Here is a 72,089-nt window from a genome sequence, read left to right as displayed (position 1 = left end):
CTCGTTCAGGATCTTGATTAGTACATAGGCATTCTCTTCTGAATGTATGAGCATAGATAGAAGAGATAGTTGGGTAGGAATCAAGCTAGTCAATGATTGAGTAATCCTGAAATTTCATTTTTTCAAAAACTCTTTTGCCTTTTATTCAGTGGCTGGTTTCTTTATTGGCATTTGGCCTTCTCGGATTTGGTTGGCTTTCTTCAACTCTTTTGGAGAGTAACACCTCCCTGATCGAGTCAAACCTCCTATTTCCCCCCAGTTCTTCTATGATTTCCTTACCTTTGTAGGTCACCACAGTTTTTTATAGTTCCAAGGAACGGCTTTTATGTTTGTCACACGGGGTTGCACGGCTTTTTTTATTATGATCGGCTCTATTATACCTTTTGTACCACCTTGATTCTGACTCATGATGGGGTGGCCTCCCAGGACATACAACCTCGTGCTTAGAACACAGGAGCGGACTTCCAACCTTGAAATTTTTGGAACAAATAAAGTTGCCTTCTTTGAGCTGTGCGCGCATTTCACGTTCAACGGCACATCTCGGTTTGGACTTAATTCCAGTCCTGTTCCTTCTTGAATCATTCCCACTATCATTTCTGCTCGACCAACTAGCTTGTATTCTTGATCTCTGCTAATCATTCCCATAAAATGAAGAACATTGTGTGATGGTAACCGGTTGTTTGTCACATTAGGAGGGTCCTCACCATTTGTCATCACAATCAACTTTTCAGCGCAAAGTCTTTCTATGGCTCTTTTCAGAGTCCAACAGTCTTCAGTGATATGCCCCGAGCACCTGAATGATATTTACATCTAGAATTTGCTTGAAATCCATGTGAATCAGGATGCATGTGGTGGGGAGCGATGGGTCCAATCACGCCCATCTGCTTTACCTTCTGGAACAGACTAGAGTATGATTCAGCCATTAGAGTGAATATTTCCACCAACCTGTACTCTCGACCATAATCTTGCATATGACGAGCATTGTAGGGTCCCGAAAATTTTGCTGTTGAGGTCGGGGGATCCTTGGAGCTGGTGCCCGAACCTATTGATTGGGCGGTCGAGCATAAGACTGGGCATTAAACACTCTGTATTGTGGAGGGCCCATAGAGTATTGAGGAATTGGTGGGAGATAATAATGTTCAGGGTAGCTGGACTGCCCCTGCTGGACTGCCCCTGCTGGATATGAAACCCCTCTTTGAACTTCTCTAAACCCCGAAGTCATCATGGACCTTTCATATCTCTTCTTTCTATTTGCCAAACTTCCCGACCCATTTTGGATTGCTTGGGTGGTGTCTTTGAGAGCAGCTTGACTTACAATTCTGCCAGTCTTGAAGCGATTTTCGACCATCTCCCCTATCTTGATCGCCTCTGCAAAAGGTCTACCCATTGAGGACATCATAGTTTTTAAGTAACCAGGATCTTGAGCCTCCAAAAAAACAGTGATCAACTCGTGGTGATCCATGGGTGCCTTAACTCTAGTCTCTTGCTCCCTCTACTTGATGGCATACTCCCTAAAGCTTTTAGTCGACTTTTTCTTCATATTGGATTGGGAATTGCGATCTAGTGCAATATCCATGTTATACCTAAATTATTTTATGAAGGCCTGGGCCATGTCGTCCCAAACATGTCAGTGGGAGATATCTTGGTCAATGAACCATTCAGAGGCTACTCCCACCAGACTCTCCCCGAAATAAGCCATCAGCAGTTCTTCTTTTCCTCCTGCACCCCTCAGCTTGTTGCAATACCTTTTCAAGCAGGCGATAGGGTCGCCATATTTTTAAAATTTCGGGATCTTGAACCCTGGTGGCAAATGGATGTAAGGGAACATGCATAGATCATTGAAGGAAACGCTTTTGTGACCACCTAGTCCTTGTATGTTCTTTATGTTCTGATCAAGACTTTCCATTTTTCTGGCCATCTCATCCGGATCTACCACCTTGACATGCTTTTAATTTTCCACTGGTGACTCATACTGAGGAGTCTGATTATATGGAGTTGAGACCCTGAAGCCGTATTTAGAGAGTAGTACTGGCTATCATAAGCATGGGATAGTGGCTCATTGTTTGTCCTCGTCACAGGAGGTGGTGGCAGGACTATATATGTCGGCGTGCCAGACATGACGAGGGGGTTGTTCCTGATAGGTGCGGCTGGAGGTCGAACATTAGAGGTACCAGGGGTAGTAGGGAAGCTATAATTTTGCAATTACCCTAGTGGTAAAATGTGATCGCTCGTTGCATGGAGTGGCGGTTAAGTAGCCAGGGGTAGGGTGGAAGTTCCCTCGGAGGGACCCTGAGACGGAGGCTGATCGAAGACCCAAGCCTGATACATATCAAACAGTAGTTGTTTCAATCTTCTTGCTTCCTCCGACTCATGCTCAACTGACTGACCCTAGGGGTCGTCACTAACCAACTCGATTTTATCATTGTTAGTCATTGCTACTTTTCTCTTAGATCTGGTGAAGTAATGAAGTGTTGCCAGTTTTACCACATATCAACCATCTTAAGTTTATTAGTTAAGAGACAACAAACGTGTTAGGGCTAAGCATTTTATAGATATGAATCACACGTAATATATCAGGCTCCTAACATTATCACCACTTCTAACATACTTTTGGAAGGCTTCATATTTTATTCCGGCTTATAAGTTTGATGCTTATTGACGTTCTTATTTTTTTCTCTTTTTTCATTTTTTTTTCACTCACCACAATTTGATCCCTCATTTTAGAGTTGTTGAAAAATATTTCGATCAAACCTTTTGGAGGTTGCCTACGTATCATGTCACCGCATGAATCAGGACATGACCAATTTCTTTTTTATATTTAAAAAAAAAATCCTTTTGGTTCATTTTCGAATTTTTCTAAAACAATATCTTTTTCATTGATTTTCAGATTTTTTGTTTTTGATACAGAACTCAAAAACAAAATTTACATAAAGACAAACATTTAAACAAGACCAGACTTGACTCAAACAGACTTTTTAAGATAAAGGGAAGAACAACAAGACTCAAAACACCAAAAGACTCTTATAGACTCAAAGACAACAAAAGAACAATCAAAGTGGACTGCCAACTAAAAGAAAACTCTGATCTCTACAGGAGAATCTGCCGGCATCACTGAAGTCAAGGCATTTATTCCTGTGGCTGAGCCCTAACATCGCGATATATCTTCTCTAAGTATGTAGATATGTGACGTGCGAGGTTTAATGATACTTCTGCAAACCGCTTAGGCGTCATTCCCTAGCAAATCCTGCATGCTCGGGAGGTATATGTGGCTACCTCGAGGATCTTTCCCTTAATGTGCTCCTGAGCCAAATGTAACTCTTGATTTCTCTGACCACATGTTTCGGCTAGATCCACAGCAATGTTCTCGCGCTCCACGGCCATATCTCTCTAGCGCCGAGCTTCTAGTGACTCCCCCGCTAACCGATCGATTACCTTTTGGTAGTGATGTCTTTCTATTTCAAACTCGACGATCTGACGCTCCATATTTGACTCAACTCCCCTATCTGATCCCTTAGATCTTGGATTAATGGAGCAAAACCTCTGCGCTCATGATCAAGGACCACCTTGATCTGGGCTTCTCTTTCGTCTTGTTGCTGAATGGTTATGACTTTATTTTTCAGCCTAATGTGGGCCTTGAGTGCTTGCTTCTCTCATTCCCACTGAGCTTTCTCTTTCTCGAAAGCATCATACTACAGATCCATGTCCACTTTAGCGATGCCTAGCTCTTCTTGTATTGCTCCAAAGGTTGATTCATAATCCATTTTCATCTCTTCCATAGCCAACCCATCTTTGTTATGAATCTAAGCCTCCCAATCAAATGCATTTCTTATGGATCTTTCTGGACTTCGCATTGGGATTGCCTGATTGTGAAACCACTCAAGATACGTGAGGCTCACCTCTCCACGTTCACAATCGGCTACCATCTTGTCCAAGTTAGAAAACCTGCTACCGAACCAAACCTTTTGTGCATATGACTCCCTTGGAAGTTCCTCTCCCTTGAATTCTCACACAAACGGACGCATGTCCTCAATCTGGGGCCTCTTTTGCTCTCTCCCTAGCTGGCGCATGACACGTAGGGGTGCGTAGGATTGGAAACCTCTGAAACCCATGAGTATAAAGAACGGGCGATACGTCGATATGTGCATGACCCTAGCAGAAGGGAACCAATACTAGTTCCAAGTAATTTTATGAGCAGTCAATGAACCAAGTAGTATCCACCAGACCCTTACTCCCTCTGGAAGATTGCAACTCGCGGCCCTGTTTGGGTGACATCCAATGTAATTCAGCCAATTATCATTGAAATTTACTACTATTGGATAATGATAAAGGTGCTCTATGAACCACATCTGCAGTACAATGTTGCATCCCTCGAAGTAATCTTCGCCCTCTTGGCAACGGGTCAAAGCTCAAAAAATATCTCCCAGAATCATCGGAAGAATAGTATGATACTTACTTTGCAGAAACGAGACGATCGCAACCAATCGAATTATGATGCGCCCACCACGCTCTAGAAAGACCATGATTCCCAAAAATGATATCATAAACGCGAAGATTCTCAACTCCCTCCAGGCGTAGTAACTCAATTGGTTGACGAATTCTGAGCCTGAGAAGTTCTCAACCCTTTCACATATCCAAATCTATCATAAAAATATCCCAATGGAACCCAACCTTCGTTCAAGCGGCCCATTGGAATTCGATGGAGGCATAACTTCTTCAAAAGGTTGTTCAAGCCAACTTTTCTCGGAGCCGCAAGCTTCTTCCCACGAAGGTTTCTCCCCAATCCTGTAAACCCCCTTAATTCTTCTAATGTAGACGTCATTTCACAATTTTTGAACTTGAAGACATTGTTCACAGGGTCCCAAAAACCCACTAGGGCCTCAATTAAATCTCTATTAGGCTTAACTCTCATAATGTTCGTAAGAAACTTGAGTTGTTTAAAAACTTGATTACTTTCCTATGTGGCGAAACTGGCCCACCAATTACTGAGACTACTCGGGGTCTTATCTCTGATTAAGAACATAGGAGGTGTCTCGTCCCTCAGCCTTTTCTGACTGCTTTTTTGTTGAGAATTCATGAGAACCTAAGAATAAGATAAAAGGGATGAGGGCCTACCTAAACTATATGCAACATATTTTTTAGTAAAATGCCAATTTAGGACTCAATCTATTTTTCATTATTATTTTTTGAAATTACAGGACACAAAAGGTGAAATGATAAAAAGTAAAAAAATGGCTATTATTACAAAAATGACCCTTTGGTACTCCCGAGAGACTTAAAGGGCCATCTCGACAAAAATGACCAAACATAGAGACAAAATGATAAAAAATGGCTATTTTTACGAAAAACAACCCTTTGTTACTCCCGAGAGAAGTCGAAAGGTTATCTTGACGAATACGACTAGACAAAACTAGCAATGATGGCTATTTTTACGAAAACAATCTTTCGGTACTTCCGTAGAAGGTTTAAGGCTGTCTTTGGCAAATTAGTCGTATAGAAGGAAAAATGATAAAAAGCGAACAAAAAATTGGACAAAGTAGTCATTCTGACAAAATGACCCTTCAGCACTTTCAAGGAAGATTTTAAGGTTGTCTTGGCAAAACGGCCGGATACGAGAGCAAAACGGTAAAAGGTGACCACAAATAGCTATATTTATTCCTTTTATTTCTTGAAAATTTTCATGCACATACGTAATTTTATTTTATTTTTGAAAAATAGGGGCCGAACCCGATGGAGGTTGCCTACGTATCTCACATTCGGTGAGAATCAAACCCGCATAGTTCGATAAAACAGACTATTTTTCTCCTTTTTTTATTTTTATGAAAATTAATCTTTAAAAACCGTACGCACTAGACCAAATCATTTCTTTTAATTTCTCTCTGTTCATTCAACTGATCTACCCTAAAGCAGGTCAACATGCAGGCCTCCCAAATAATGTAACACGTAGCACATAACATGAACATAATAGTCTCAATAAAGTACCAGTCCTAAAACAGAACTCGGCCCCTGTTCCCCAGCAGAGTCGTCAAAGCTGTCACACCCCTTTTTAACCCCAAAAAGATATGTTTGTTATGGATAGTTGTGGGTTAAAGAGTTTTTCCAATTAAAGTAAAAATTTTGAAATAGGAATTATTTTATCGTTCAGAGTCGTCACTTGAAATTGATTCTTGGGTGTTCCAAGTTACTTTTTATTTGAATCCCTATTTAAAGGAAGATTTGATGTAACGACCCGGCTGGTCGTTTTAAGAGTATTAGCTCTGAATCCCTATTTATCATTCCCCCTATTTCATTTTTGGGTTAAGTGACTTGCCAGAACGATTTGTTTTTGGTTACGGAGTGAGATGGGACTCATAGTCCCTAAATTGGGAGTTTAAGTTTTAGGAATTGACCGTAGTTTGAATTGTGTGAAGACAGATCTTTAATGGAGTTTCGACAGTTCCAATAGCTCTGTAGGGTGATTCTGGTCTTAGCAGCGTGTTCGGATGTTGAATTGGAGGTCTGTAGGTCATTTTAGCGTCAATTGGCGAAAGTTGGAAAATTGGATGATTTTTGGAAAGTTTGACCGGGAGTGAACTTTTTTATATCGGGGTCGGTTTCCGATTCCAAAAGTTGGAGTAGGTCTGTAATGTCAATTATGACTTGTGTGCAAAATTTAAGGTCAATCGGACTTGATTTGATAGTTTTCGGCAACGAATGTTGACTTTTGAAGTTTTAAAGTTCATTAGGCTTGAATCGATGTGCAATTCATGTTTTTAGCGTTGTTTGATATAATTTATAGGCTTGACTAAGTTAGCATGATATTTTAGGACTTGTTGGTGTATTTGGTTGAGGTCTCGAGGGCCTCGAGTGAGTTTCGGATGGTTAACAGATCAAAATCGGATTTAGAGCAAAGCTGGGATTTTCTGCCTTCTGGTGAAATCGCACATGCGAAACTATTCTCGCAGGTGTACTACCACAGGTGCTGCTGGAAAAGCAAAGAAGCAGATTTGGGGCTTAGCATGGGGCTGCATCGCAGGTGCGTGAAGCTTTTCGCATCTGCGAGTCCGCAGGTATGAGCCAGGCGCTGCAGATGCGGAGTGAAGAGGGAAGCTAGTTCCGCAGAAGCGGTAGTGGCGACCGCAAAAGCGAGGCTGCAGAAGAGGACCTCTTGTCCAAAGAAGAGAAAGAAGTCGCAGAAGCAAGGATGACCTCGCATCTGTGAGACCGCAGATGCAATTAAGTACCAATAAAAGCGGAAACACTGGTCAGGCTACAAAAACAGAAGGGGTCCGACATTTTGTCATTTTTGGACCTTTCAAACACGGGTTGAGGCAATTTTTGAGCGAGCATTCACGGGAAAACTTGAGCTAAGTCATTTGTGATCATTGTTAGTCAATAAAATTGAATTATCATTAAGTATTTCGACTAGATTACGTGTTTTGAGGTAAAATTCGAGGATTTGAGCCTAGGGATTTGAAAATACGATTTGAGGATCTGAAGGTCGAGTTGATGTCGAATTTTGGTAAAATTGGTATGGTTGGACTCGTAGTCGAATGGGTGTTCGTATTTTGTGACTTTTACCTGATTCCGAGACGTGGGCCTGGGTCGACGTTTTGGGCCGAGTTTTCAATTATTTGCTAAAGTCATAGTTTTATTAATTAAATTAGTTTCTTGCAGTTATATTTATAGTATGCAATTGTTTTAGCTAGATTCGAGCCGTTCGGAGTCAGAAATTCGAGGGAAAGGAATTCTTATCGACTGATTGAGCGAAATTTGAGGTAAGTGACTTGTCTAACCTTAAGTGGGGAAAATCCCCTTAGGACTTAGAGCATTCAGATGGCCCCGTATGAAGCTTTGTATGGTAGACGGTGTCGGTCTCCGGTGGGTTGGTTCGAGCCAGGTGAGGCTAGGCTATTGGGTACAGACTTGGTTCAGGATACTTTGGAAAAGGTTAAATTGATTCAGGATCGACTTCGTATACCCCAGTCCTGGCAAAAGCATTTTGCGGATCAGAAGGTTTGCGCCATTGCATTCATGGTTGAGGAGCGGGTTTTGCTCCGAGTTTCGCCCATGAAGGGTGTTATGAGGTTCGGGAGGAAGGGCAAGCTGATCCCTAGGTATATCGAGCCTTTTTAGATTCTTGAGAGGGTTGGAGAGGTGGATTATAGACGTGCACTACCACCTAGTCTCTCTGTAGTTCACCCAGTGTTCTATGTTTCCATGCTCCAGAAATATCACGTCGATCTGTCTCATGTGTTAGACTTCAGCTCAGTCTAGTTGGACAAGGATCTATCTTATGTTGAGGAGTCGGTGGCCATTTTGGACAGGAAGGTTCGAAAGTTGAGGTCAAAGAACATCGCTTCAGTGAAGTTTCAATGGAGGGGTCATCCGGTCGAGGAGGCAACTTGGGAGACCGAGCATGATATGCGCAGCCGTTATCCTCGTCTTCTCACCACTTCAAATATGTCTCTATACTCGTTCGAGGACGAACGTTTGTTTTAAGAGGGGGAGGATGTAACGACTCGGCCGGTCATTTTGAGAGTATTAGTCCCGAACCTCTATTTATCGCTCCCTCTATTTCATTTTTGGGTTACGTGACCAGGCGGGAGGATTGTTTTTGGTTTTGGAGTGAGATGGGACTCATAGTCCCTAAATTGGGAGTTTAAGTTCTAGGAATTGACCGTAGTTTGAATTGTATGAAGACGGCTCTGAAATAGAGTTTAGACGGTTCCAATAGCTCCGTAAGGTGATTTTGGTCTTAGGAGCATGTTCGGATGTTGAATTGGAGGTCCGTAGGTCATTTTAGCGTCAATTGGCGGAAGTTGGAAAATTGGATGATTTTTGGAAAGTTTGACCGGGAGTGGACATTTTGATATAGGGGTCGGTTTCCGATTCCAGAAATTGGAGTAGGTTCGTAATGTCAATTATGACTTGTGTGCAAAATTTGAGGTCAATCGAACTTGATTTGACAGGTTTCGGCATCGGATGTAGAAGTTTGAAGTTTTAAAGTTCATTAGGCTTGAATAGATGCACAATTCATATTTTTAGCGTTGTTTGATGTGATTTATAGGCTTGATTAAGTTAGCATGATGTTTTAGGAATTGTTAGTTTATTTGGTTGAGGTCCTGGGGGCCTCGGGTGAGTTTCAGATGGTTAACAGATCGAAATTGCACTTAGAGCAAAGCTGGGATTTTCTACCTTCTGGTGCAATTGCACCTGCAGAACTATTCTCATAGGTGTGTTGTCGCAGGTGTGGCTGGAAAGGCACAGAAGATGATTTGGGGCTTGGCCTGGGGCTGCGTCGCAGGTGCGTGAAGCTTTCCGCATCTGCGAGCCAGGCGTCGCAGATGCGGAGTGAAGAGGGGCAGCTGGTTCTTCAGAAGCGGCAGTGGCGACCGCAAAAGCGAGGTCGCAGAAGCAGACCTCTTGTCCGCAGAAGCTAAAGAAGCCGCAGAAGTGGGGAGTACCTCGCATCTGTGAGACCGCAGATGCGGTTAAGTACTCCGCAAAAGCGGAAACGCTTGTCAGGCTACAAAAATAGAAGGGGTCCGACATTTTGTCATTTTTGGACCTTCCAAACACGGGTTGAGGCGATTTTTGAGCGAGCATCCACGGGAAAACTTGAGGTAAGTCACTTGTGATCATTGTTAGTCAATAATATTGAATTATCATTGAGTATTTCGACTAGATTATGTATTTTTTAGGTAAAATTTGAGGATTTGAGCATAGGGATTTAAAAATAAGATTTAAGGATTTGAAGGTCGACTTGATGTCGGATTTTGGTAAAATTGGTATGGTTGAACTCGTGGTCGAATGGGTGTTCATATTTTGTGGCCGAGTTTTCAATTCATTGCAAAAGTCATAGTTTCATTAATAAAATTAGTTTCTTGTAGTTATATTTATAGTATGTAATTGTTTTGGCTAAATTTGAGTCGTTCGAAGTCGGAAATTCGAGGGAAAGGCATTCTTATCGACTAATTGAGCGAGATTTGAGGTAAGTAACTTGTCTAACCTTAAGTGGGGAAAATCCCTTAGGATTTGGTACTATTGTAACAATTTGTTATATGTGAGCGCCGTGTACGCGAGGTGACGAGTGCGTACATGGCTAAATGTGGAAATTTTGGTTCTTGCTGAGTAGTCTTCTTTTAAATTTCTTACTGAGTTGCCTTAGCATGTGTAGCTGTCATGTTTAGCCTAGTATCGCATGTCTGCGTGTCTTAACTTTTACTTGAAATTTGTGCAACATGCTTAGTTGAATTACTTGCCTCCCTGATCTTGTATTCAGTCTTTAACTGTATGAATCCTTGTTGTAAAGTCGTTGTTCCATAGGTTATGAGTTGTGTGTTTACTTTTGGGACTAGGAGGCGGCACCTCGGAAGCTCCCCCTATCGTGTATTTACTTTTGGGGCTACGAGGCGGTACCTCGGGAGATCCCCTATTGCATATTGACTTTTGGGACTACGAGGTGATACCTCGGGAGATCCCCTATTGCATATTTACTTTTGGGACTACGAGGCGATACCTCGAGAGATCCCATGTTTCATATTTACTTTTGAAACTACGAGGCGGTATCTCGGGATATCCCCCTGTTGTGTATTTATATTTGGGATTATAAGGCGATACCTCGGGAGCGCCCCTATTGTTTACCTCTATTTGTTGTGTTGTTACCTTTCTGTAATTTCTCGTTGTTCATTTCTCAGTCATTTCATTGTATTATTATATTTTCTGCCTCATTTCCTTTTATTCCAGTAGGGCCCTAACCTGACCTCGTCACTACTCTACCGAGGTTCGGCTTGGCACTTACTGGGTACCATTGTGGTGTACTCATACTATACTTCTGCATATCTTTTTGTGCAGTTCCAGGTTCTTCCTACCAGACCAGATACCAGTGAGCTAGACCGTACGTGGAGACTTCAAGGTATATCTGCCAGCATCTGCAGACCTCGGAGTCCCCCTCTATCCTTAATATGATGTTTTCTTTATTCTCTGTAGACTCTGATGTATAGAGACACTTAGTATTTTCTCTTAGAAGCTTGTGACTTATTTCTACCGGGTTTTGGGAGTTGTAATTATTTGAATCGCAGTTTCTATTTATATTTCATGTGTTTAGATTTAAGTTCAGTCTTATATTCAGTTATTCCGCAAATTGTTAGGCTTGCCTAGTCTTAGAGACTAGGTGTCATCACGATATCCTACGGAGGTACATAGGGGTTGTGACATTTGTCTCTTTTATTATTTGGTCTGTGAAAATAAAGTCCGGGTAAGAAACTCTATTGACCGGGGAGAAGGCGTGAGGCATTCCCCGAGTCTCGTGGTTCTAACACGGTCACTTTTATTGACTAAAAAAATGGCTTGAATTATTTTTGGACAAACTATGTTTTATTGATTTTCATGTTTTACCTATCCACTTTTATTTCTTGATTATTAGAAATATAAAATAATGATTTTGATAATAGTATGTTGTCATAACCACGCTACGCAAGCGAATGCGTGATCGAAAAATAAAATTAATTAACTTATCATAATCGCACTTCGCAAGCGAATCTGAAATCATGATAGTCAAATATTTGTAGTACTTTTAAGAAATTACTGCATTTGTGTATGAGGAAATAGGTTTAGCAAATCATTAAATGTCAACTATCGCACTACGCAAGGGAATCCATGATTTTAGCAAAGGATTAATTAAATTAAAAATTAATTAAAATTATTGAATATGGTATGAGATTATTGAATTAATTTAATGAATGTTAAACATCATGCTACACAAGCGAGTCCGTGAATGAAAAAGTTAAAGAACGTCTACTAGTTGTCTAGCGTTTAAATTAATTAAAAATAACTAAACTATTAAAAAGAATTATTATTAAAAGAGGCATCCGCTTTTATTGGATCTATTTGAATAAACTTGATTTTTAATCATTTGGGCTAGCTTATGATTATCTTAGAAAATGTGTCAGCTATGACTTAAATACAAATGGGCCAGCAACTTTTACGAAGAAATAGGCTAATTGAACTTTAAATCCATTGGACAGTGTCTCCTTAATTTTTTTATCATAAAATGGGCCAAGCAGAAATAACTTACAAATAAATGGGTCGGTCGAACATATTGTGTTAATGGGCGTGGCGAATTTTATTTCATTTGGCCCAAATAATCTGTGATTCCAACTTGTAACGATCCAAACGGTCGTTTTGAACTCTAGCGCGTCATTCAGCGGTTTGAGGCTTTGAGTAGCTTCACTTCAGGTACTATGACTTTTACGTGTGGTCAGAATTTAATTTCGGGAAGTTCGGGATTGATTTGGAAAGAAAATTCTAAATTCGAAAGCTTTAAGTTGGAAGAATTGACTAAGATTTGACTTTTCAGTAAACAACCTCAGAATCGATATTTGAAGGTTCCAATTGGTTCGTATGATGATTTCGGATTTGGGCGTATGTTCGAGTTGAGTATCGGATCACCCCGGGTGTATTTCAGCGCTTATTATAGAAGGTTGGCATTTTAAAGGTTTAAGAATTTCAAAATTTTGGTTTGAAGTGAATTTTGATGTTATCGATGTTCTTTTGGGGTCCCGAGCCTTGGAATAGCTTTGTTATATCATTTGTAAATCGTGTGCGAAATTTGAAGTCATTCCGGATTGATTTGATACGTTTCGGCACAAGATATAGAATTTACAAATTTGAAAATTTATAAGTTTGATTCGAGGCGCGATTCATGATTTTGATGTTGTTTGACATGGTTTAAGGCTTCGACTAAGTTCGTATTGCATTTTGGGACGTGTTGATATATTTGGTTAAGGTCCCGAGGGCCTCGGGTGGATTCCGGAAGGTTAACAGATTGATATTTGGACATAAGAAATGTTGAGGCTTCGCAGCAACTGGTGTGATCGCTTCTATGATGTCTTGGTCGCAGAAGCGACATCGCAGAAGTGAGATCGAGTTCGTAGAAGCGAAATGGGAAGGGACCGGTAGTGGCCGTAGGTACGAAGATTTTCCCGCATCTTAGCGTAACAGCAGAAACGGTACAGTGTTTGCAGAAGCGGTAGGGAGTGAAGCATGTTGGAGGCGCAGATGCGAGGTTTGTACCGCCCCTGCGGGACCGCAGAAGCGGATTCTTGGTCGCAGGTGCGACTCCGCAGAAGCGGAGTCTTGTCCGTAGGTGCAAAGGCAGAGGGCTGAAGGGTGACCGCAGAAGCGGTATTTTGGCCGCACCTGCGGAACCGCAGAAGCGGTCAAGCGGTCGCAGGTGCGAGAGGTCGCTGGGTAGTGTGTTCTTTTAAGAACGGGATTTGAACCATTTTCTTTAATTTTCACTTGATTGGGGCGATTTTGGAGAGTTTCAAGGGGAGATTTTCAGCAAGCACACAAGGTAAGTGATTCCCACCTATTACAAGTTAAATACATAGTTTGTATATGGATTTAAACATGAAAATTAGTAGAAATTTAGGGTTTTGGTAGAAAACCTAGAATTTGATATTTTTAGAATTTGACCACGAAATTGGACATTGAATGTTGATTAAGTTATATATTTTAGTTCGTGGTATTATAGGTAAAGTTTATCTTCAAACAATTTTGGAATCCGGGCACGTGGGCCCAAGGGTTGATTTTATCTATTTTTTGAGCGGAGTTGGGGATTGTTATTAATTGATTAACTATGGGTAATAAAGTATATATTTATGGATTTGCACATTTGTTTGGCCAGTTTTGAAGAGACGGGCATCGATTTGAGGTGTTTGAGAGGCGTTGGAGCTGATTTTGGAACTTCGGAGCGAGGCAAGTCTCCTATCTAACTCTGTGAGGGGGAAACTACCTCTAGGTTATGTATTTGTTATGTGTTACTTGTTGCGGGGGCTACGTACGCACAAGTTGACGAGAGTCCGTGCGTAGCTAGATTCATGTTATGTCCGGGTAGACTTAGGTTCCCGCCATGCTATAACTGTACTATTTGAGTTATCTCTTGCCTATTAAATTCCTTTATTTTATGTTGCGACTTGAAACTATACTTGTGTAGAGTGATAGACTTGCTATTGTAGAGATTCGACGGGCTACATGATTAGCCGCGAAATAATTGTACTCCTCTTACGAATTTTTCCCGCGTTATGCGTTCTCATCGAAAGGTTTCCCTTAAAAATTTATAACTCACACGTCTATTCGTGAGTGGGGTCAAGGACCCGTCAAAGCTTCTTATTCTAATGGGATCGGGCCGTTCATCTCGGCATGATAGATATATCTATGGTTCGTGTCGTTCGACCCTCGGCAGTGCACACAATATGATGGATCAGGCCGTATCCCTCGGCAGGATTATGTATCACACTCTCATGGGATCGGGCCGTTTGCCTCGGCAATAAAATAGATGTATCTATGGTTCGGCAATGTTATTATGGATCGGGTCGTACGCCTCGGCATTTCTATAAAATACTCTTATGAAATCGTGCGTAATAATTGGCAAGAAGCCAGCATATCTATGAGTTTTTCCTGAATTGAACTGTGACGACCCATCTGGTGAGGTCCATTATATATATACTCTGAATGAGGAGGTAACCATTGGCTGAGAGCTTGAGTTATTGCTGAGAGGAGACTGTATCACGTATTTACACTTGTTATTTTGTTTATTTACTGTGACTCACATCTGTTTACTCCTACTGTATCTGTCTTATTGGACCACTAGTATGTGTCGATGTCGACCCCTCGTCACTACTTCTCTGGGATTAGGCTAGATATTTACTGGGTACGCATTGATTTATGTACTCATGCTACACTTGCTGCACTTTTTGTGTAGGTACATATATGTCTGGTGGTCTTTTGGGTGCTGAGGCACGGCTATTGCGGAGACTTTACTGTGAGATGCATTTTATGTTACGATCCGCAGCCTGCAGAGTCTCCATTATAGTTATTTATATTCTCCTGTCTAATTTGTATTTCAGACAAATATTGTATTTTATTATATTTTCTAGTTGATGCACATAAACTTGTGACACCGGATTTTGGGGGTTCCTACAGGTTGTTCATTATTGTAGTTCATGTAAATATTACCCTTTACCCTGTAAATTCTATTTGATACTATTTAATTAATGAAAATTATGATTTCAAAATACTAAAACGAGTAATTAAGTGATCAATTACTATTGGCTTGCCTAACGACGGTTTGATTCCTTTGAGGCTTATGCCCTTATTTCCTTCCTACTCAATTTTTTGTGAGGTGAAGCTCTTGTTATCAAATAGGCGTCAAGTAGTTGTGGTGGTACTGCAGACGTAATGCAGGATATTTTTCCATGCGTGTTCGGGCAGGCTATTATCGTCGCCTTGTGGAAGGATGTTCTTTTGTTCCAGCTCAGTATCTGTGTTTTCTATGGTTTTGAGACTGTGCACGGATTGCTACGATGTTTATGCGTTGTTATCGCACAATGTTGGTGTAATGGTAAGGTTCTTGGTTATGTGTCGAGGCAGTGAATGACTCAAAAGGAGGATTTCTCAGTGCATGATTTAGGGGTTCAACATTAAATTCCTGTGGAGGAAAGGCAATCGGATTATAGATGTCCAGGTTTGGTTGATGAAGTGACGAGACTTGGTATTTTTGAGCGTGGTGGAACTCTCATCTGTGATGTGGTGTCGTCATCCTTGTTTGGATGCATTAAGGGTCCCCGGTGTTATGGTCTTCCTTGATTTTGCCTTCGGGGCGGGGTGTTGTGAAATGGTGCCTGAGGGGCGGCTGTCAGAGATAGTGGTGTGCAATGGTTCAGAATCGAATTGGTATTTCTAATGTTGATGGATCGAGAAATATGATCTTCTAGGTAGTTTAGAGTTGGTAGCAATTCATCAGTTTAGGTGCTACAGGTATGGATTTGATTTGAGGCAACATTTGGGCAGCAAAGTATGAGGGAGGACATGGAGGGAAGTGTTTCGCGGTGGTTGAAGTACTAGCAGGTCAAGTATGAGAAGCAGAGGTTGAGAAGTTGCTTAAAGAAGATGGTTTAATCGAAGTAAGAGTGGCAGATTAGCATATGGATTCTGTGGTAGGATAGTCGCGTGCCTTATGAAAGTGTAGAATAGTTTGGGAATCGTAATGGAAGATTTTATTTGGAATGATGGTCACTGTACAAAGAAAGATTGAATATGGCAGAAAGGAGTTTTCTTGAAATAAAGAGGGGTGTGAAGATTTGATTATCGTTTCAGACGCAATATGACTTGAGTTCAGAAGGTATTGTTGAACTTTCAGTTGATGTCAATGGGGAAGGAACAGACTTTTATAGCTGGTGGGCGAGCATGAGCTCAGGAAAATTTACTGATTACGTGGTAGTTGTACCCAGTGCAGTGTCGTTGGAAGATGTCGGTAAGGAATTCCACATGTGGGTTATCTCCTGTAAGCAAGTTAACGGTTGCGTGATGTTGATGAAGCTTCTGCGAAGAATACTACTTGCTACTTGGTAAGAGGTCGAGTGTGTGACTGTGACTGATGATTCAGAATATTCACGAAAAGCTTAACAAAAAACTTCAAGAAATTTGGTGGGTTAACGGTGCGGGATCATGGTAAATGAGAAGGAGGAATATTTGTGGGCTCTACATTATGTGATGGTAGCTTAAATCTAAGTGGGGGAGCCCCACCGTCTACGATTGGATCGCGTGGTTGTCGGCTTGTGCAGCTTCTGGTTATCGGTGAATTGGTAGATTATTTGTGACTAAGAGAAGGGAACATCAGGGGTAATTCGAGCAAAGAAATTGATGAATGTGTGTTATATTTCGCCTTATCGATTCATGTGCAGGTTTTGGGAAGATTCAGAGTTTATGCTTCTTGTGGATGTGATTCATCTGATTGCTTCTTTGGGAGTGTTCATGTGCTGACAGCGCACTAGAGTTTGGCTTATATTCGGGATCAAATCAGAGTGGGTGACTCTCAACAGTGGTTCTAATAGGATCGCTATGTGGCTGGAGACCTGAATTTCGCAGCAGAGTGTGAAGAACACTTGGGGAATTTTCTATGTTATCATCGGGTCTGCGGGGCAGTATTGGAAAAATAGGAGGAACAATTTCGGATTCGCGGAAGTTCTTTCAGAATGGGTGTACCAGTTGAAGATGCTATTGTGCGCTTGAAAAGGGTATGAGATTATTCATGGATATTGAGACGATGTGGTCTCGCGATTCGGGTCACTCGGGATGAGTGCGGATTGAGTTTGTTATGTTGTGAATGGAGCTATTATTATTTCTAAGACAGGTCAAGAGAACATTGAAAGAAGTTGGGTCAGTTAGTAATGGTTAATCGGCATGGTTGTGGCAATGATCAGTTCCTTCCGTGTGTGAAGTTATACATGTGGGTTGTGGTTGTACGTGCGGGCTTGACAGCCACCATGACCTGATTGATTTGGGAGGTATTTGATTCAAATGGCTTTGTCGTGTAAATGGATTTCGGAAGAGTTATGACGGTTTAGATCACGGCTTGAGGTTGTATTTTCTGCGGTTTGGGAATTTAGTTGCATATTGCATGGGCTTTTCGGAAATGAGATAAGTGAAAGATTTCGAGCCAATGAAGTGTCATTCTACTGGTAGTTTAGGGGTTATGATGAATTCGTGTATTCTCATATAGCGGCATGATAGGTGCAGTGAACGGCATGGGAATTTGAAAGTTGAGGACCAAGGTTGCAGCTCGATATTGACAAAAATGTCACGAGCTCAGAGGAGCCAGGAAGAATTAGATGTTCAGAGTAAGCTGACATTATCCTAGTGTCGCCTGGGAATGGTGTTCTATGGAAGGAGCATTGTGTATTGGTTTGCGGATTCTTGATCTGCTTTACAGAATTAGTACAGTTAATAGTATGAAGGTGAGGACTTGGCTACCTGGGCGGAAGGTCGTGGGAGCGTACCCCCACAGGTAAATTGTATGAGTGTGACATGCTAGTCACTTGATTGTTAAAGATCGAAACCAAGAACAGAGATTTTTGGTACTATCGTTAATGTGAGAGTTTATTCCTGGAAGGTGCTCTATTCCTTTGGTTGTGAACTGTGGGGGATGTGCCGGATTAAGACGGCTTGATTATTCACACATGTGTTGAGGTCCCGCGTAGCTTGTGGTGTCATATGAGAAGGATAGCTCTCGAGATAGAGGTCATTTATCGCACCTTAGTCGTGCTTGGGTTTTGTGGCATATTGCGTTATCCATCTCCCCAGAGTTGTATTTTTGCACTTGGTGTGCTTGTGGCCGATATTCGGTATTCCGTATGTAGAAGAATTATGGCTTGAGGGGTATGTCCTTATTTATTGTTGTGAGTGGATTTGGTGGCACGCCGCCACGGGTACATTATTTGGATCGGGTTTCACGCCGCAACAGTGTTATGTTGAGTACAGTTCCCTATATTTATTCCTAAATATTTTGTTTCTCATCCTCTGAGAAGGGTTCATAACATTTGTTCGACCGTTTTATTCGTTACGGGGGATGGGTAATTCTTTTCCAGAGTTCGTTCCTCCTTATGTGTCATATTCGAGTTGTAGCTTGTCGGCGCATTGATTGTGTCATATGAGATCTGAGTTAGTGTTTGAGGCAGCTTATTGCTTGAGCAGCTTGTACTGAGTGAGACGAGATTATTGGACCTGAAATTTGTGCAATCATATAAGGTACATTAAAGGAAAATATCGTTATTAAGTTCAGAATGAGGTAATGGCTCTTGTCAGGAGGAGAGACTCCATGAATTATTGATTTGGCATGTGATTATGAGTTTCTACACGTCTATTTCGTCGTGGAAGTATTGCGAGAGTTGGAACGGGATTTATATACATCACGAGATGTATTGCGGGCATCGGATTTGTGAAAATACAGCTATTGTGGTCGAAGGATGTTATTATGGGCATGTGAATTATGCGGGTCATGGTTTGAATTCAGCAAAAGGTGTACGATCATGTTTTGGTACAGTATGTGGTGATTGGTACGATGTTCGTATGTTAGAATCAGGTCTTGTAGAGAAATTCGGAGGTTGGAATTTGGTTCTAAAGCTTATAGATTAAATAAAAGGGAGGACCTTCAATACGGCTTGATCTAATGTGCCCAACTAGGTTGTGGTGGCACGAGTAGGTGCACGAAGTGTTAAACAGTGATTTTGGATAACTCTGGAGCAGTCCGTAGCACGTTCGAGGACGAACGTATGTTTAAGAGGGGGAAAATGTAACGACTCGATCGGTCATTTTAAGCTCTAGCACGTCCTTCGGCGGTTTGAGGCCTTGAGTAGCTTCACTTCAGGTACTATGACTTTTACGTGTGGTCGGAATTTAATTTCGGGAAGTTCGGGATTGATTTGGAAAGAAAATTCTAAATTCGAAAGCTTTAAGTTGGAAGAATTGGCTAAGATTTAAATTTTGAGTAAACGACCTCAAAATTGGGATTTGAAGGTTCCAATAGGTTCGTATGATGATTTCGTATTTGGGCGTATGTTCGGGTTGAGTATCGGATCACCCGGGAGCATTTCGGCGCTTATTATAGAAGGTTGGCATTTTAAAGGTTTAAGAATTTCATAAGCTTGATTTGAAGTGGATTTTGATGTTATCGATGTTCGTTCGGGGTCCCGAGCCTTGGAATAGCTTTGTTATATCATTTGTAAATCGTGTGCGAAATTTGAAGTCATTCCGGATTGATTTGATATGTTTCGGCACAAGATATAGAATTTAGAAATTTGAAAATTTATAAGTTTGATTCGAGGCGCGATTCATGATTTTGATGTTGTTTGACATAGTTTAAGGCTTCGACTAAGTTCGTATTGCATTTTGGGACGTGTTGATATATTTGGTTAAGATCCTGAGGGCCTCGGGTGGATTCCGGATGGTTAACAGATTGATTTTTGGACATAAGAAATGTTGAGGTTGCGTAGCAACTGGTGTGATCGCTTCTACGATGTCTTGGTCGCAGAAGCGACATCGCATAAGTGAGATAGAGTTCGCAAAAGAAAAATGGGAAGGGACTGGCAGTGGCCGTAGGTGCGAAGATTTTTCCGCATCTGCGTGACAGCAGAAGCGGCACAGTGGTCGCAGAAGCGGTAGGGAGTGAGCCAGGCTGGAGGCGCAGGTGCGAGGTTTGTACCGCACCTGCGGGATCGCAGAAGCGGATTCTTGGTCGCAGGTGCGACTCCGCAGAAGCGGAGTCTTGTTCGCATGTGCGAAGTCAGGTGGCTAAAGGGTGACCGCAGAAGCGGTATTTTGGCCGCACCTGCAGAACCGCAGAAGCGGTCATGTGGCCGCAGGTGCGAGAGGTCGTTGGGCAGTGTATTCTTTTAAGAACGGGATTTGGCCCATTTTTTTTATTTTCACTTGGTTGAGGCGATTTTGGAGAGCTTCAAGGGGAGATTTTCAGCAAGCAACATAAGGTAAGTGATTCCCACCTATTACAAGTTAAATACATTGTTTGTATATGGATTTAAACATGGAAATTAGCACAAATTTGGGGTTTTGGTTGAAAACCTAGAATTTGGTATTTTTAAAATTTGACCACGAAATTGGACATGGAATATGGAATAAGTTATATATTTTAGTTCGTGGTGTTATGGGTAAAGTTTATCTTCAAAAATTTTCGGAATCCGGACATGTGGGCCAGAGGGTTGATTTTATCGATTTTTCGAGCGGAGTGGGGATTGTTATTAATTGATTAACTATGGGTAATAGAGTGTATATTTATGGATTTGGATATTTGTTTGGCCAGTTTTGAAGAGACGGGCATCGATTTGATATGTTTGAGAGGCGTTGGATCCGATTTTGGAACTTCGGAGCGAGGTAAGTCTCTTGTCTAACTCTGTGAGGGGAAAACTATCTCTAGGAGATGTATTTGTTATGTGTTACTTGTTGCGGGGGGCTACGTACGCACAAGGTGATGAGAGACCATGTGTATCTAGATTCATATTATGTCCGGGTAGACTTAGATTCCGCCATGCTATAACTGTACTATTTGAATTGTCTCTTGCCTATTAAATTCCTTTATTTTACGTTGCGACTTGAGACTATACTTGTGTAGAGTGATAGACTTGCTATTGTAGAGATTCGACGGGCTTCATGATTAACCGCGAAATAATTGTACTCCTCTTACGAATTTCTCCTGCGTTATGCGTTCTCATCGAAAGATTTCCCTTAAAACTTTATAACTCACACGTCTATTCGTGAGTGGGGTCAAGGACCCATCAAAGTTTCTTATTCTAATGGGATCGGGCCGTTTGCCTCGGCAGGATAGATATATCTATGGTTCGTACCGTTCGACCCTCGGAAGTGCGCACATTATGATGGATCGGGTCGTATGCCTCGACAGGATTATGTACCACACTCTCATGAGAGTGGGTCATTCGTCTCGGCAATAAAATAGATGTATCTATGGTTCGGCAATGTTATGATGGATCGGGTCGTACGCCTCGGCATTTCAAAATACTCTTATGAAATCGTGCATAATAATTGGCAAGAAGCCAGCATATCTATGAATGTTTCCTGAATAAAACTGTGGCGACCCATCTGGTAAGGTCCATTATATATATACTCGGAATGAGAAGGTAACCATTAGCTGAGAGCTTGAGTTATTGCTGAGAGGAGACTGTACCATGTATTTACACTTGTTATTTCGTTTATTTACTCTGACTCACATCTATTTACTCCTACTATATCTGTCTTATTAGACCACTAATATGTGTCGATGTCGACCCCTCATCAATACTTTTTTGAGGTTAGGCTAGATACTTACTGGGTATGTGTTGATTTACGTACTCATGCTACACTTGCTGCACTTTTTGTGTAGGTACATATATGTCTAGTGGTCTTTTGGGCGCCGAGGCGCGACTATTGCGGAGACTTTACCGTGAGCAGCATTTCATTCTACGATATGTAGCCTGCAGAGTCTCCATCAGAGTTATCTATATTCTCCTGTCTAATTTGTATTCCAGGTAGATGTTGTATTTTATTATATCTCCTAGTTGATACTCTAGTGATGAGCACCCTCCACTTCCAACCAAGAGATTGTGAGTTCGAGTCACCCCAAAAGCAAGGTGGGGAGTTCTTAGAGGGAAGGAGCCGAGGGTCTATCGAAAACAGCCTCTCTACCCCAAGGTAGGGGTAAGGTCTGCGTACACACTACCCTCCCCAGACCCCACTAGTGGGATTATACTTGGTTGTTGTTGTTTGTTCCTAGTTGATGCTCATGCACTTATGACACCGGGTTTTGGGGGTTCCTACAGGTTGTTCATTATTATAGTTCGTGTAAATATCACCCTTTACCCTGTAAATTCTATTTCATACTATTTAATTAATAAAAATTATGATTTCAAAATACTAAAATGAGTAATTAAATGATCAATTACTGTTGGTTTGTATGACGGCGGTATTAGGTGCCATCACGACCTTTAAATAATCTGTAATTTCCAGTTTACTAAAACAACCCAACAAGACAAGTTATGCACAAATCTATGTGGCCGACTTACTCAAATCCAACTTCTCTTTTATTAATTTCCAAAAAAAATAAATCCATCTCTATTAAGTATTACTACATCATGTAATTCTAATTTAAACAAGAACTAAAAAAATGATTAAACTTGCATCTACTTACATCTCCAATAGCCCATTTCAGTTAAGCGAGGTGAAACTCCAATAACCCATTTCAGTTAAGCGAGGTGAAACTAACACATTGACCAGGTCAACTTTCCAAACTTCATATTACTTCCAATTCACTATCCACTGTTTTTCTCCATTAACTTAAACTCTCACCAGCACACTCACCATATGCTATTCCACAATTTCAATCAACTCCACCATGAAAAGAAATATTATTCAGTTACGTTTCTGACACTAAAAGACCACTTAAGGAAACAAAAAGTCAAAAATGAAGGCAAAAAAGACCAAAACAGTTCTTACAGATGCACATGCAGATGTTCCCGCAACAAAATATTTCTTCTCCTTAAATGAAATACTTACCATAATGTAATTTCAATCATATATATATATAAATAAGAACTGATAATTTAACTAATTTCTAACATATTTACATGATGATATCACTAATATAACATTCATCTTGAAACAAAATCAAATCTAACATGTTTCATCAGCCAAATCAGGATCACATCCTTCTTATTATTATCAAGAATCTGCAATATGAGAATTTGAAGTTACATGATTTGTAGAATAATAAAATTCAGCAGTGCGGCAATAGAAATTCAGCAGCAAAGATAGTAGAAACAACAGCAACTCAAGTGTTAAAATAACCCAGAAAATTTAACAAAGATACTTGAAACTAGTAGCTATCAACTTCACAAATCTCCTAAGGTATTTTTCTATTTTTCTCAAGTTTTTTCATTCTAAAAGACACTCACAAAGCTCAAAATTTTCAGCTCCCTCTTTGATGTTCAGTTAATATTTTGCTCTCACAAATGGTGTTCTTTTTTTTTTTGTATAAAAGATATTTTTTTCCTCTCTCGTGTGATAGAGTCTCCTCTCTATTTTAAAGAGAAAGATGCCTTTTTTTTAAAAAAAAAAGCTTGGTGGAATGTCTTCTTTTTTAAAGTGAAAGATGTCTTTTTCTTTTTCTAAGTGCGGTAGAGTGTGTTCTTTTTTAAAGTGAAATAAAGACCCTCTATTTTTTTAAGTGTGGTAGAGTGTCTTCTTTTTAAAGTGAAAGAAGACTTTCTTTCTTTTTTAAGTGTGGTGTCTTCTTTTTTAAAGTGTAAAAGATGTCTTTTCCTTATAACCCCTTAACAACTAATTAAACTATAGTCTAATTCAAAAAACCAACAAATACACACATAATTGTCACACCTCCTTTTCCGATGAATAGGAAGTTTTTTCAATTAAAGTGATATTATTCGAAATGGTATTATTTATTTAATCAGAGTCGCCACTTGAAAAAATTATGATGGTGTCCCAAATCACGGGTTTATTTTAAAATCTCAAATCGAGGAAATTGACTATATTTATGGTCCGCGAACACAGAAGATCGGGTAAGAAATTCTGTTAACCCAGGAGAAGGTGTGAGATACTCCCGAGTTCCGTGGTTTTAGCACGGTCGCTTAACAAGTAATACATGGCTTAAATATCTGAACTATTACATATTTTAGAAACTTTTGTGCATTACCGCTTTTAATTATTTTAAATAATTATGGAGTTTATTTAAACATGTCGCGGTGTCGCGCACTTGTTATTTTTGTACACATCACAAATCATGCCACGTGAAACGTACCTGTGATTCACAACATATTTATTATTATTATTTGAAGTTATGGTCAAGTCGCGTGAAACGCGCACTTGAGTTGGGATTTACGTATCGTGACCATGCCAGGGGAACCGTACCCATAGTCACGATGATTTATTAATAATCGCGCCTAAAGCAAGCTACGAATGTTCATAAGTTATTTTTCTAAATTAATTTGAGATTCTTGTGAGAACACATGAATTATGGATAAATAATTATTGGGGAGTAAATAAGCTAGTTAACAAGATCTATTACTTGGCCCAAATTCCTTATGTTTCAAGACTCACCTTCGGGCCCATTCTTCAATTTTGACTAAACAATCAATGACCCAATGGTATCAAAGCCCAAAACCTATTATCATTCTGACCGACCAAACTTACATGGCTCGCTCAATTTCAGATGGCCCAATACCTCACTTCTCAGTTAATGGGTCATTATCAAAAAGCATCTCAAAACTTAATTCACATAACATCTCAAAATTTAATATCATCACCAAATAACTAATTATTTATCTCAAACATAAACAAGCAAACTTAAAGCATTTAGACAAATTTGTTTCATGCTTTTTAATCAAGTAATCAAACTGGAAACATTGAAATGGGACAGAAATTATCAAGACGGGAATCAAGCTATCAAAATAGAAAAAAATAAAATGTAAAAGATAAAGCAAGAAATGGACCTTTGTCGCTGAAATGTTCCGACAGGTATAGTAAAAGGGAAAACTCCAAACAATAATCCTTGAGCGGGCTATAGAACAAACACTAAAACTGGAGTTAGAAACCTCGATGGAAACCTCCAAGCTCGCCGATTTTACAGGGTTGTTTTGAGACTGTTTCGCGGCGAAATTGACAGCAATTTGAGCTGCTGTTTCAAGGACGTTTTGGTTAATTTTTGCGGCTGGTTTGGGGTCACTTCAGGTGGTGTTAGCGATTGTTTTTGGGCAAATTTGGTGGTGAATTTACAGCTTGTTTTTGGGCTATTTTTGATGGTGATTGAGGTGGATTTCGAGGGTTGTCTTGTTGTGTTTTGAGCAGAAAACAGGGGCTGGTTTGAGGTGGTTTGAGGGCAGTGTTTATCAGGGGTTTATAAGGCTGATTTTTGGGTGAATTTTTAGAGTGTTTAATGGCTGATTTTTGGTTGTTGATGGGTGACATTTTTGGGGCGGTTTTGGGTGATTAAGGGGGCTATTTTAATGGTGTTTTTAGAGCTCGACTTTAGGTGTTTCATTGTAATTTTTTTGGAGTTCTTTTCAGTAGGGATTCCATGGCTATTTATGGAGGATAATGGAGTTGTTCAAGGTTGCTTTAATGGTTGGATTTATAAAGAAAATGGCAACTCATTTTTGGAGCTTGTGAGGTGATTTAATAGAGTTTTAATGGCTAAAAATGGCGAGAAACTGTTGTCTTTTTTTATAAAAGCTCTTTTACTTAGCTTTTCCTAAGGCTTTTTCTATATATGCTCTCTTTTTGTGTATCCCCCAGATCTTTATTTTTTCCTCTTGTTCCCTCTCTCTATTTCTATCTTTTCCCCTTTTAGTCAATTATCAATGAGTTTTTATAGTCAAAAATGAGAGTGAAGGTCTGGAGAATGATGGAGGGGGATAGTGGGGATAAGAGTGGGGGACATGAGTGGTGAAAGTAGGAGTGTGAGAGGGAAAGTGGAAAGTGAGTGGGGGAAATGGGAAGTTAGGTATTGGGGAGATGAGTGTGAAAAAATTCAAGTACGGTCAAAACTTAGGTGCTCACAATAATAATCCTAAAAGAAAAAATATAATGTAGAAGAAAAAGAAAAAGCAAAAATTAGGCATGAATTAAATCATCTGTTGAAAAATGAAGACTAAAAATTTTGGTTAAAATACATGGAGTCTACTATTTTGTTTATGTGGATCTTTAAACCTCTATAGTTAATGAAACTTTTAGAGTCAAAATTTTCTAGAAACGTCATAATAATGGTATCATAGCTTTCATTGAACTTGATGGCTCTGATACCACCTGTTCTACTTTAAGAGATATTTTTTCAAAAAATAAAATAAGTCACCATATGTGAGCATATAATTTCTTTACCACACTCGAGTTTTCCACCTTTTTGTATTTAATATTTTTTATTTTTAATCTTGATATTTTTAACTTTTATTTTTATTATTTTGCTTTATTAGAGAATACGTAATATTTTTAACACAATCTACTACATATGTGAGCACCTAATTTTTGACCATGTTTGAATTTTTCACCACTTTTAGTATGTAAATATATTTTAAGTTTTAATCTACATATTTTATTTCTTATTTCATCTTTTATAGGTGTTACTTAAGAAAATTATATCATACTCATCTCACCAATACCTCACTTCCCACTTCCCCAAATTCCCTCACATCACTTTACGCTAGCACTCATTTACCCCTTTTTCCCCAACTCCCTCTAGTCAATTTACACTAGCACTCATTTACCCCTTTTTTTCCAACTCCCTCACGTCACTTTACACTAACATTCATTTACCCTATTTCCCCCAACTCCCTCATGTCACTTTACACTAGTATACTTTTACCCCTTATCACTCCACATTATCACTGTCCAGAGGGAAGTCTCCAGTTGAAAAATACCCTCTCCTTCCTTCCAAAAGACCATTTTGAACTCCAAAAACCATCTCAAAAAAATCCCATTATCAGCCAAAAACAGAACTGAAAATCAGCTGAAAAACAGCCATCAACACTTCAGTTTCTCCTCCTATAAATCCATCTCGTACGAGCTGGAAACTTACACCAAAAGGCCACCATTTTCAGCTCCAAACAAATCTAAAAAAAAAAACACAGCTCACAAAATGCACTCTTGGACTATTTATTCAGCGATGTAGGAGTTAAAATTCGAAGTTTTCCTGTTCGAGGTTGCCGTCCAAGTTTACGACGAGGTTTTTGGTCCGGATTCTCTTGATGAAATTTCACTTTGGCTATCAGAACGATACTGTTCTGTACAAATTCGCCTTTTGAATATTGAAGAAAGTTTATTGATTTGAGGTTCGTTCTTATTTTTATTTTATTTTTCCTTCAATTTTTATTAACCTACATGCCTATAAGTTATTGTTAGATATTTACTGAGTTGTTAAGTTTATAGTTTCTACTTGTTTAAGCTTTCAAATGCACGCTTGATTAGTTTACGTAAAGCTTATGGAATCTTGTTTAAATTGTTGGATATTGCCTCTTGATTTTGTATGCTAAAAATTGGAATTCACAGAGATTTTGCCATGCCATTTTGTTTATTACATTTGTCTATACTTATTAGGACTTTAGATTCTTTTTGTCTGTTTCAAGTTTTTTTCTAACTAGATTAACTAGATAAGATTTTATTTTTTATTTAGAATTAAGGAATTTCGTTCATATTAATGGTCTAGTATTTGATCTTGAAAATAGTTGGGCCTTCTGTATTCATTTAAACATATACACCATGAGTTAAATTAATTAGGCCACAATAAAAACACTGGTACCCTGATGGATAAGCTAGCCTATATCTATTCCATAATAAATAATTGCAAATATTTTTCATAACTTAGTAAAGCAATTCATTGTAAATAATCCTAATAATTAAATTTTACACTTCTACACAAATCCATTCCATAACTCTTGGCCTTACAATAATCCCAAACTTAGAAAATAAATAATCATGATGCGTTAGAATGATTTAGGCATGCTCTTAATTAATCAAATCATCGTGATTATGTATACGTTCGCGTTACATAATTAAGATTACCAAAAAAATTAAAGTATGCGATCGCGCGACTTTAGCCAAACAATCTTAATATAATAAAGTGTTATTGATTGTGTACACGTACGCGTGATATGATTCTTGACAAGCCAAACAAAAATGAGTACACGTACGCGTGACTTATTTTAAGATAATTTTCATAAATCTAATTAAGCAATAAAATCGGACATAGGTAAAACATGAGAACCAATAAATCACAATTTATCCAAAATTAATCTAAGACAAGTTGTAGTCAATAAAGCGATTGTGTTAGAACCACGGGACTCAGGGAATGCCTTACACCTTCTCCCCGGTCAACAGAATTCCTTACCTGGATTTTATTTTCGCAGACCAGTAATAATAGAGTCAAATCTTCCTTTGACTGGGGATTCAAATAAAATGTGACTTGGAACACCCAAAAATCAATTCCAAGTGGCGACTCTGTAAATAAAATAATCCCTACTCAAATTTGTCACTTTAATTGGAAAAATTCTTTAACCCACAGCAATCCATGACATACATATCTTTTGGGATAAAAAAGAGTGTGACAGCATAGAGGTCGGAAGAATTTATTTTTAAGTACGGATCAAATCTAATAAAATTACTCCATACTTTCCTTATACTATTTCTTTATCCCATCACCCCACTCAATACACTATTTCCTTGTCTCATCACCCCACTCACTACACTATTCACTTATCACATCTCATTCCCATTTCACTATTCCCTTGTCTCATCACCATTTTCCTATACTCTTCCTCTCTTCCTTTTTATTATTTATACACCCACTAAAATTCTAGCCAAAACTCCTCCCACTAGTCCCCCTAAAATTTCAGCTAAAACTCCACTCACAAATCCTATTAAAACCCAGCCAAAAACTCCTCAAAAATAGTTCGAATTTCAGCAAAAAAAAGCTGAAAAATGACCCAAAATCCAGCTCCAAACCGACCCAAAATATCATCCGAACCACACCCAAAACCAACTAAAAAATAGTCACAAAAATCAGCAAAAAGCCAGCTCTCTCTACCTTAAAACAACCCCAAAAACAGAGCTGAAATAATAATAAAAATGTTATCAATTGTGTACACGCACACGTGATATAATTTTTAATGCGCCAAACAAAACGGGTACACGTACGCATGACTCGTTTCAAGATAATTCCATAATTACGAATAATCAAGCAATAAAAGTGGATAGATAAAACATGAAAACCAATAAATCACAGTTTGTCCAAAATTAATTCAAACCAAGTTGTAGTCAATAAAGCGATTGTGCTTGAACCACGGGACTCGGGGAATGCCTTACAACCTCTCTCCGGTCAACAAAATAACTCAAGCCACCCTGCTAAAAATCAATAACCATGTGCAATTCGACATCAAATACTCAAAATGCATTACCATAACCACGGAGAAGCAAATGACACAATGTCATACAAAACCCGAAAGAACATAACCAATACTCCATCAACCAAGCAATACCCAACACTCTTCTCGCTCGAATTCTACTATAAGGCCCCAATAGAACCGCACCATATGTGCATATAACCAACAAATCACAACTCCAAGTAGCATAGAAGAGTAACTCACAGAACATATCGGAACACGAATAAGCTCAACAACAACCGAACGGCACATCCCTCAACAATAGCAGTATGGAGCCAACTAATCCGACTCGGTGTAGAATACACACCCTAATTGGGCCTACCAATGGACCCCCAAATCAATTCCGGGCACCCACAAATAGATAAATAAACCTCTAAAAGCCTACAATTGACTGAATCATAACACATACTGTCATCTGGCTAGCTTCGGCCACAACCTCACAGTGCACAACCATGAAACAATCTGCTCCTGAGAACTCCCGGCCTCCAAATTCATAAAACACACGAATCACCATATCTGATTCCATCTCCACCGCCCGAATGTCTAACACATCTCTCATACACGATCATCCCATGAGGAATACTTCTAAAATTCTTCCGTGCCACCTAGTAAAATTTGAATATCAGCAGTCGATCAACCAGAAGAGTGTCGCAATACCAGTGAAGTATCCATAAATCAAAACACATTGCCCCTTCTGAAATGTATACTCTCATCAGGCCATACCGATTAGTAATATCAGTTACCTAGTCATCTGAAACCGTCCATGCTGCCTACGAATCTATGCCCTTCCCTTCCAAACTGACATGTGACCTTGCACATGCAAATCTCAATCCCATACAACACCGCATCTACCATGTCATCCTGTGAAGGGTACAAGAATCTCGTAATCAACTCTGAGTCCCAAGAAGAATACATATCCGATCAGTCAGAAGCCTTCCATTTAATCTTATCCCGGAGAAAATCTCAATACGCAATATATTCCTCACGCCGGTAAGAAATATACTCCTCGAACCGTGGTAGAAACCAATGAGAACCCTTCAAAGTCCATTTGTACATAACCAAGCTATAAGAACCGAATGTCTCTAACTCAACCCAGCCACGCAGGTCACCAAAACCCAAAAGCATTGCCACAAAACACATGTAGAGACTAGCCACATCATAAGTACCCAAAGAACCGATTATATCCATTACTGTGCTAACCCAACCTACTACAAAGTTTTCATATTCCATCAAGTCCTTTCCAAATTGCCTTCAAATTGATACTTCTCCTTGCTAGAACACCACGATCCCTAACCAAAATTCATCACACAAGAGACCTTAGTATCAAACTACAATGCCCTAAGGCCCATAAGCCGTTGACTTCCCTCTTAAGCACCCCAAGGTACCATAACCGAGACACCCACTCTAAAGAGACCTTATGTAAATCTAAAATTATTTCCTTCACCTTCTTGATACTGAAATGCACAATCCACAATGATATAAAAATGCCACAAATCTCGACACCATCAAACACAACTCCCAGTTTCTAGCCATATACAAATCTTGAAAATTCCAAATCGCTACATATGAATCTTGAATCCATTAGAACCATTCTCGAGAGTCATCCACTCTACTCAAATCTATTAAACCGCCCAAACGGACCGAACGACCTGTGCCTCATTAGCACAACAATACCCAAGGGAGTAAAGAGTAGCCCACACTCCTAAGCAACCGAGCAAATTCCTACTCCATGTACACTACATCCTTCGCAAATAACCACTCAATTATTTTGTGATTCTCATATACCCATAGAGTGTAATATAACCTGTATCCAGAAATTCCTTTACCCGGGTCATCCTCAATCTCAACCCTTGCAGTCATAGCTGATTCACCAGTATACCTCGAACCGAAACCAATATAACACATAACCGTGCAATCAACTCGTCGATAGCAGACTCCCCCACTTGGCTCAAAGCCATGGAATAAAACATCTGACTACTTACAATAACCATACCCCCTTACTACCATAATACCACAGTGCGATTCAACTAAATCCTTCCTGAGCTCCTGAACACAAACCATCTAATACTTCAAATTATCTGCAAATATCGCATTCACCCTTGTAATAGTCAAGCCAACTTCCACAAGCGATCCAAACTCAAATTGCAACATATATCATTCACTGGTAAAAGAGAACTCTCTACAAAACATCATAAGGACCAAAAAACCTCAGGACACCTCGCAGGAGATAACCCACCTGCTCTGCCTCAAACTGACATCTCTCTATACCCTTCCACAGTCACGAGTACTACGCAATTACTTAATCTTCTTGATTCTTAACTCATTAACAAGACATGAGAATCTACTTCACTCCACAACTAAACAACACGAGAGATCCCTCAACACACCCATAATTCAAGACCATACGCAAAATCAAGACAGAAATCAAACACCACATAGTCCTTGCTACATCTCAAGTAAACTCTTCTCGTCACATTCGAACAATCTGAACATATCTCGCAGTCTCATCACACTCACCACATAGTTATCCAATCACGAATTCCGCTAATAGGGATACCAACAGACCTATAAGTCCCAAAAGCTCATGCTCACACAATCGAAATCACCGTGTTCAAGCTACCGTCAAAACCTGGCATTAAGTCCTCCAGGCTGGCCCATCACCAAAACACAGAATACACATCTCGAACCTCATTCATAGAATCACAAGCTGGCGATGCACAGTCGATACCGAGCATACAAATGTGTGGAAGGAATTCAAAGAGTTACGCTTCAAGCTGAATCGATGTCACACGATAAGAAAGAAAGATGGGAAGTATATCCTAAATGTCTTGTAGCCTCTCGAAGATAGGTATGGATGTCATCATACCGATCTGCAAGACTCTACTAGACACTTGCTCATGACTTGTAGAACCTATGTACCTAGAGCTCTGATACTACCTTGTCATGACCCAAAAGCCAACTAGTCGTGATGGCACCTAACCCAACCCGCTAGATAAGCCAGCTAACCACTAACCAATTCCAATAATAATCAATAAAGCAATTAAGTAAAGAAATTATCTGAATCTGATACATTCCCCAAGAACTGGTAGTACAAATCATGAGCTTCTAAGAATAGAATTTACAAAGCTGAAATGAAATAAATACATCGTCTGTTTGAAAAGTACATAAACAGAATTTTACAGATTTAAAGCTATCACGAATAAGAGGCAGCTACAACCGGGACGCAGGTACATCTTCAATCTAGCTCCCATCGATCACAGCAACATCAGCAGCCAACATCTGCACGCAAGGTGCAGAAGTGTAGTATGAGTACAACCGACCCCATGTACTCAATAAGTAACAAACCTAACCTTAGATTGAAAGTAGTGATGAGATAACAAAAAGGTCGGGTCCAACACCAATATTCCACAACAGTTCATAACAGCATAGTACAAGTAACAAAATATTATCTCAGGGATAAAAGGCTCAGTTCGTTCACAGTTCCAGAAAAATAGGCGTTTTCTTTCAAGTATCTCAGTAAAAACCCAAATCTTTTACCGAAAAAGCCAAAATACGAGTAAGTTTGAAAACTGTGATTTTTCCAAATATCCCTTCCAAAATAAATAAGATGTTTCATTTTCTTTCCAGATAACAAGTGTGAAATACCTCTTTATGCCCATATATCAATGTGTGTAAAAAGTCATGAATGACGTGATACCGTACAACATGAGAAAAAAATGCATCTCTATGCCTGTATGTCATGTGTGCATGCCAGTGCCATGTATCTCAGAGATAAATCATGTACTCACACTCTCAGAGTACTCAATCTCACTGTCTCGCATCCTCTCTCACTATGCTCAATGCTCAGCTCACTAAATCACTCAGCATTGTACAATGCCTACTGCGGCGTGCAGCCCGATCCATATATGACCATAAGACCTGTTGCGACGTGCAACCCGATCCACATATATATAGTCGACTGCGCTCACTGGGGGTGTGCAGACTCCGGAGGGGCTCCTTCAGCCCAATCGCTATATCACTGCGGCGTGCAGCCCGATCCCATAATATATAAATAGTCATAAGGCTCGTTGTGGCGTGCAACCCGATCCATATATATATATATATATATATATATATATATATATATATATATATATATATATATATATATATATTATAACGCATTGCTTTGAATATCAACCTGATTCATATATATACAGCCCTCAGGCTCGTTGCGGCGTGCAACCCCATCCATATAAAATATAATCAATATAGCATGTTGCGGCGTGTAGCCCGATCCCAAAATATCACTCTCACTCAGGCCCTCGGCCTCACTCAGTCATCAATCTCTCCAGTATCACTCACGGGTTCACAATGTCATGAATCTAGCCCGACAATAATGATATGATGTATCAATAAATAATATCTGAGACTGAGATATGGTATGAATGCATGGATATGACTGAGTATGAAATATTAATGAAATCAGTGAGATGACAGTAAGAAACGACCACTATGGGTCCAAACAATATCGGCATAATGCCTAAATATGATATCTAGCATGATTGACAGCTTAACTACTTTATCACATGGTGAAAATACGGATATCAACAAAGTAGGACCACTATACAGTTCCATGGGAACAACAGAGTCTCAATTCACATGGTGCACACCCACACGCCCGTCACCTAGCATGTGCGTCACCTCAACACTAATCATATAACACGTATTTCGGGGTTTCATACCCTCAGCTCCAAGATTAGAAGAGTTACTTACCTCGAACGAGCCAATACCAAAGCCGAGCAAGCCAAGCGATGCTCCAAAGATGCCATCACGCGCGTTCCGACCTCCGAACGGCTCGAAAATAACCAAAAACAACTCAAATACATCAAACAATGCTAAAGGAACCAATCCCGATCGAAAAAGATCAAATCTTGAATCAAAAGCCCAAAATCGGCCAAAAGCCCGCACCTAAGAACCCAACAAAATTTATAAAATCCAACAACCCATTCAATTACGAGTCCAACCATACTAGTTTCACTCAAATCTAACTCCAATTCGATGTTCAAATCTCAAAAATTCATATTATGAAACTTTAGGCCAAAACCCCCAATTTCCTCTTTAAAATTCATCAACCAAACGCTAAAATCGAAGATAGATTCATGAAATATAACCAAAACTGAGTAGAGAACAATTACTTCAATTCATAAGGTGAAAATTGCTTCAAGAATCGCCTCAATCCGAGCTTCATATCTCCCAAAATGAAGAAAGAACCAAAACTCTCGATAATATAGCTTCTGCCCCAGTGATTCCGTATTTGCGGCCTATTCGTCGCATCTGCGACCACCGCTTTTGTGGTAAAAACTTCACTTCTGCAAAGATAGCCTTGCCCAGCAACCCTCGCACCTGCGGATATTAAATTCCGCTTCTGCAAAGATTTTTGCATCTGCTCTTCTAATCTCGCATCTGCGCGCACGCAGGTGCGCTACAAAAATCCGCTTATGCGGTCTTCCTCACCCAGCCTCTTCTCGCTTCTGCGACCATCGCACCTGTGCAATACCAGTCGCAGGTGCGGAACACCAGAACCAGCAGCTTAGCAAAAATTCAAAATGCAATGAAATGATCCGAACCTCGTCCGAAACTCACCCGAGCCACTCGGGACCCCGTCCGAATATATCAACAAGTCCAATAACATAACACGGGCCTACTCGAGGCCTCAAATCACACATATCAATATCAAAAAGACGAATCACACCCCAACTCGAAATCAATGAACTTTAAAACTTCAAACTTTCACAACTGATGCTGAAACTTATCAAATCACGTCCGATTGACCTCAAATTTTGCACACAAGTCACATTCGACGTTACGGACCTGCTCCAACTTTCGAAATCAGAATCCGACCCTGATATCAAAAAGTCCACTCCCGGTCAAACTTTTCAAAATTTTAACTTTCGCCATTTCGAGCCAAATTCCACCACGGATCTCCAAATCACAATCCGGATGCGCTCCTAAGTCCAAAATCACCCAACGGAGCTAACGGAACTATCAAAATTCCAATCCGATGTCAAATGCTAAAAAGTCAAACTTGGTCAACTCTTTCAAATTTAAAGCTCCCTAGTTGAGAATCATTCTTTCAAATCAGTCCCGAATAACCTGAAAACCAAAACCGACAATTCACACAAGTCAAAATACATCATACAGAGCTACTCACGCCCGAAAACTACCGAGCAATGTGCGAATGCTCAAAACAACCGGTCGGGTCGTTACAAAAAAATTTAAGATCCCAAAGCGAGGTATATTAAATTCCTTCTTTAGTGATATTTCTTGATATGTGCATTTATTAATTGTGACATAATCTTTACAATATGCTAAGATTGTAAAAACAAAAAGTAATATTACTTTGTTAGATAATTTTTTATAAATGCTCAGCCATGTAAAAATCTCAAAGAAGAATACGGATGAGAACAAAATTTGGTAGAGCTCAACTTGAAAATACTCACCAAATTGGATTTGAAATTAAAAATCTACTTATAGGTGAAGTGGACACTTTATTGTATTATACAAAATTTTGTCATTGCTTTTAGTGTTTTTAATTAATTATAGTAAAATATTAAAATTAACAAAATAGAAATGAGTTATTGAAAAATGTCACATTTGGGGGGCGGGGGAGGGGGAGAGGAGAGGATGATGAAGTAGAGATAGATTGATAATGATGTGTAGGGTCTAGCTACTTTTTGGCTGACACATAGTATATTTGCTTTGATTTTTAGTTTGAAGTGTATATTTTACTGCCTCTCTCTACAAAGAATACTAATGGTATAAAAAGTGCATTCTTTATATTCTTGGTAAAAAATATTTCTTGACACCAAGATGCACCCATCATTTTAAACTTGGACACGTTGGGCGAGTTATTAAAAATAAATTGATTTGCTGTCTCTAAATTTAACTTACGTACAACATAAGTTCTAGTAATTAATGTGGCTACCTGGTTCATGTCGTACTAACTAAGTTCCCCTTATGGCTTTGAAAATTACGTGTTACTTAGTGGGCGTTTGGACATAAGAATTGTGATATTTCGGAAAAAAAAAAGGTGAAATTTTTTAGTAAAAATACTATTTAAAAATTAGAGTTGCGTTTGGACATGAATACAATTTAGAGTTGTTTTTGAACTTTTGTGAATAATTTGAAGTAAAAAATTTGAAAAACAGTCTTTTGGAGTTTTTTCAAAAATATCGAAATTCAACTATTCAAGTAAAATTTGAAATTTTTATGGTCAGACACGGATTCCAAACAAAAGTGAAAAATTTTCAAAAAAAAAGTGATATTTTAATATGGATAAATGTTACTGCACATTATAATTGGAAATACAAAAATTGAAATCTAAAATTAACTACGATGTATAAATATATTGTAGTAAACAAGTTGCTCGTATTTTAAGCTAGACCTCGCTTGCACAAGAATAACATTATTGCCTAATTTTAGTTGAAAAGGAATTAATCTTGCTCCTATTTAGGCTCGGCAAATCAAAGTATTAAAGAGCTAAAGATAATTATATTAAAAATCTGACTTACTTACACTTAATAAGAACATAACATACTTTTTTCTAATTTAACCATGCGGAACTAATTTGGATTTTGGCCGGATAATTACTAATGTCAATTAAAATGTAACTAATGTCAATTAAAACTCCGATAAATATATTTACAAAATTGGAAATAAAAGAGGATCGATTTAAATACCCAATGCACTTAATATTAAAATGAAATTGTTTAAAATAATGGCAAATTTTGTATTTATATATATTGTACTTAAATTTATTATAATCTCACTTTACAACAGCAGAAGGTACTTAATTACTGGTAAACACCAAAGGTGGAAAAATGAAAAAAGAACATAAGATTACCCCTGGAGTGCCTGTTTGGCTCATTTCCTTTTGATGCTTTCTCCATAGGAAAAGCTTGTAATGTGATCAAGAGAAAAGGTGTAAATTCGTTCCAAGAAATTGCTTAATTGCATCATTATTAAATTTTTGGTTCATTCATATTTTTACTGTTAGCAAATTGTTTCGTATTTGATCTAATCATTAACGAAACTCCAACATAGAATGTGTGTAGTGCACACAACGTATCCAAATTCTTTGAAAAAACTATCCATATTTACCCCTTAACTATTGACTAATATTTGAAATTATCATCACGTTAGAGCTCTATTAGAGTCAAAGGCAAAAATGAGATTCTTTCCTAACGTGAAGAGTAGATATAAGATTTTACAATGACGAAATTGCTCAACTTCAAATAGTTGTATAAGTCTGTCTTACAGTTTTACACTTAATACGTCTGTATTATTCTTCCTTACTCAGTAATAGACAACTTTGGGTCAAGATAAAAAATTTAAAAAGAGATGTAAGGTCCGCCATCTATAGGAGTTAATATTAATAATTGATAGATGTTTCTTTTCTTATCACAAAGAGCAAGTCAGGGTTTTTGCTTTCTATAAGTAAATATTAGAAATTTTGAGCGGATCAAATGTATAAATTTGCTTCATTTGTTTGTTGAAAATAAAACCTTGAACTGAGAATATACAGGAAAATACTGCAAAAGCAAAATCATGGGGCTTACTAACTTTTTTGTGTAATTAACCTAAACAGTCGTTCACTTAACCGTTTAAAGTAAAAAAGTTGACGGAAGTATAATATATGTTTTTTTTTCCTTGGCGCTTTCCGCGCCGGGTTCGTTAATCACTCAGAACGTACGCGAGAGGGCGCACCGGGTATAGGAGGGAGCTGCGCAGAGGGAGGCCGGAGCACCGCCCCGCTCCCCAGTGTTTAAACAAGTTTGCGGGTCGTTCTGCTTTGCAGGTTTCGACAATGATCCTTCCGCAGGTTCACCTACGGAAACCTTGTTACGACTTCTTCTTCCTCTAAATGATAAGGTTCAATGAACTTCTTGCAACATCACGGGCAGCGAACCGCCCACGTCACCGCGATTCGAATATTTTGCCGGATCATTTAATCGGTAGTTGCGACGGGTGGTATGTACAAAGGGCAGGGACGTAGTCAACACGAGCTGATAACTCACACTTACTAGGAATTCCTCGTTGAAGACCAACAATTGCAATGATCTATACCCATCATGATGAAATTTCAAATAATACCCAAGCCTGTCGGCCAAGGCTATAAACTCGTTGAATATATCAGTGTGGCGCACGTGCGGCCCAGAACATCTAAGGGCATCACAGACTTATTATTGCCTCAAACTTCCACGGCCTAAAAGGTCGTAGTCCCTCTAAGAAGATAGCGTGAATGGATACCTCTGCATAGCTAGTTAGCAGGTTGAGGTCTCGTTCGTTAATGGAATTAACCAGACAAATCGCTCCACCAACTAAAAACGGTTATGCACCACCACCCATAAAATCAAGAAAGAGCTCTCAGTCTGTCAATCCTTACCATGTCTGGACCTGGTAAGTTTTTCCTTGTTGAGTCAAATTAAGCCACATGCTTCACTCCTGGTGGTGCCCTTCCGTTAATTCTTTAAGTTTCAGCATTGAGACCATATTCCCCCCGAACCCAAAAAGTTCGATTTCTCATAAGGTGTCGGTGGAGTCCTAAAAGTAATATCCGTCGATCCCTGGTCGGCATCGCTTATGGTTGAGACTAGGACAGTATATGATCGTCTTCGAGCCCCCAACTTTCGTTCTTGATTAATGAAACCATACTTGGCAAATACTTTTGCAGTTGTTCATCTTTCATAAATTCAAGAATTTCACCTCTGATTATGAAATATGAATGCCTCCGACTGTCCCTATTAATCATTAATCTGATCCCGAAGGCCAGCGTAATAAGACCGAAATCCTAATGTTATCCCATGCTAATGTATACAGAGCGTAGACTTGCTTTGAGCACTCTAATTTCTTCAAAGTAACAACGCCGAAGGCGCGACCCGGACAATTAAGGCCAGGAGCACATCGTCGGCAGAAGGGACGAAACAACCGGTGCACACCTAGGGCGGACCGGTCGGCCCATCCCAAAGTCTAACTACGAGCTTTTTACCTGTAATAACTTAAATATATGCTACTGGAGCTGGAATTACCGCGGCTGCTGGCACCAAACTTGTCCTCCAACGTATCCTCGTTAAGGGATTTAGATTGTACTCATTCCAATTACCAGATTCATAGAGTCGAGTATTATTATTTATTGCCACTACCTCCCCATGTTAGGATTGGTAATTCGGGCGCCTGTTGCCTTCCTTGGGTGTGTTGCCATTTCTCAGGCTCCCTCTACGGAGTCGAACCCTAATTCTCCGTCACCCGTCACCACTATGGTAGGCCACCATCCTACCATCGAAAGTTGATAGGACAGAATTTTGAATGATGTGCCACCGGCACGATGGTCGTGCGATCTGTCAAGTTATCATGAATCATCGCAGCAACGAGCAGAGCCCGCGTTGACCTTTTATCTAATAAATGCATCCCTTTCAGAAATCGGGATTTGTTGCATGTATTAGTGTTAGAATTACTATGGTTATCCGAGTAGTAGATATCATCAAACAAACTATAACTGATTTAATGAGCCATTCGCAGTTTCACAGTTTGAAATTTTTCATAGTTACATATGCATGGCTTAATCTTTGAGACAAGCATATGAATACTGTCAGGATCAATCAGGTAGCATTCCTCATTGACGTCGATGCATGAGCATGGCCGACCCAAAAGGCACGGCCAAGTCCAAGACGAGCACGACCGTCATTCGTAAGGAGCATTATATGGGCAGATTGGAGCCAATGAAGACCACATGCCCACTGCCTTTACCGAATCTGAGAGTCCGAGCATACTAGTCATGGACCAAGCCATCACACGACGAAGCGAAGACGATGTGGGACACGAGGGGCGAAAGGCAATCGATTGTACTTGATAATGCCTGCGCATTAGGTATGCAACACAGGAAACCGACATCGAACAAGTCTAATTTGCGCTTGTACCTTGATTGAGATGGCATGTGGCTAGGACGTCGCTGCTCAAGCAGGGATCCAACCTAGCCGCACAAGCCGAACACCACTAATATGTGCATAATCCATATATTATAAATGTATAGTTGTGCATAATCAGTATATAATTTATGTATACCAATTAGAAAAATTAAACAATTAATATGACCGATTATTTGTGTAAAAATCCATCTTTTTTTCTTTCTTTTTTTTTTTTTTGCTTCTTGAAGAGAAAGGGATGGCGGAATTTGAAGGTAAATTTAGAAAGATTAAGACCTTTTAAGCAGTAATATTGTTTCGCATCTCACAATCTGTCCTTTGACTTATGGAAAGGGCCCATAGATTGAACCTACAATTAGGTAGCTAATTAGAATGATTAATTCCTACCCAATGAAATGTGATGTTTAAGTAAGAGGGAGATAAAGGATAGTGTAGACGAATATCCTCATGATTAGACTATTAAATATTTTTCTTAAAATTTAATAAACTTTTTAAAGAAAAAAACAAATAATATGGAGCGAATATAGCAGTTTGGTATGGGACCTCGAAGGTTATTAGATTTGCCACATAACTAGTTATAGCCAATATATATGGAGTTATAATTTACAGCCAATTGGAGTACTATGACAGTCAGCAGCAAAGGTTGTGGTGAATAGACTCTCTTCTATTTCTAATCAGGGATTTCGGGTTCAAATTTCGGGTATAAACTCGTTTTTGGTAGGAAGCACTTCAAAGCGAGACTTTACAGCGTAAATTTAAATTAATCGTTCTCCAATATAAATATCGAACACCGAATTATTGAAAGAAAAAAAGAGATGTTTGATAGCTGATGACATAAGTGCTCCAACCTTAAACTTGTTTAAGAGAACGCGTTTTAAAATTTAAATAATCAGCTGTCATAATGACATAATAATAACCAGTTTTTTCCAATAATTAATAAGCAGATGAGCACCAAATGCCAACCAAAGCTATCAAAAGCTTTTGTATTTCATTCCCATTAGATATACAACGCAGAAAAGAAGTCTTGTTAGAAAAATTACGCCGTAATAATACGTATATTCTTCCTTATCCTATCATATATACAACTCAGTTTTTGGACCAATCAACATCCAGATAAACACGGTGCGAGGTTTTCTCCTGATCATAAAAATTCAAATTGCCTTCTAATTTAAGGTCATTATTTCCTTCTAAGTTTAAGATAATATATTTAAATCCAAATATATTTAAGCTTAAGGACTAGATAACTAAAAGTCCGTTTGGAACAGCTGATTGTAAATAGTTGATAAGTTTGAAATGCTGAAAAATATTTTTAAGTGATGAAACTAATTTTTTAAATAAGTACGTACGTGTTTCGATAGACATGCTGAAACTGATAATAAGCAGTTGATGTGTTTGGTAGAAAAGTGCTCATAAGCTATTTTTTATTAAAATGACTAAAATACCCTTAAAACTTTACAAAAGATATTATAAATTAAAAAAATTCTTTGTAAAGAAAAGAATGAATAATGAATATAGTATGAAGAGAAAGTCAGAAAATTTATTTTGGGAAAAATATTTTGTGAATTCAAATATATTATTAAGGATAAACTAGTAAAAGCCTTGGTCAAACTAAAAGTACTTATAAGTTGAAAAGCCATAAGTTGGGGGTGACCAACTTATGACTTATGGCTGATTTTAGCCTATAAACACTTCGGGTGTTTACCAAACACGTAGATAAGTCAAAATGTGTTTATAAGTCAGTTTGACCAACTTATAAATTTAGCCAAACGCCCTCTAGATTTCTCTCTCTCTCTCACTATATATATATATATATATATATATATATATATATATATATATATATATATATATATATATTAAAAATTCCTATTATATTTACAAAAATATTAGAGAAAAATTTAATTTATACGATATTGTAAAATATTTTAGTTAAACACACACACTAAAAGCTAGTGACGCTAGTAAAAGTCGATGTTTGGTAGTTAGGATGACGGTCATGAGATGGTGGCTGACGGTGCTGGTTGATGGTGGTGGCCGATGGTAATGATCGTTCTTGTGGTGGTGGGTTGAGGTGGCTAGTGATGGTGATTATTGTGCAATGACGGTGATAATAATTATACAATTGTAGTCGATGGTAACGGTTGTGCGATAATATTAGATAAAGTGATAGTAAATTGTCACCTTCACAAATTATTATTTAAAAATCTCATAATTATAATTTTTTCCATTTTTGAAGCAAAAGTTGACCTCCAATAATTGAATGGTTGAGAGTAAATTCAAGAAATATAAACGCCATGTAACACGCATTTGATCCCTATCCAAATAATTTAAATCAGAAACGTACGGTGGTAATAGTCTAACCTATTTCCAATTTCCACAAGCGAAACGGTTGCTTGTAGATAAAGTTGCTTTACGTTCAAATATATACTAGTATATTTTAAAAAACAAAATATTTGCTTGAAGTTGACAACATAACCACATTATTCTCTATATAAATAATTTTTAAATAAAATTATTAACAATTATTATTCTCCATACATACATGTACACGTAGACAGAGAAATAAACATAGAAAAAAGTCTTAAATAGTGCTCTAAAAGGGTGGCTCAAAAGTAGGGTCAAGTGCCATTGGCCTTCTTCTCAACTCTCCTTTGAGAGAGACAAAAAGAAGTGGTTATTGTTCTTACACACACAAAAAATTTTGAGAAATTTAATTCTTTTCAAAAATTTGATCCGAGAAATAAAGTTTGTTTTGCCTTCTTGGTGTTTGAGGAAATATATCCTTGAGCCGAGATTCTATCCGAAACAGTCTCTCCACTTTCACAAGATCGGGGTAAGATCTGTGTACGTACACACTATCCTCTCCAAAATCTACTTGGAGATTTCACTGGGCTTTTTGTTGTTGTTGTCATCGTCGTTGCCGTATTTGGGGAATATAAATATGGGTCAATGTGTTTCTACGTTTGCATGTCAAGAAAATAGAAGGGCAATTTCTTGGAGGCATGGAAATAAAGATGTTTCAGTATCATCAAAAAGTAATAAAAAAGAAGCCTCAGGGAATAAGAAACATAAAGTTTCTACTGCTTCAGGTTGCTATGCAATGATCAAAGAACAACGTTCAAGATTCTATATTATTAGAAGATGTGTTTTTATGCTCATCTTTTGGCATAGGCATAGCAAGATTTGATATTTTTTCTCTCCCTTAATTTTTCCATCTTTGCTTCTTTTTCTTGGTATTAATTCAAGATTGGTTGAAGGGGTCGAAAGAGTGAGCAGGGTGGGCGGGTTGAAAATAGGGTCGAAGAAAAACGGGTCAAAAATATTACGGTCAATTTGATAATGATCAAGTAAAATTGCTTCTTCATCCCCTGAATCAAGCAATCCCTTAGATATAATGCAAAACGGCTCTTGAACATATTTCATGGGACTAAAATTATGCGGGTTGATTCGAATTGGATGGGTCGAACAATTTTGGGTTGAATTTTTGTCACCACTAGTCTAATTTGTACATGGTGTTTTTGGACTTTTGGGATAGTACAAAGGTTTGATAAGCAATTGTAAATGTTACGTTGGATATAATAAAATTAGTTTTGTTTTGGATTTCTATAATTATTTTGCCCGATTTTATGATCTTTCTTGTTTTTTTCTATATTCCATTGACATTGAGAATTTATATGTAGTACTTATTATACTTATATTAGTAGTTTTGCATCAATAATTGAGTATTATTTTGTATTTTCCTTTTCTTAGATCTCTATTACTACTTGTATCGAGCACTTCAGTTATCTTATTTTCATGTCGTTATTGTTGTTTGTTGTCAGTGCTTCCTTTTTTGTTTTCCTGAGCCAGGGGTCTATCAAAAATAGTATTTTTACCTCCCTAAACTCCTATTATGGGATTACACTGGGTTTATTGTTATTGTTGTTCATCAATAAATGCTTGAAAAATATTCTATTTAAAATTGCTTCCTAAGGGAAGCGATTTTAAATAGAATTTCTTAAATTTTTAATTTAGAAACAAGTGAATTTCCATTCTTTTATATTCCTTGTAATTGAAATTGACATTTCCTATGCATAATTGCATCAGCAAACTGTAATACCATTTCATATGATTAATTGGTTCATCCTTCTATAGTATGATTCTTTAATATTCAAATTTAACCAGATACCAATTGATCAATATGATTCACCAACACAAAAACAAGTTAGTATATTCTTGTTAAAGGCGCATTCAGAATTTAGATTGTGTGTTGTTAGTTGAAAGAGTGGATTCTGAAATATAAATTTAAGTCTATTTATGCCACTTTTTGCACATATATGAGGTTCGAACCACATATATTAAGTTCTACCGAACTCATGATCCTATTGTTGTATTTGCGCGCAAATGATTCTTGTTCTACTCGTGTAACAAGATATATATATATATATAGGATTTATTTCGATACATTGAATTCTATTAAACCCATAAATGTGAGCACCTAATTTTTGACCATATTTGAATTTTTATCACTTTTTTGTATTTAATATTTTCTAGGTTTAATCTTGATATTTTAACTTTTATATTATTTTATTAGAGAATATATAATATTTTTAACAAAGTCTATTACATAAAGGGCAGAAGAATTTATTTTAAATCATGCATCAAATCTAATAAAATTGCTTTCTACTTTTCCTATATTATTTCCTTGTCACATCAACCACCTACTACACTATTTACTTGTCACATCCATCCCATTTTCCATCATTCATTTTCAACACTCCTCTCATCTTTTCTTATTATATGTACACAGGTGAGGAAGAAAAGAAAAAAAAAAAGGAAGAGGGGAAGATAGATCTAGAAAAAGAGAGAAAAAACAAGAGAGCTAGGGGGGAAGAGGGAACGGACAGATAGTGAGAGAAAAGAGGGGAATTGAGAGCCAGAAACAGAGAGGGTAATATAGTAAAGAACAGAGGACGGAGTCCAAATCCTTGATTTTCCAAGTCCAGATTAAAAAAAATTAAACCAAAAAATATTTTTCCATTTTATTATTGAAATAGTTTGAGATTCAGAGTTAGAGTTTGATTTTTTTTATCGAAGTTCATTGCTTGAGCTCGTTTGGAGTTGCAGTCCGTGTTTAGTTTGGAGATCCGTTGAGGATCGAAATTTTATTTTAGCTGCTGATTTGGGGTATAGTTTGAGGTTAATTCCGTGGTTCGCGGTCCGAGCTCCTGCTGCAGTTTCATTTTTCGGTCGGATTTAGTTTGCCGTAGTTTGCTGTAACCGAGTTCTTGTTAATCACCCGGCTAAAAGTATTTTCGTTAATCCAAGTTCAGAGATTGTTTTAGCTCCACTTGAGGTCCATTCTTTCCTCTTTCCTTTGCTCTTGTTTTTTTTTTTTGAATTATCTCATGGGATTTGTCTGTCTTTACTTGCTTTAATTGATCTCCACGGATGAATAGCCGTTGTAGTATGTTTGTTGATTGAGATAAATTAGTCTAGTTGTTGTTTTTTATTAAATTAGTGATTGAATTTGATTTCCAGTGCTAGCACGCCAAACTAAAATGAGACTACTAATCCTTAAGAAATCCACTTCAATTTTATTGACTTTGGAATAGTAAATTGGGTTATGAGGTCAGTATTTGAAAAGATGAGAATCTTGTTAATTGAAATTAAATGAAATCTAGGCTTTGGTCATAGTTTATGCTTATAATTGGGTTTAATACTAAGTTTAATTATGTTTTATTTGTTTGGACCGCTAGTAGCATGTTTAGACCAACCACGCTTGAGTAGGTAAATTTTTAAGACGTTTATATTTTAGTTTTGAGGTGAGAGGTCGTCCCCTAGTTTATTATTTTATTCGAAGAATGCCTCGAGAATTTTGTATATATTTTATCCGGAGCATGCTCCGTAGTGAATGTAATAAGAGGTTGTGATGAAAACCGTCAGAATGCTTTAGGCGCACTTTTAATTAATCTATCGCGATTATGTATACGTTCGTGTGACATAATTGTGATTTTCAAAATTAAAACCGAAGTATGCGTTCGCGCAACTTTGGACAAAATAATCTTAATATTAATAAAACGCTAATAATTTTGTACACATACGCGTGACATGATTTTGGCGCAATAAACAAAGGTTCCCGAAAGAGATTTATGTCTGCCTACTTGTCAAAAACAAGCAAAGAAAAGACCGCAAGATTGATTACGGGTTCCCTGTAATACTGAACAGATACTATGAAATATGCACATCACGCAAAAGGCGCATACCCAGTTGCGATTCTCTTTGACAAACAAACTACTCAAAAAGCAAGAAGTCATTCAAGATATCAGAAAAGGTCACCTAAGTAAAGATCTCCAGTTGGGATAAGGCTGATTGACCCACAAACACAATCAGGGTTGGTACAGAGAGCAAAAGTCTCTTGAAAGCAACAACAAAGTCTACCAGCAATATAGCCAACTACCAATACAGTCAGTCTTCCTGAAGTGAATGGGCACAAAGCCAAGCTGCCAAAGACATCAAGGGCACAAACTGACCACCACTTTTAAAACTCACAAATTTTCTTTGTTTGAAACAGAAACAAACCAGTGTAGGATGGCGATCCTTAAAGGACGAATATCACCAAAGGTAAGTTTCCGCAAAATCTCCATTTTCTTTTATTTTCAGCATGTATCACTATTATTCATACATTTCTTTTTCGTAGTTTAACCCAGGTAAAATCTTTTCGCCTAGCGTGATCCAGTTCATAGTTCCGAGTAGAAGTAATCTTCGCTCAGGATGTTTTACGTACTTAACTCAGGTAGAACCTTTTCGCCTAGGAGGATCTAGCTCATATTTCGGGTAGAAGTACTCTTCGCCCAGGCTTGATTTTTGTAGCTTAACCCAGGTAGAACCTGTTTGCCTAAGGGGATTCCGCTCATATTTTTGGGTTGAAGTACTCTTCACCCATGCTTAGTTTACGTAACTTAACCCAGGTAGAACCTTTTCGCCTGGGGGGATCCAGCTCATAGTTTCGGGTAGAAGTACTCTTCGCTCAGGATATTTTCGTAGCTTAACCCAGGTAGAACCTTTTCGCTTAGGGGGATCCAGCTCATAGTTCCGGATAGAAGTACTCTTCGCTCAGGATGTTTTACGTAGCTTAACCCAGGTAGAACCGTTTCGCCTAGGGGGATCCAGCTCATAGTTCCGGATAGAAGTACTTTTCACCCAAGATGTTTTACGTAGCTTAACCAAGGTAGAATATTTTCGCCTAGGAGGATCCAACTCATAGTTCCGGGAAGAAGTACTTTTCGCTCAGGATGTTTTACTTAGCTTAACCCAGGTAGAACCTTTTCGCCTAGGGGAATCCAGCTCATAGTTCCGGGTAGAAGAACTCTTCGCTCAGGGTGTTTTACGTAGCTTAACTCAGGTAGAACCGTATCGCCTAGGGGGATCCATCTCATAGTTCTGGGAATAAGTACTCTTTGCTCAGGATGTTTTAAGTAGCTTAACCCACGTATAACTTTTTTGCCTAGGATGATCCAGCTCATAGTTCCGGGTAGAAGTACTCTTCTCTCAGGATGTTTTAAGTAGCTTAACCAAGGTAGAACCTTTTCGCCTAGGGGGATCCAGCTCATAGTTCAGGGTAGAAGTACTCTTCGCTCAAGTTGTTTTTCGTAGCTTAACTCAGGTAGAACGTTTTCACCTAGGGAAATCCAGCTCATAGTTCCGGGTAGAAGCAATCTTCGCTCAGGTTATTTTTCGTAGCTTAACCCAGGTAGAATATTTTCACCTAGGGGGATCCAGCTCATAGTTCCGGGTAGAAGTACTCTTCGCTCCGGATGTTTTACATAGCTTATCTCAGGTAGAATATTTTCGCCTAGGGTGATCCATCTCATAGTTCCGGATAGAAGTACTCTTCGCTCGGGATGTTTTACATAGCTTATCTCAGGTAGAACCTTTTCGCCTAGGGTGATCCATCTCATAGTTTCGGATAGAAGTACTCTTCGCTCGGGATGTTTTACGTAGCTTAACCCAGGTAGAACCTTTTTGCCTAGGGGGATCCAGCTCATAGTTCCGGGTATAAGTACTCTTCGCTCAGGCTGTTTTTACGTAGCTTAACCCAGGTAGCGTTATTTCACTCAGGGGGATCCAGCTCATAGTTTCGGGTAGAAGTACTCTTCGCTCAGGATGTTTTACGTAGCTTAACCCAGGTAGAGTTGTTTCGCCCAGGGGGATCTGTCTCATAGTTCCGGATAGAATTACTCTTCGCTCGGATGTTTTACGTAGCTTAACCCAGGTAGAACCTTTTCGCCTAGGGAGATCCAGCTCATAGTTCCAGGTAGAAGTACTCTTCGCTCAGGATATTTTACGTAGCTTAATTCAGGTAGAACCGTTTCACCTAAGAGGATCCAACTCATATTTCCGGTTAGAAGTACTCTTCGCTTAGGGTGTTTTAAGTAGCTTAACTCGGGTAGAACCGTTTCGCCTAGGGGGTCCAACTCATATTCCGGGTAGAAATACTCTTCGCCAGGATCACTTTTCGCAGTTAACCTAGGTAAAACCTTTTCGCCAAGGGGATTCATTTTAATTTCAGTAATATAGTGTACCAATCCCTGGTTACATTTATTTTCCGTAATACAGGGTGCCATCCCCTGACTACATTTCCTTTTAGTAATATAGGTCGCCATCCCATGATTACATTCTTTCAGTAATACAGCATACCAACCCCTGATTACATTCTTTTTCCGTAGCACATGCTACCAACCCCTGGTTACATCTCCTTACCGGCATCAAGGTATACCAATCCCTAGTTCCTTTCATTTTAGACAAGGTCTACATTTCCTAGTCTTTTATTATTATTTTTTTCATGGTACACCATTCCCGACCTTTTATTGCTTTCAATAAAGAAGTAGTTTAGAATTTTATTACAATAATTTACGAAATATTTCCAGTGCAAACTGGGGCAGAAAAATTTGATTCGTTTGTTTGTTTTGGTGTCTGAGTAGGTTTTACCTCGAGGCACATGGTTCGAGATGACCAAAAAAAGAAGTCTCAATCCAAAATAAAGGAAAAAAACAAAAAGAAGTGAATCCAGAATGCAGAAGCGGATGAAAAGATGTGAACTGCTCAAGACATGACTGAAATCACAAGCATTGTATTTCCCATTTTCAGCAGAAGAGGACGTAGAAGAATGAACTGGCACCTGTAGCGAGCAAGCATCAAGGTTCAGATTAGTCTGCATGAATAACCAGTCAAGACTCAAGATCAAGTTTTAGAAGACTTATAAATAGGAATCTTGTAACTCATAGCTTATAGGCTTGTTTAGTTTCTTTTGATTTTTATGTAATAACAAAACCACAGACCAAAGCCTCGACGGAACCTCACTCGACTCTCTAACTCATCATTCCATCACTCTTCTTGAACTACACGCGACCTGATTCCCTTATAACCCGGGATATGTAGGTTGTCCAAATCCAGGACTCGATTGTACTCTTTCACTCTTTTCTCTTATTCTTCCCTTTTGAATAATGATATGGTAAAAATCAGTCACATAGCTCACCTGTTTCTTTGCCTGAAAACTTTTTATGTTTCCAAGCAAATAGGGGCATGTTGTGAGCACCTAATTTTTGACCATATTTGAGTTTTTATCATTTTTTTGTATTTAGTATTTTCTTGGTTTAATCTTGATATTTTAACTTTTATATTATTTTATTAGTAGATTTTATAAGAGAATATGTAATATTACTAACAAAGTCTATTACATAAAGGGCGGAAGAATTTATTTTAAATTACGGACCAAATCTAATAAAATTGCTTTCTACTTTTCCTATACTATTTCTTTGTCACATCAATCACCTACTACACTATTCACTTGTCACATCCATCCCTTTTCCCATCATTCATTTTCATCACTCCTCTCATCTTTTCTTCTTATATGTACACACGTGAGGAAGAAAAGAAAAAAAAAGGCATAGGGGAAGATAGTTCTAGAAAAAGAGAGAAAAATGAGAGAGCTAGGGGAAAGAGGGAACGGACATATAGTGAGAGAAAAAAGGGGAATTGAGAGCCAGAAACAGAGAGGGTAACATAGTAAAGAACAGAGGACGGAGTCCAAATCCTTGATTTTCCAAATCCATATTAAAGAAAATTAAACCAAAAAATATTTTTCCATTTTATTATTGAAATAGTTTGAGATTCAGAGTTAGAGTTTGATTTTTTTAATCGAAGTTCATTGCTTGAGCTCGTTTGGAGTTGCAGTCCGTGTTTGGTTCGGAGATTTGTTGATGATCGATATTTTATTTTAGCTGCTGATTCGGGGTATCGTTTGAGGTAAATTTCAAGGTTCGCGGTCCGAGCTCCTGCTGCGGTTTCATTTTCCGGTCGGATTTAGTTCGCCGTAGTTTGCTATAACCGAGTTCTTGTTAATCACCCGTCTAAAAATATTTTCGTTAATCTAAATTCAGAGATTGTTTTAGCTCCACTTTAGGTCCATTCTCTCCTCTTTCCTTTGCTCTTGTTTTTTTTTAGAATTATCTCTTGGGATTTGTCTGTCTTTACTTGCTTTAATTGATCTCCACGGATAAAAAGCTGTTGTGGTATGTTTGTTGATTGAGATGAATTAGTCTAGTTGTTGCTTTTTATTAAATTAGTGGTTGAATTTGATTTCCAGTGCTAGCACGCCAAACTAAAATGAGATTACTAATCCTTAAGAACTCCATTTCAATTTTACTGACTTTGGAATAGTAAATTGGGTATTGGGGTCAATATTTGAAAATATGAGAATCTTGTTAATTGATATTAAATGAAATCTAGACTTTGGTCATAGTTTATGCTTATAATTGGGTTTAATACTAAGTTTAATTATGTTTTATTTGTTTGGACTGCTAGTAGCATGTTTAGACGAACCACGCTTGGGTAGGCAAATTTTTAAGACGTTTATATTTTAGTTTTGATGTGAGAGGTCGTCCCCTAGTTTATTATTTTATCCGGAGAATGCCTCGAGGATTTTGTATAAATTTTATCCGGGGCATGCTCCATAGTGAATGTAATAAGAGGTTGTGATGAACACCGTTAGAATGCTTTAGGCGCGCTTTTAATTAATCTATCGCGATTATGTATACGTTCGCGTGACATAATTGTGATTTTCAAAATTAAAACTGAAGTATGCATTCGTACAACTTTGGGCAAAACAATCTTAATATTAATAAAACGCTAATAATTTTGTACACATACGCGTGGCATAATTTTGGCGCAATAAACAAAACGGTTGAACACGCGCGATTTGTTTCAAAGATAATATTTTAATGATTAAAAGAAAATAGATAAAATATGAAAACCAATAAATCACAGTTTATCAAAAATAATATAAGCCAAATGTAGTCAATAAATCGATCGTGCTAGAACCACGGGACTCGGAAAATGCCTTACACCTTCTCCCCGATCAACAGAATTTCTTACCCGGACTTTATTTTCATTCACCAATAATAATAGAGTCAAACCTTCTTTTGACTAGGGATTCAAATAAAAGGTGACTTGGAACACCCAAAAACTAAATTCTAAGTGGCGACTCTGTAAATAAATTAATCCCTACTCGAGTTTGTCACTTTAATTGAAAAAACTCTTTAATCCATAATTCACATCACATATTACGCATACCCAGTTGCGATTCTCTCTGACAAATAAACTGTTCAAAAAGCAAGAAGTCATTCAAGATATCAGAAAAGGTCACATAAGTAAAGATCTCCAGTTGGAATAAGGATGATTGAGCCACAAACACAATCAGGGTTGGTACAGAGAGCAAAAGTCTCTTGAAAGCAACAACAAAGTCTACCAGCAATGTAGCCAACTACCAATACAGTCAGTCTTCCTGAAGTGAATGGGCACAAAGCCAAGCTGCCAAAGACATCAAGGGCACAAACTGACCACCACTTTTAAAACTCACAAAGTTTCTTTGTTTGAAGCAGAAACAAAACAGTGCAGGATGGCGATCCTTAAAGGACGAATATCACCAAAGGTAAGTTTCCGCAAATTCTCCATTTTCTTTTATTTTCAGCATGTATCACTATTATTCATACATATCTTTTTCGTTGCTTAACCCAGGTAGAATCTTTTCGCCTAGGGGGATCCAGTTCATAGTTCCGAGTAGAAGTAATCTTCGCTCGGGATATTTTACGCAGCTTAACCCAGGTAGAACCTTTTCGCCTAGAGGATCTAGCTCATATTTTGAGTAGAAGTACTCTTCGCCCAGGCTTGCTTTTTGTAGCTTAACCCAGGTAGAACCTGTTCGCCTAAGGGGATTCGGCTCATATTTTCAGGTTAAAGTACTCTTCATCCATGCTTAGTTTACATAGCTTAACCCGGGTAGAACCTTTTCGCTTAGGGGGATCCAGGTCATAGTTCTGGGTAGAAGTACTCTTCGCTCAGGATGTTTTCGGAGCTTAACCAAGGTAGAACCTTTTCGCCTAGGGGGATCCAGCTCATAGTTCCGGGTAGAAGTACTCTTCGCCCAGGATGTTTTACGTAGCTTAACCCACGTAGAACCGTTTTGCCTTGGGGGATCCAGCTCATAGTTCCGGGTAGAAGTACTCTTCGCCTAGGATGTTTTACGTAACTTAACCCAGGTAAAATATTTTCGCCTAGGAGGATCCAACTCATAGTTCCGGGTAGAAGTACTCTTCGCTCAGGATGTTTTACTTAGCTTAACCTAGGTAGAACCTTTTCGCCTAGGGGGATCCAGCTCATAGTTTCGGGTAGAAGTACTCTTCGCTCAGGATGTTTTACGTAGCTTAACTCAGGTAGAACCGTTTCGCCTAGAGGGATCCAGCTCATAGTTTCGGGTATAAGTACTCTTCGCTCAAGATGTTTTAAGTAGCTTAACCCAGGTATAACCTTTTTGCCTAGGGGGATCCAGCTCACAGTTCCGGGTAGAAGTACTCTTCTCTCAGGGTGTTTTAAGTAGCTTAACCCAGGTAGAACCTTTTCACCTGGGGGGATCCAGCTCATAGTTCCGGGTAGAAGTACTCTTCGCTCAAGTTATTTTTCGTAGCTTAACTCAGGTAGAATGTTTTCACCTAGGGGAATCCAGCTCATAGTTTCGGGTAGAAGTACTCTTCGCTCAGGTTGTTTTTAGCAGCTTAACCCAGGTAGAACCTTTTCGCCTAGGGGGATCCAGCTCATAGTTTCGGGTAGAAGTACTCTTCGCTCAGGTTATTTTTCATAGCTTAACCCAGGTATAACCTTTTCGCCTAGGGGATCCAGCTCATAGTTCCGGGTAGAAGTACCCTTCGCTCAGGATGTTTTACGTAGCTTATCTCAGGTAGAACATTTTCGCCTAGGGGGATCCATCTCATAGTTTCGAGTAGAAGTACTCTTCGCTCGGGATGTTTTACGTAGCTTAACCCAAGTAGAACCTTTTCTCCTAGGGGGGATCCATCTCATAGTTCCGGGTAAAAGTACTCTTCGCTTAGGTTATTTTTACGTAGCTTAACCTAGGTAGAGTTGTTTCACCCAGGGGGATCCTTCTCATAGTTCCGGGTAGAAGTACTCTTCACTCAGGATGTTTTACGTAGCTTAACCCAGGTAGAGTTGTTTCTCCCAGGGGGATCCAGCTTATAGTTTCGAGTAGAAGTACTCTTCGCTCGAGATGTTTTACGTAGCTTAACCCGGGTAGAACCTTTTCGCCTAGGGGGATCCAGCTCATAGTTTCGGGTAGAATTACTCTTCGCTCAGGATGTTTTATGTAGCTTAACTCAGGTAGAACCGTTTCGCCTAAGGGGATCCAACTCATATTTCCGGGTAGAAGTACTCTTCGCTCATGGTGTTTTACGTAGCTTAACTCGGGTAGAACCGTTTCGCCTAGGGGGATTCAACTCATATTCCGGGTAGAAATACTCTTCGCCCAGGATCGCTTTTCGCAGTTAATCCAGGTAGAACCTTTTCGCCAAGGGGATTCATTTTAATTTCAGTAATATAGGGCACCAACTCCTAGTTACATTTCTTTTCCGTAATACAGGGTGTCATCCCCTGATTACATTTTCTTTCAGTAATATAGGTCACCATCCCATGATTACGTTCTTTCAGTAATACAGGATACCAACCCCTGATTACATTCTTTTTCCGTAACACATGCTACCAACTCCTGGTTACATTTCCTTACCGGTATCAAGGTACACCAATCCCTAGTTTCTTTCATTTTAGACAAGGTCTCCATTCCCTAGTCTTTTGTTATTTTTATTTTTTTTTCGTGGTACACCATTTTCGACCTTTTATTGCTTTCAATAAAGAAGTAGTTTAGAATTTTATTACAATAATTGACGAAATTTTCCCAGTGCAAACTGGGACAGAAAAATATTGTTTGTTTATTTATTTTGGTGTCTGAGTAAGTTTTACTTCGAGGCACATGGTTCGAGACGATCAAAAGAAGAAGTCTCAATCCAAAATAAAGGAAAGAAAACAAAAAGAAGTGAATCCAGAATGCAGAAGCGGATGAAAAGATGTGAACTGCTCAAGACATGACTGAAATCACGAGCATTGCATTTCCCGTTTTCATCATAAGAGGACGTAGAAGAATGAACTGGCACATGCAGCGAGCAAGCATCAAGGTTCAGATCATAGTCTGTGTGAATAACCAGTCAAGACTCAAGATCAAGTTTTATAAGACTTATAAATAGGAATCTTATAACTCATAGCTTATAGGCTTGTTTAGTTTCTTTTGATTTTGATGTAATAACAAGACCACAGACCGGAGCCTCGACAGAACCTCACTCGACTCTCCAACTCATCATTCCATCACTCTTCTTGAACTACACACGACATAATTCCCTTATAATCCGGGATATGTAGGTTGTCCAAAACCAAAACTCGATTGCAATCTTTCACTCTTTTCTCTTATTTATTTCCTTTTGAATAATGATATGGTAAAAATCAGTCACATTGCTCACCTGTTTCTTTGCCTGAAAACTTTTATGTTTTCAAGCAAAGAGGGGCATGTTGTGAGCACCTAATTTTTGACTATATTTGAGTTTTTATCACTTTTTTATATTTAGTATTTTCTAGGTTTAATCTTGATATTTTAACTTTTATATTATTTTATTAGTAGATTTTATTAGAGAATATGTAATATTATCTAACAAAGTCTATTACATAAAGGGCGGAAGAATTTATTTTAAATTACGGACCAAATCTAATAAAATTGCTTTCTACTTTTCCTATACTATTTCCTTGTCATATCAACCACCTACTACATTATTCACTTGTCACATCTATCCCTTTTTCCATCATTCATTTTCAACACTCCTCTCATCTTTTCTTATTATATGTACACACGTGAGGAAAAAAAGAAAAAAAAAAGGCAGAGGGGAAGATAGATCTAGAAAAAGAGAGAAAAAACGAGAGAGCTAGAGGGAAAGAGGGAACGGACAGATATAGTGAGAGAAAAAAGGAGAATTGAGAGCTAGAAACAGAGAGGGTAACATAGTAAAGAACAGAGGACGGGGTCCAAATCCTTGATTTTCCAAATCCAGATTAAAGAAAATTAAACCAAAAAATGTTTTCCCATTTTATTATTGAAATAGTTTGAGATTCAGAGTTAGAGTTTGATTTTCTTTTTTTAATCGAAGTTCATTGCTTGAGCTCGTTTGGAGTTGCAGCCCGTGTTTGGTTCGGAGATCCGTTGAGGATCGAAATTTTATTTTAGCTGTTGATTCGGGGTATCGTTTGAGGTTAATTCCGTGGTTCGCGGTCCGAGCTCCTGCTGCGGTTTCATTTTTCGGTCGGATTTAGTTCGCCGTAGTTTGTTATAACTGAGTTCTTGTTAATCACCCGGCTAAAAATATTTTCGTTAATCATCCGGCTAAAAATATTTTCGTTAATCCAAGTTCAGAGATTGTTTTAGCGCCACTTGAGGTCCATTCTTTCCTCTTTCCTTTGTTCTTGTTTTTTTTAGAATTATCTCATGGGATTTGTCCTTCTTTGCTTGCTTTAATTGATCTCCACGGATGAATAGCCGTTGTGGTATATTTGTTGATTGAGATAAATTAGTCTAGTTATTGCTTTTTATTAAATTAGTGATTGAATTTGATTTTTAGTGCTAGCACGCCAAAGTAAAATGAGACTACTAATCCTTAAGAACTCCACTTCAATTTTATTGACTTTGAAATAGTAAATTGGGTTGTGGGGTCAATATTTGAAAAGATGAGAATCTTGTTAATTGAAATTAAATGAAATCTAGACTTTGGTCATAGTTTATGCTTATAATTGGGTTTAATACTAAGTTTAATTATGTTTTATTTGTTTGGACCGCTAGTAGCATGTTTAGACCAACCACGCTTGGGTAGGCAAATTTTTAAGACGTTTATATTTTAGTTTTGATGTGAGAGGTCGTCCTCTAGTTTATTATTTTATCCGGAGAATGCCTCGAGGATTTTGTATATATTTTATCCGGGGCATGCTCCGTAGTGAATGTAATAAGAGGTTGTGATGAACACCGTTAGAATGCTTTAGGTGCGCTTTTAATTAATCTATCGCGATTATGTATACGTTCGCGTGACATAATTGTGATTTTTAAAATTAAAACCGAGGCATGCGTTCGCGCAACTTTGGGCAAAATAATCTTAATATTAATAAAACGCTAATAATTTTGTACACATACGCGTGACATGATTTTGGCGCAATAAACAAAACGGATTCACACGCGCTATTTGTTTCAAAGATAATATTTTAATGATTAAAAGCAGATAGATAAAACATGAAAACCAATAAATCACAGTTTATTAAAAATAATATAAGCCAAATGTAGTCAATAAAGCGATCGTGCTAGAACCACGGGACTCGCGGAATGCCTTACACCTTCTCCCCGGTCAACAAAATTCCTTACCCGGACTTTGTTTTCGCACACCAATAATAATAGAGTCAAACCTTCCTTTGACTAGGGATTCAAATAAAAGGTGACTTGGAACACCCAAAAACTCAATTTCAAGTGACGACTCTGTAAATAAAATAATCCTTACTCGGGTTTGTCACTTTAATTAAAAAAAACTCTTTAATCCACAATCCACATCACATATTACATATCTTTTCGAGGTAAAAAGGGCGTGACAATAAACACATTACTGGATATGGAATATATATATAAAGAGAGAGAGGTCGGGGCTGGCGCGCTACCCGCCCGATCAATTTGCTAAAATTCATAATATGTATAGCTATTTTTCCAAAAATAGACATATATATAACAATGGCATTTTGCCTATTAAACTTCAAAATGCCTGCTACTATGTGCCATTTTCCCTCTTTTTCCCTTCTCTTCTTTTTCCTTTTTTCTTTCTTTCCTTATTTATTTTTTACATTCTCCATCTTTCTTTCCCTCTCTCTGTCTCATACAACTCATGTTTTACATTTATTTAATTATATTCTTTTTCTTTTCCACTGTCTCCAAATTGTATTTAACATGGGTTTATTTATTTATTTATTTATTTATTTTATTTGTTTTTATGGAATCATTAACTAGTGACAATTTGCTTGTGACTTACGTACAATATGTTTGAATCGAATGGAGAGAGCTTGATCGAATAAACCAAACTTTTTCTCGTTCGCTAATAATTAAACATGATTTAATTATGAACTAAAAAAATTGTAAATCAAACCGAATCAAATGGATTGAACCAGTTAGAACGTACACCTCAATTCAATCTCGATAGCTAGCGGTAGGTTTGCATTATAAGTAGTAACTTTCGTAACCTTCAAATCCTGGATCAGCCTCTGAATAAATAGGATTTGATCCCAAAATGTTGAGTTCTATCGAACACGCGAGCCCATTAACGGATTTGCCAATTATTCTTGGTCTAGTGAAAACAAAACTTTAACTTAAGCCCAATCAAATTTTAAAGAATCCCACCATAGTTATTTGTTTAGCTTACGCAATGAATATGCTAAAATCAACAAACATTGAATCAACTAATGTCCTGTTATTGGATTCTCAGATGAATCAACAAACATATCCAGCTAAAACTGACACTACAGAATATCAGAGAATCCTTAATTACATCCAAAAACCTAGATTATCCCTATGTCTACCTTGATTTTCTCTCAAACCCTGTCATAAATATCTTAATACCCCATTAACCTTTTTCAAAAAAAAACCAAAATCATCCATATTTCTCTTTCTCTAAATGGCTCCAAATTTTTCAAACTTTTGTTATAAATATCTTACCCCATTAACCTTTCAAAAAAAATTACCAAAACCTTCCCTCTTTATATTTCTCTAAACCAACAACAACTGCGCCTCAGTCCCGAATAAGTTGGGGTCGGCAGATTATTCTTTAAATGGATCCAAATTATTCATACCTTCCACAAGGTCTAAAACCAGATGAATCAACACCACAATGGTTAAGTAAAGGAGATAATGCATGGGAATTAACAGCAGCAGCAATGGTGGGCTTACAAAGTGTACCTGGGCTAGTAATTTTATATGGATCAATGGTCAAAAAGAAATGGGCTGTAAATTCAGCTTTTATGGCCCTTTATGCATTTGCAGCAGTTTTAATTTGTTGGGTTTTATGGGCCCATAGAATGGCATTTGGTACACATTTAATATCTATAATAGGCAAACCAGAACAAGCTATGACTCAAGATTTTTTGCTAACAAAACACACTAAATATTATATTCCAACAGCAGATTATGTATTTTATCAATTTGCATTTGCTGCTATTACTGTGATTTTATTGGCTGGTTCTTTACTTGGTAGAATGAATTTTTATGCATGGATGTTGTTTGTTCCACTTTGGATTACATTTTCTTATACAGTTGGTGCTTATAGTATTTGGGGTTCTGGATTTCTTGAGCCTATTATTGACTTCTCTGGTGGTTATGTGATTCATCTTTCATCTGGAGTTGCTGGATTTACTGCTGCTTATTGGGTAATTCTACTAGACATTCTCTTTACCTTTTCTATTTGAAAAAATAGAAGTCTTACAATTGAATGGAATCTTGGAAGTATATAGGTCACGGGTTCGAGCGGCGGAATCACCACTGATACTTGCATCAGGATAGGCTGCCTATATCACACCCATTGGGGTGCGGCTCTTCCCTAGTGAAGGGGAGCTTTGGAGCAACGGTGAAGTTGTCTCCATGTGACCTATAGGTCGCGGGTTCGAGCCGGGGAATCAGACACTGATATTTATATTAGGGTAGGCTGCCTACATCGCACGTCTTGGGGGTGCGGCTCTTCCCGGACCCTGCGTGAAGGCAGGATGCTTCGTGCACCTGGCTTTTTTTGTTTTTTAGAAGTCCTACAATTGAAAGGAAAAAAAAAGTTCTACAATTTTACTTAAGTAAATAACAATTCTACATAATGTTAAAAAGCAGTCTATATGACATTATTTGACTCGATACTAAATTTAAGAAAAAAATGAATATCTGGATATATGTATGTATGTGTGTGCCCGCGTGTAGAATTTAAATTTAATATGTTCAAGGATTTGAGTTTACTGGAAATATGGGTTCAAAACTCAATCTTTTAGATTACTTTTTACGATTTTTCACATATATATCTATGATCTAAGTAAAAAAGGTGGGTTCAATTGATCCGACTTCCATCAATTAATATAGTGGCTTTGTGTCTGTATAACTTACCAAAAGTACCATTAGAATCTTGTGATATTCTGCATGTCATGTCTATACAAGCATTTCATTAAAGTTGTAAAATGGAAAGGCTATATCTATGAATTTTCTAAATATAGAAACAATATATCTAGTCTAAGAACGGGTCAAAAGGGAATCCAATGACGTATAAAATAAAACAAATAGAGTAATAAATAAGATGGCATCCGAAAAGATTTCTCAAATTATAGGAAATTATTTCAATTAAAAAGCTCTAATTTGAATAAAGGGCAGCCCGATACACAAAGTATTTTGCGTTCACGTAGGGTCCGGGGAAGGGCCGCACCCCAAAGGGTTGTAATGTAAGCAGCCTACCCTGATGCAAGTATCAGTAGCTGATTCCACGACTCGAACCCGTGACCTATAATTCGAATATTAAAGAAAAATGATCTAAAAGATTTTGGTAGAAGATAGAAATAGAACAAATAGAAACAACACTTGTAACATTATTTTGAGCTTACCTAGGATGATAACATGATGATTATTGGGATTTCATTGGGATAGGTTGGACCAAGGCATTCAAATGATAGACAACATTTCCCACCAAACAACATAATTCACATGCTTGGAGGTGCAGGTTTTCTTTGGATGGGTTGGACTGGTTTTAATGGTGGATCTCCATTAGCCTCTGATCTAATCACATCATTAGCCATTCTCAATACTCATCTTTGCACTGCCACAAGCTTGTTAGTATGGCTTTCAATGGACATGATATTTTACAACAAAAGTTCTGTCATTGGAGCTGTCCAAGGAATGATCACTGGACTTGTTTGCATTACCCCTGGTGCAGGTTAGTAGTTACTAATGAAAGTGCTTTAGCTTAGGGCTCGTTTGGTACCAGAGATAAGCGATAATTAGTCTCGGGATTAAATTTAAGATGAGTTCATCCCACGTTTGGTTGGGATAAAATAGTGATATAACTAATCACAGGATTAGTTATCCCGGGATTGTCGTGTTGTTTTTATCCCTATGGGAGGGTGGAATAACAATCTCTGGGATAACTAATCTCGAGATAATTAATGGTGGAATAACTTATTTTCCAACCAAACAACCCCTAAATTTACAAAATGTCCAAGTAATAGGGAATAATGAGGAAGACTTCTAGGGGTTAAGTTCATATATGGTGACTGAACTTTAACCAATATAACAGTAGAATCAAAAATCATTTTTTGTCACATCAAAGTAACTATAGATTAGCAAAAACTTGAATACCAGTACTTTGACAGCAAATGCCTAGAGTGAGCGACTATAAAGAGCTCAGATTTTGTCAAGTATGAGCATGTAAGCACCACAACAGCTAATACTACTAATAAGTAATACGCCTCAATCCAAAGTAAGTCGAAGTCGGCTATATGAATCCTTATTATTTCTGTCACTCCAGTTAAGCTCGTCTCAGCCTAATATCATAAAATAAAATATGAGCCTGTTAGCACACAAGTAATAGAATGAGCAAAATGTCCTAAAACAATGCACATTGGCAGGTAGTCGCGGAGCCACCTTAGTCTAAGGGGGTCAATTGACACCACTTCAAGGAAAATTATAGTGTAACCAGGTCAAAAAAGAATTTATGCATATATACTATATGTTGAATCCCCTTAGCTTTTCGTGTGTTTACTTTATTATATTTAGACACCTCCCAGTAAAATTCCTGAATTTGCTGGTTTCGCTACTGTTGACAGGTATAGTGGAGTCCTGGGCAGCAATACTCATGGGAATCTCATCAGGTTCAATACCCTGGTTCACCATGATGGTTCTACACAAGAAATCAGCATTTTTCCAGAAAGTTGACGACACATTAGGAGTCTTCCACACACATGCAGTTGCAGGCATCCTAGGAGGAATCCTCTCTGGAATCTTTGCTAAACCTAAGCTTCTGAGAATGTTTTATGGCTCAGACAAATATGGTCCAGGCTTTCTCTACAGCATAATTGATGGAGACATTAAGGGTGGAGTTCGCCAAATGATTTATCAGATTCTTGGTGCTGCATTTATCACAATATGGAATGTTGTAGCTACGAGTTTGATATGTATTTTTATAAGTCGAATAGTTGAGTTAAGACTCCATGAGGATGATCTTGTGATTGGGGATGATGCTGTTCATGGAGAAGAAGCTTATGCTTTGTGGGGTGATGGAGTGAGAGATCCACCTCGCTTTAATAGGACTCCTAAAATTCCTTCTTTTTGCCGACGCCAATATGGAACCAGTCAATAGAGAGGCGAATTCAGAATTTAGAGTATTTAAAACTTGTTATGCTAAAGGAGTATTCATGGTATTGGATTATGTGTGAGCCCCATCTAATGGAACAATCAAATTTAATGAGGATTTGGTTCATCCAAAGACGAAAACGTCATGGGCATTCCAGCTTTCTATGTTCTATAGACTTTGTATGTTACGATTGAGAGTGAAGATATTTTGCATATTGTAAAAATTTTATCCAACTCATGTCACCATTCTCACTTCTAACATCTCCTATGCTAAAGAAGAGAAAAGCAAAAATATATGCTTTAGGTGAACTTACATCTATGTCTGCCGACAAAGCATGAAGAGTAATTGATCAAGTAGCAGGAATATCCACTAAAATGCTTATTCTCTCGTTCCTAACTACTCTTCCAAACCAAGCAAATTAACTTGCACATGTGTATTGTCTAATTTATGATAATCAAGTTTTTCCCCTTTTGCAAACGCATATACGGAAGTGTGCTATTGACAGGACCCCTATTGTCTTCTTTTATTTACTGGAGTTTCTTGTTCCACGGCCCCCAATACCGAGACCTTGGGTAATCTCTTGAGCAACCACCTTTTTGTAGACCTTTCTCCTATACCATCACCCCTCATTAATAACCACATTAAGGCCTCATTTGTTCATAAAAAAAATTCTTTTTTTCAAAAAAAAAAAAAAAAAAATTCAAAAATATATTTATCCATGAAATTTTACAAGTTTTTGAAAAAAGTTTGAAAATGAATTTTTCAAAATCAAAACTTTCAGAAAAAAGTTTTTTCCCACTCACAAAACTACAATATTTTTTCAAGTGAAATGCATGTCCAAATGTAATTTTAAACTCCAAATATCATTTTTCAACTTAACTCCAAATATTACTTTTTTCCAAAAATTACATTTTTTATGTCCAAACGCCTACTAAAATATTTCTCCTCTGTTCACTTAAACCAATGGTTTTCAAGAAATTCCTGGTCTGAATCTCTACTTTCAAAGATATATTGATGTTAAGGTGATTCAGGCCAGCAATCAGAATAAATCAAGAGCTAATGAAGTGGGTGCACCAGGTGAAAACTGGCGGTGTGTGTGCTAGTCAAAATTGACGGAGATAACAATAGTCTACCCTTGTCTGCAGCAATTTCAACGTCAATGTGTTGATAGGTGGTAAAGACTTTAGGAGCAACCCATCCTTTTGATGAAAATATCAATTTTCAACCGTTCAAGATTCAGCTGGAAGAAATTTTTAAACCTCTTCCGCCGTAGGAGGTTACTATTACACCCAAAGAGATAAAAAGAAATACAGCATTTTTCTTTCGTCGGCGCAATAGATATGCATGCAGGCATTGAAGATTAACTTGATAAAACAACGGAAGTAAATCACAATATCATGAGTAAGAGAGAAGGCTCTGGCACACATAACCAAGAAAATGACATTGCAAAACACAAATAATACTGACATAAACAACAATATAATTTAAACAGTCAGCTAGATGCTAGCATATCAGGCGCTACAGCACACATACATTCGTTGATTGGTAGCATAAGACCTAAATCTAGTCCAACCAAACTCATAAAGATCCTTACAAACAGTTTTCCCTAGTAATTGGGGTACCAGATGCCTTGTCGGCGTCCTCCTATCTAGCACCACGAGCATAGTTCCTTTCATAAGGGGAATATGACCTGGATCGTTCCCTTCTTGACCTTCCCCCATAAGGTGAGCGCCTAGGAGAATAATCTCGTCCACCTCGATAAGGTGAACGCCTTGGAGATTTTCGGTGCCCGTAGTCATCACGGCCGCGATACCTACCACGGTCACCTCGGTCACCACGAAAACCTTTGACCATAGAAAAACAATCCTTCAGGACATCCAATATTTAGCCCAAAATGACATAAACTAGTAGAAAATGAAAAAAGACTCACCATCACCCCTTGCGTTCTTAAGCCCTAGATAGTGACCAGGCGTTGGAGTCCTCGGGCGTTTCCTCCGAGACTGAAAAATAGACATGGTTTCATAATCTGAAGTCTAAAAACTTTCACATTTACATCAAGGAAAAAGATGGAATATCTAGACCAGACAATATACTCCTTGTTTGAAGTAAGCATGAAGATAACATTTCTCTAAAATCCGGCAAAGAAAACAGTTGCTTACCTTCCCCTTACATGCTAGGTAAGGAAGTTGGCAAAACAGATAACTATGTTCTTTATAAATAAGTAAAACAACATGCTAGTCGTACAGTAAAGCAGCTTAGATATTTTGGCATGTTCCATCCAAGCAAAAATTTGTGGGAGACAGAGACCAATGCTGGATTAGATTGTTGATAATGACCGAAGATTAGTTGAGAGTAATTGCTGAGGTTGTATAGATGTTGGACAATATAGTTGCTATGTCTAGTTGATCAGATGCATGTGAAAGCTGTTTAAGCGAGCCATTGGTCAAGCTGAGTGAATATAATGTTGCAGGGGAAGAACAGATCATCTTTGATCGCTGCTGACAAAGCTGATGCAATGTCTTCTGAATATAACCAGAAAACCTCCAAGTTAAGAAGACAGAAAAGCAATCTAAATGGACATGGTTCACTAGCTCAATACAAAGCAGCTCACCTTCTCCACTGTTATGTAGCGGCCTTCAAGAACAGACTGATTTAGGTGCTTAATGCAACGCTCAGCACCCTCAAGACTATCCATCGTTATAAAAGCAAAACCACGAGAGATGCGGGAACGCGGCTCCACAACCAGGAAAACTGATTTCACCTGGTGGATACAAAGTAAAAGAAAACACTAAGAGCATGTTCATATATTTGAGAGATGAACAAAGGGAAGTGAATCCAGCCAAAATGCCACCACACCGCAATTCATTGGTGTACATATTAAAGACATTACTCGTATCATCAACTTAAGAAAAACTAAATAAACAAATAAGCAGTTATTTCCAAGAATATCAAAGAACTTTCTTTGGAAACATTAAAATTACACAAATAGGATTATAAAGTGAATGCAACTTCTGACTCTTGAGCTTGTGAGATCGGTTCTTAGTATGACCAAGTTCATCTTCATGTTCTCTTTGGTTGATAACGTAATTCAGAAAAGAATTATTTTCTACAATTCTTGAACTATTCCTGAGCTAAGAAAATCAGATACAGAAGAGAGAGTGATATTGGGAGCTCCCGACTCTTACAGCAACTCTAACATCATATTATTTCCAATTAATTGCATACCGTTGGTGTTGTGGTAATTGTTCATTTACTCTCAGTCAACTTCAACATGCATGTATTCTCCATGATAACGACAATAAATAAGCTGACAGAGACTTGATCAGATCTTACGACATATATCAATCGAGAAAAAGCAAAAAGAGTAAAAGACAAGAGAGAACACAGGGAGATTGGATACCGAGATGTGCCTATCTGAAATTGGATTATTGTCGATTTACGAAAAGTAAAGCCTTATATTGAGATTTGTCAGATCTACATCCTCTCTAGCTAATTTCTTTTTGTTTTCGTGCTTATTCATGCCTTTTCAGTGAATTGAAATTATTCTCGAAGAAAAAGACCAAAAGAAAATATATCGCAAAAAAGTTTTATTTTGCAGTTAGTGAAAACTGAAAAACCTTCAAAGCTATGAAGTAGGAATAGGAAAGTGCAGAGGAAACCTTTTTTTTAACATCCATTAGGATAGAAATTTGTAGAGCAAAAAAGGATGAATAAGAAACTAACTTGCATACAAGTAAATACCAACCTTTGCCTCCTTTGAGAAATGCTCCTCAAGGTCCCTTTGTGTCACCCTTGTAGACAAACCAGTCACATAAAGTGTGACACCAGGATTAGATGGTTCATCCCTGAATAAGTTATGGAGGAACAAATTTTAGCAACTTACAACAAGATATTAATACAAAGAAAACATAACACATAGGATATTAAGCAGCACTACAAGAAGAAAGACTTGGGCAGAGAAAAGCTCAAGTTCCAACGAACCTCCCATGACTTCTCGACCTTGATCTGGACCTGGATCTTCCTCTTGGCCTTGACCATGATCTAGACCTTGACCTAGATCTAGATCTTGCCTTTTACTCCCAAGGAGAAGGAGAGCGCGAATACCTAGAAAGTGCAGAAATTACAACAATAAATCAGTTCAATAACAATCATATAAACAAACCGTGTCTTACCTGCAAATGTAAACCAGGAAAATTTAATATTTGAAATCGATGCTACAACAGAAATACTCAGTACTAGCGTGAAATTAGAGAACTCGCTTAAATTAGAAAAGTACAGAAGATGCAACTTTGTAATGGAGTAAATGCTTTTCAGAAATGTTATACTACCGTGATTAAGTTTAAGAACAATTATTCCTCAACCATGAACAAGTAAGGGTGAGCTATACAGTTAAGCTTAAGATTTATGACTAAATACCGAAAAGATAGAGCTTGAATTGTATCTAAGTGAACACCTTCCATCAATCAATGAAACCAGTTATTTTCAGTCAAATCGTAGAACAGTTCCTTGGGGTTTAACCCAAACTCTTCTTTCACTTTGAGAGGCAAAATCAAAGTAGGATTCATCCTTCCAGTACCATTAACTAAACGGGATATACATCCACCCAAAAAACATGAACATGTAAGATAGCTCCAACACAACTACCAGCCAACAACAATATCCAATTAACAAAAATCTAACAACTAATTCAAAACTATTTGCTTCAATATTCCGTATGGTCTACATCTACCTCTTCCTTGAATCTCTCTAACACATTCCTCCACATCATCACAACCGTTGCAAGCCTACGTAAGAGATAAGGATTGCAGTAGGCTGAGAGCAACGTAAAAATAGTATAACTACTCCTCTAAAAGCTAAAGGACCTTAAGAAAGCAAAATGGATGCAAAGGATTCACATAGTTGACCCCAAAAAATTTCATGTCGATAATTCCTTTTTTTTCCCTAAATTTTTTTCAAGTGTGCCTTCATTCACTTTGACCCACGTTAACTGCACTTTGCGCTAAAAGGCCCATGTACACTTTTAACCCCGATAACACCGGCTCCCGATCCACTGGGAAGATATACTAGTCATCTACATAATTAAAAATCCACAGAGTCAATTCTAATCCCTCATACATGACCTTCCTTTTTGACAGGTAAATTAAGAATCAAATTCCAAGAGAACCAAAAATATCGTTTTCTAGTCCTATAGTTGAAGAATCAAGTACCATAGGTGGAATAGATTGAGCTGTTCTACCATTTAGTACTATAGGAACAATTAGGAAAGAACTGGTTTGAAGGGAGAAAGAATGCCAACTTTCTTCTGTCTTGTCATATTACTTCTAGTAGATCTAGATGATAAATGGTAGGGGCAAAGGAAGACGGGTTACCTATCACAGAAAGAGCAAATAGAGAAGGGCTCAAATCTGTGGGAAGCAAGGCTAATAACAAACCACACACTCCCATCTGTGTGTCAAATGAAAGCCATGTATCTTCCTAGACAAGCATCTACCTCGCTCGGGAGTAATAAGATACTTCAATAAGAATTAACCATAGCCAATTCTCCATCAACCAAGTCATCCAATTCAAAGCATCTATATTCAAAGTGGAAAATATATTTTTTATAACCTAGAAATTCCCAAGAGACCATGGTACCTGCTTCGAAACTCGAGAAATCCCCATTCAAGTAACAGGCTTTGTGTGCGATCTTACCACCGGACCAAAACCCTAGGGGGGCTAGGGGCAAAGTAGAAAATACCTTTACATACAGAAAATAACTTTAATATAGCTAAGAAGCATCAAATACAGTAAACAAAAAAAATTACAAAAAATCATCACCCAGAAAACAATTAATAGAACCATTTTTCACTTTTCACGTGAAGAAGTAACCCTAAAAAGCACATTCAGCAGCGAGAAACAGATCAGTATTCCTATCTACAAATCAGAAGTGCAGGCACAGAAAACATCTTCAACAAACATACGAAACGAAGACTAAGGTAAAACGGAGTAAGAGAGAGACGGTAGAGTACCTTTTTCCAGGAGAATCAGCCTGCAAAGAATCATAAACATCTTCAGCTGTTGTAATTCAGATTTATAAATTCATGTAACACACACACAAGTAGATAGATAAATGAGAGAAGAGAGAGTAAGAGCACTTGCCATTTCCGCACAGAAAAGCAAACCCTAAATCTCCAAAACGGGGAGCGCGTTTTTGTGTAAGACCCTTTTTGAAGGAGGTCATGCGTTTTAAGTTTGGTCCCATTCCTCTTTTACAGCGAAAATTACAAGAACAGTCCCTTCTGTTTCGAAATAGGTCTATAATAGTCTTTCAAATATACACTTGAACAGATTGGTCTCTTAAATTTATCAAAAGTGAATACTTTTGCTTTCCTTATTTAACAAATTGTGGTTGTTAGATTTATGGAGAACTATACAAGAAAAAGTTGTAATCAGAAATATCATGAACGTCTTGTTATATCCCAAAAATTGCAATGTCAAAAACTAAAACAAACACCGAAAAAATGTCAAAAATAGTAGAAACTTCATCTCAAACAACTGCGCCAGACACCAAAAATATCTAAGGACAGCATAAACTACACATACATATATAAGTTCTTTAATCTTTTTTGTCATAGTTTCTATAAAAAATTAATAATCATTGTTTGTTAAATACTTAACGGATACCAAAATGCTTATTTTAAGCAAACTGATAGAATCAAAACTAATAAATGGTCTTTAACCTACCCCCGATCAAAAGGGACTACCTTTGTTATTTCTCTTCTTTTGCGCATATTTTATGTTTAATTATTATATAACTGCTTAATAATCATACTTCGACCTATATCTACAAGAAGTTTAGGTAAATTCACTTAAATTACGTGTATCGTCTCTGGCTTCTGTAGAATATTACTAGCCCTCCTCTTGACTTCCCGAGGTTGAAATAAAGGATATTATAAGGCATTACTAAGTAATTTGTATCTTCATTCTAAATTACAATTTTATATCAGGGTTAAGATGAATTTTTGAATTAATATGCATGAATTCTTCTAAAATTAAACGATCAAATACATAGTCAGTCACCTAAATTTGTCATGATTTTTCACTTAGACACCTCAACTGAGCATGTTTCCTATTAGACACTCAAACTACCATCAACGTGTGGCTATTGGACACTAAAATCTCAGTCCCAAGAAAAGATCAGCGTGTGAAGTTCAAACGTTGCTTACGTGACAGATTAACCAATTAAAAATAGCCATATCAATTAAAAGAAATCCACCTTGAATTTACTAATCCCTACAACTAATCCTTGGCTCTTCTTCTCCGTTGCCTTCATTCGTTCTAGTGACGGAGTAAATCCCCTCATAGTGTATTGCCCATTTCCCTTCTCTAGTTACCACGTTCTTCGGTGAAGGAGAATAGGATGACTTTACTCCTTTTTTTGTTGGATGTTCCATTGGTCGAAGTTGAGAATTTCAAATGTAATTTGGATTCAGCATTTAATATACACTCAGATTAATTAATTTTGTTCTTTCAAAAGAGCAGGAAATTTCCAGTCCTCGTTGTCTAGTGAGGATGTTGAAAGAATGAAAAAGTTCATTGATTTATCTTTTCTTAAGGAGAAATTATTGATCAGTGATAAACTTTTTAAATTCATGGATTTGGATCTTTCAAGTGAGGAACAGCCAAAAGTACATAGCAAATGAGAAAAGACAACGGAAAACATAATTCCCCTTTGTAGTCTTTGGGATGAAATACATTAGCTTGGTGCGAAGCTAGTAACTTGCTGGAGAAAAAGTGGGCACGAAATGGGAGAGGAATGAGTTTGACAACATTAATATTTTTGTTTAAGAAGACGAAGACGAGGGACGAAATAAACAGTAAAAGAAAAGTTAGGTCAACAGATTCATATTAGCTTACGCGCTCAAATGTGGGTGAATAACACAACATATAACATGTCAGCGTGTAATGTCCAATAGACACACTTTGATGGTAGTTTGAGTGTCTAATTGAAAATATCGACAATTAAGGTGTCTAAGTAAAAAGCGTAACAAGTTTAAGTGCTTGTCTATGCATTTGGCCAAAATTAAACCATTAACGATATCAAGTTTTAGAATAATACAAATTAGCATGTCAAAAATAATGAGAAGAATGGTGTTTTGCTGTTTTGTAGGTAATGCTCGTTTGAAGCACGTCAAAGAGCTGAATTTTTTTAAATACAAAATTATTCATGTCCAGATTCTGTTATATAAATATGACCAAAAAAAGGACTATATTGTTCTCAGTGAGAATTACGGAAGGACATAGTTCAAAATAAATATATCGTGAAAAAAATTAATTTTATATTGCCGAACATGCGAGCCAATTTACTAGCGCTTCGGCTATCTTATACTATATATTATTTTTTACTAGTAGAAGTACACATTTATTATCACTATTGGAAATTGAACTCTTGTATCTTATAATTGTCGCTCATTTCATTGATCTCTCGGCACACTTATGAATGATTTGGAAAAATTTTAATATCTTAAAAATGATTCGACGAGCTTAACTTTTTTTAAGTTTTACATTCTGTGTCCGATATCTACTTTGGGCCCAACTAATCAAGATTTCTGTCGATATTGTTAGGCTTTGTCATTTGCATGGATGTTGTTAGGCTTGTCATTAGCCCGAACTCGTATTTTGTATTTTAGCTGAATAAATTGACGAGTGTGCAAGTTGCTACTGCTAGTGAGAAATATAAACAATCATGGCAATGGGTTTGTAGTACACAATAGTAGTATGATAGATTAAATTCTAGCTGGAGTTGATCGATTAGGAATACAGATTTAGATTCTAAACGTTTTTTTCCTTTTTTCGTTATAGTTCTTATGGAGGATTGAAGTTTTTCTTAGATCTAACCATCCGATATTCGAAATTCACTAACCCAATTAATTTGATGTTATTGTAGGTATGGAGTGGTAAGAAGAATATTGTAACAATCCGACCGGTTGTTTTGAGCTCTAGCGTGTCGTTTGACGGTTTGATGTCTTTAGTAGCTTCACTTAATGTTCTATGACTTATACGCGTGGTCATAAATGAATTTCGTGAAGTTCGGAGTTGATTCAGATGGAAAATTCTCAATTCGGAAGCTTTAAATTGGAAGAGTTGACCAAACTTTGACTTTTGAGTAAGCGACTCGTATGATGATTTCGAACTTGGGCGTATGCTCGGGTTGAGTATCGGGTGGCCCGGGAGCATTCCGGCGCTTATTGTGAAAAGTTGGCAATTTGAAAATTTTAAAATTTTCTAAGTTTTGGTTTGAAGTGAACTTTGGTGTTATCGATGTCTGTTTGGGGTTTTGAGACTTGAAATAGGTTCGTATCTTGATTTATGACTTGTACGTAAAGTTTGGCGTCATTCCGGAATGTTTAAGTATAATTCGGACGCGTTCGTCGAAGTTTGAATATTTCAAAGTTAAAAGGAGGATTTGATCGCCGATTCATGGTTTTGATGTTGTTTGGAGTGATTTTAGGCCTCGAGTAGGTTTGTGTTATATTTTGGGACTGGGTTGTGTAATTGGACGGGGTTCCGGGGGCCTCGGATGTATTTGGATTGTATCGCGCTCTTATTTGATGTTTCAACATCGTTTCTTTGGACATAAAGGGTAATATATTAATAAAACGACATTTGATCTGTGATTGAATTGAACCATTAGATCAATATTGTAATTACAGAACCATAACAGCAAGAATCGTCGAATTCCGAGGTCGTATGAGAGAGTTATGCTCATTTCCGTGTCGGAAAAAATTGCTGGTTTCTGGTGCGGACTTTGTTCTTCGCGAACGCGAGGGAGGTCCCGCGAATGTGAAGAAGAAAATTTGGGTTGACCGGTCAACGCGAAAAATTGCTCTTCGTGAATGCGAAGGCGAAGAACAAAAATCGCCTGGACAATATTTTAAATGGGCAGATCGAGCATTTTAGTATTTTGAGCATATCTTGAGCTCTAGAGCTCCGTTTGAGGTGATTTTCGCGCAGTTGTTATCGTCTCAACAAGGGGTTAAATATAAGACCTTTATTTT

At 38.0% G+C, this 72,089-nt stretch overlaps 1 protein-coding gene, 1 long non-coding RNA gene and 1 pseudogene across 2 annotated transcripts; 2 read left to right on the top strand and 1 right to left on the bottom strand.

The window, feature by feature from the left end:
• The first annotated feature begins 26,642 nt into the window (after positions 1 to 26,642).
• Positions 26,643 to 49,745, top strand: LOC107765387 (uncharacterized). Its single transcript, XR_001643424.2, has 3 exons — positions 26,643 to 27,164; positions 46,442 to 46,837; positions 49,198 to 49,745. It is a non-coding gene; the product is annotated as an uncharacterized LOC107765387 (long non-coding RNA).
• Positions 49,746 to 58,211: 8,466 nt separating this feature from the next.
• LOC107765389 (ammonium transporter 2 member 3-like) lies at positions 58,212 to 62,285 on the top strand. Its single transcript, XM_016584027.2, has 3 exons — positions 58,212 to 59,104; positions 60,351 to 60,636; positions 61,526 to 62,285. The coding sequence occupies exons 1-3, from the start codon at positions 58,511 to 58,513 to the stop codon at positions 62,056 to 62,058; spliced, it is 1,413 nt and encodes a 470-aa protein (XP_016439513.2). The 5' UTR covers positions 58,212 to 58,510; the 3' UTR covers positions 62,059 to 62,285.
• A 1,193-nt stretch (positions 62,286 to 63,478) lies between these two features.
• LOC107765388 (uncharacterized) lies at positions 63,479 to 69,485 on the bottom strand (annotated as a pseudogene).
• Positions 69,486 to 72,089: the final 2,604 nt, after the last annotated feature.

The sequence above is a fragment of the Nicotiana tabacum genome, chromosome 14, assembly GCF_000715075.1.
Source record: "Nicotiana tabacum cultivar K326 chromosome 14, ASM71507v2, whole genome shotgun sequence".
Classification (NCBI taxonomy): Eukaryota; Viridiplantae; Streptophyta; class Magnoliopsida; order Solanales; family Solanaceae; genus Nicotiana; species Nicotiana tabacum.
Note: the sequence above shows the minus strand (reverse complement) of the source record. Positions and strands in the feature narration are given on the sequence as shown.

Bases quoted from the DNA above. Each gene is read 5' to 3' on its own strand.
- LOC107765389 (XM_016584027.2), top strand. From the start codon at position 58,511: ATGGATCCAAATTATTCATACCTTCCACAAGGTCTAAAACCAGATGAA. The intron at 59,105-60,350 runs GTAATTCTACTA...TCATTGGGATAG, and splicing joins GATTTACTGCTGCTTATTGG to GTTGGACCAAGGCATTCAAA. The intron at 60,637-61,525 runs GTTAGTAGTTAC...TACTGTTGACAG, and splicing joins TTGCATTACCCCTGGTGCAG to GTATAGTGGAGTCCTGGGCA.